Here is a 72,089-nt window from a genome sequence, read left to right as displayed (position 1 = left end):
ATTACCAAAAACAGCAACGTCCTGGGTCTGAAAGTCTTAGCCTCTGCACTAGGGCCCCAGCTGAGGTTCTGAATGCAGTTTTCTGAGCCTTGGTCACGCCCCCCCCCCCGAAAGCGTGGGAAAATGCCCTAAGACTGCCAGGGCACGCAGTGCTTACCTGTCTGATCCACTGTACCAGGGAGCTCTTTCCTGCGATGTCCACGCCGAGCACCTGTCCATCAGAGGAAAGTTCCAGCAGGAGCCACTGAAGATGGTCGCAGGAGAACACGGATCCATGGAGGCTGGGATAGGCGGCCGCACCACCCACTCCTGACCACGGATGCTCTCCCCTGACCCGGGTCCTGTATCTCGTGCGTGGCCACGGGCAACCGAGACAGAGAGGCCATTGCGCGTGACTGCTCCTCAGACGCCCAGACTTCCCTCAACTAAGTTGAGCCCTCACCGGTCGGCTCCCCGGGCTCCCCAGCGGCCAAGTCGGAGCAGCTCCTCGCCTTGGCGGTGATGGCCAATAGGCGGCAGCTCCTTAGTGGCGGCCTGGTGGCCGCGGAGAGGTCGAGACTCTGCGGTGTTGAAGGAGCCCAGAAACCGAACAGGGGTCTCCTTGAATCCCCCTGCATACAGCCCCGCCCACCCGCGCATGCGCTGCCTGTGGACCTTGAGTAGACAGCTGCGCCCCCCCAGTGAACGCCCCTTCTGGGGGCGGGGCTTCTGAGGAGCTATTGACAGTTGATCTCTTCAGGGAAAGAGAGTCAGTTTGAGAATTGGAACCCCTTTGATCAACCATGTCTCAGTGGATGCCCAAACCCCAATTCAAGTCCGTATACTGGCAGCAGAAATTGAACACAGTGAAATTTGTGTGTGCGCGCGCGTGCGCGTGTGTGTATGTGCATGCATATATATGTGTGTGTGTATTTATATACACATACGAGCACATATATGTACATATATGTCTTAAATATATATTTTTTTTAAAAGAAGAAGTTGAGATCGATGGCATGGGTGAATATGTCCAAAATATATGAATATACAAAATTTTCAAAGAATTATATGAACACTTTCCCCTCTCAGTCCTAGGACTACAGGATTGAACCTGTGCAAATCTTGTGTTTGCTGCCACAGTCTACATGAGTTCATATGTACATCAGTCCTTCTGTGCCTGGAAGTCACTCTTTCCTTGGAGTCATGCATCACCTCTGGCTCTTACAGGTTTTCTGTCTCGTCTCCTCATACCTCCCTGAGCCTTGTGAGGAGCAGTTCAATCAAAACATCCCATTTAGGACTCAATGCCTCAATGTCTGTCACTTTCTACACATTGTGCACTTGGGGTTTTTTTATCTACTAGAAGAAGAAGCTTCTCTGGTGTGAATTGGGCAAGACTGATCTATGGGTATAGCCAGCGGCCATAAAGAGACATTTTATTGATATGTTACATTATCAGAATAATAGTAGGCATCCCCTAAGACCATGACATCAGTTTGAAGCTCTTAGCCACTTTGCAGTGTAGGTATGAGTTCCATCTGAGGGAATCACAAAGTTATTGGTTGCTCCCACAAAATTTGTGCCACTCTTAAGCTAGTGTGTCATACAGGCAGGTCACTGCTGTAAGTCACAGGTTTGTAGCTCGGTAATATCGGTGATTACATTTCTCTTATGCTATCAAGCAGAGTACCTTCTAGAACCAAATAGCTGATCAATAAAGGTGAAGCTTCTAATTAGGCACTGACTCATCACTTCTATATTTGATGATAAAAGTAAATGCTATCGTCTGCAATAGAGCCTTACTATCAGTTTATGGAAAGTGATCAGTAGCATTGGAAATAACCTGTGATGTTTGAGAATTTCCATGGGGCTTCTTTGGCCAACAGCTCAACAAGGTATCAGCTATTCCGGGCACTGGAGGTTTTACTTGGTGGCATAAGATGTCCAGTTGTCTCCACTGTATTTGGTAACTCCATTTAGATTACTTTCAATCATGCATGTGTTTTAGGAATCTTCTACAGTAGTAGGTTTCCACATTGGTTTCTCAAATGTCCTTTAGTGTTAGTTGTCCTCCCCACAGTCCCTCCCTTACCCTTTTCTCCCATCTCCTCCCATTTTAATTCTCCTAGTATCCCTGTCTCTCCACAACAACATATTCTATCTTTTATTCCTTAGGGGAGTCTCTCCTTCCCAAACTCCCTTACTTGGTATCCAACCTCTATGGTTATCTGGACAATAACTACATATATTGAAAGCTTAAAAGCTAACATCTACATATGAGAGAAATCATACAATGTCTTTCAGGATCTATGTTACCTCAGCTGAGATGATGTTTTCTAGCTTTATCCATTTACCTGAGAATTTTATGATTTTTAAGAACTGAATAATATTCCATTGCCTAAATGTATCACATTTTCATTATCCATTCATCAGTTGGTGGACATCTAGGTTGCTTCCTGTGTCCAGCTATTATGAATAGAGCAGCAATGAACATGAATCAGCAAATATCTCTGTATTTTGGTATATATCTAAAAATGGTTTAGCTAGATCTGAGGTAGATTAATTTCTAGCTTCCTGGGAAATCACCACACTGATTTTCATAGTGGCTGGAGAAGGTTGCACTCCCATCAGCAATGGATAAGTGTTACCTTTCCCTACATCATTGAAAAATTTTATTGATCTTGGGCAACGTTGTAAGAGGTGGAACACTATCCCTAGCTAGACTCCCAACAACCTGTCCATATCTGCCAAGTCCAACCTTGGAAGGGGAACAGAGCATCCCCAGCCTGGCTCACTAGCTATTGGCCATCAGTTGTGGAATAGTGGGTGCATCTTCTGCAGCCTGGATCTGTTGGACATGGCCAGACCTGGCAAAGTCATCTGTGAAAGAGAGTGCACAATTTTCCAACCCTAGATCCCAGAGAATGGCTGGCCCTGGGAAGTACAGTCGTGGGAGAGGTTGGCGCAGCTCCACCAGCCTGGTTCCCCATGAGATGATCAGCCCAAGAGAAGTCTGTCATGGAAAAGCAGTGTGCCACACCCCTAGCCTGGCTCTCCAAATACTCTCTGGTCCAGGGTAAGCCAAGAGTTGAAGAAGGGGAACAACTACTTGGCCTGCCAGTCCCTGGGAAGGCTATCCAAAGAGGAGGTGGCACAGATTATTGTCAAGGGCAGAGACACCCAGGTAAGCCACCCCAAGGCCTGTCCTTTACTGTGGAGACCAGCTGTGGACAATTGGTGGCACAGCTTCCCCAGCATTTCTCTTAAGGGGATGTTCAGCCCTGAGATTATCATACGTGGAAGATAGGGGCACAGCATCCCAGGCCTAGCTCTACAGGACCTGTGGTGACCAACCATGGGAGATAGGGGTGCAGCTTCCCCCTACTGTCTCTGCAGGACCTGTTTAGTCCTGTTGAGGTCAATCATAAAGATGTGGGTGCAGACCCCTTGACTGGCCCTGCTGAATCTGGCCATACAGAAACCACTTCTGAAGGAGGTGTGCATACTATACCGGGACTGGAATCCCATGTCTTGTCTGGCCCTGCATTGGACAGCTGTAGAAGGAAGGATGAGGCTTCCCAAGCCTGAAATCTGCAGGGCAAGGTAGGAGCCTGGGAGGCCAGTCAAGGAAGAGGGGCATAGGAAATCCATGGAAGAGGGGCACAGCTTCCATGACCTGGCTTCCCATTCTATGGCCGGCCACTGGGATTTCTGTCATGGAGGAAGGAGCACAGCTTGCCTTGCCTGGCACCACAATCCCTGTTCTGTGCTGGAAAGCCAGTTATGAATACAGTGTGTGACTCCCCCAGGCTCTCAGGCCCTGTGGAGGAGTCACAGACCAGGCATGGAAGATGGGGCAGAGCTTTCACACAAGACACAGCAGTTACTGGCCAGTCCTGGAGAGGCCAGCCATGGAAGAGGAGAGGCAGATTCCCTGTCTTGACTCCCCATGTCCTGTTCATACCTGGGAAGGCATTCATGGAAGAGGTGTGTGAAGCATCTCTGGCTGGGCTTTCCTGGTACTCTTCTGTCCACAGCAGGCCAGCTGAGAAAGGGGAAGCAGGTTCCCTTGCCTGGCTCCACAGGGTCTTTCTGGCCCTGAAGATGCCAGCCTTGGAAGGTAGGGGCACAACATCCCTGACCTGGTTTCCTTTGGCTTGACTGGCCCAGATGGAACCACCTGTGGAACAAGGGGCTCAGATTCCAAGGCCTGTGCCACCAGGGTCTGTAAAGCTCTGCAGATCTGTAAAGATCTGTAGTTTTAGAGGGGGGTCACAGGTTCTCTGGACTGAATCCCCAGGTCCTATCTGACTTTGCAGAGGAAAGCCATGATAGAGCAGGGCACAGGTTCCCTGCTATGGCTCCCAGTTTTTGTGTTGTCTTGCCGAGTCCAGTCATGGTTAGAGGTTGCAGATTCATATGGTCTGGGTTTTCAGGGCATGTTGACCTTGTGGAAGCAAGTCATGGTAAGTGGGGCACAGTTTTCCCTGCCTGGTTCTCAAGGGTCTGTCTGGCAATCTGGAGAACAGCTGTGGAAAAGGGGTTATGGGTGCCATGGAGTAGAATCCAGGGCATGTGAGTCTTGGGATGGGCAGATTTGGAAACAAAGAAGCAAACTCAGGCTAGTGTCACATGGCTACAGTAAATGTCTATAAAGAAAACTGTAGGAAGGCATGTGTTTATTTGCCTATGCTTTGGATGGTACCAATAGATTTTGTAAAGATCATGGTTTCAAAGAATAGCAGTAATTTTTAATGGAATTAATAGAAGCAGCTATTAAAGATTGCCGCTTCTCGTTCTACTTAGTGTGCTTTGTAGAAAATTTCCACTTTGTTTAGAATTGAAGACATTGGGTGATAATGTAAATGATGGTGTGGAGAAGGTATATATGACTCGATACAAATCCTACTGAGTACAATCAGTCAAAAGAGTTAAAATAGCATTGTGTTGTGATGTGGGAGTGTCATATATCAATCTGTTGATTTCATTGGTTAAGCAATTAAGAAACTGCTTGGCCCTCATAGGTTAAAACATAGGTGGGTGGAGTAAACAGAACAGAATGCTCGGAGAAAGAAGCTGAGTCAAGGAGTCACCATGATTCTCCCACTCCAGGCAGACGCAGGTTAAGATCATTCCAGGTAAGCCAGCTCGTGGGCTACACAGATTAATAGAAATGGGTTAGATCGATATGTGAGAGCTAGCCAATAAGAAACTGAAACTAATGGGTCAGGCAGTGTTTAAAAGAATACAGTTTCCATGTAATTATTTTGGGTAAAGCTTGCCGTGCAGGCAGCCGGGTGCTGGGGATGCAGTCCGCCGCTCCTATTTACAACAGTGTTGAAAAGAAACTTTGCAAAATATTGTTATTGGGTTGTAATGTAAACACATATAAAAGACATATCTGTTTTATACTTAATTATTAATTATATGCAATTTACTCTCCACTAGTGAGAATGATAACCAACAAAATTAATGTTTTGAATTGCTCCTTGTTGATCTTGTTATATGTAAAAGGGATTTGAGAGGGAGCACGAGCAAGGAACTCAGGACCGCGAGGGGTACACCCACACACTGAGACAATGGGGATGTTCTATCCGGAATTCACCAAGGCCAGTTGGCCTGGGTCTGAAAAAGCATGGGATAAAACTGGACTTGCTGAACATAGCAGACAACGAGGACTACTGAGAACTTAAGAACAATGGCACTGGGTTTTGACCCTACTGCACGTACTGCCTTTGGGGGAGCCTAGGCAGTTTGGATGCTCACCTTACTAAACCTGGATGGAGGTGGGCAGTCCTTGGACTTCCCACAGGTCAGGGAACCCTGATTGCTCTTTGAGCTGATGAGGGAGAGGGACTTGATCGCGGGAGGGGGAGGGAAATGGGAGGCGGTGGCGGGGAGGAGGCAGAAATCCTTAATAAATACATAAATTTAAAAAAATAAAATAAAATAAAAATAAAAGGGATTTGATAAATCAAGACATAAACTATATACCTAGTCAGAATGAAAGAAAATGCTGCATTTTTTATGTGTGTCTATTTTTCAGCTTTGGGTTGTTTTTGCAGCAGGGGGTGAGGTGGGTAGGGTGTTGAGACAGAATATCTCTATATAACAAGTGTGGCTATGCTGAAACTTGATGTTTAGACTAGCCTGATCTCAAACTACAGAGATCTGTTTGTCTCTGCCTCCCAAGTGCTGGGATTAAATGTGTTCTCCACTACTGCCTGGCATGTGATCATGTTTTTATTTTCTTATTTTTTTCAAAATTCTTCATTTTGTTTTTTAGAACAATCTTTTCTGATTTAGCATACCCAACCCAGTTCCCACTCCCTTCCCTCATACTTCCCCATCTTCCCTCCTTCACACCCATTGGCTCCTCAGAGTGTATAAGACTTCCCATGGGAAGTCAACATAGTGTGTTGCTATATTTTTTGTTATTATTTTTCTCTTTTATTGTACTATACATTTTGCTCTTCTTCCCTCTCATCTTCTCCTCTACTTTGCTACACTTTCCTGTGATCCCCCATGCTCCCAATTTACTAGGGGATCTTGTCTTTTTCTCCTTCCCATTTAGATCCATGTTTGTTTGTCTTAGGGACATCTTTGTTGTTTAGATTCTCTGGGATTGTGGATTGTAGGCTGGTTTTTCTTTGCTTTGTGTTTAAAAGCCCCTTATGACTGAGTACATTTTAAAACAAAAGATTTAGGTAAGTGGAGTAAAGATATCATTTTTTTGCTTGAAAAATTAAGGAAATATTCTCTATTTTTCAATTTTAATTTATTCATCTGATGGAATTGTAGTAAATAATAACAATCATATTAGCAGAAAACTAACCTTTCAAAGAGTGAGGGCCTGTACTACATTTCTCTCTTCATGAGTCAAGTGTTTTGCCTTGCCAGCTTACAAAATAACCTTGTTCATGCTGCTTTCCAAATAGGTTAAAAAGTTTTAAAAAACAAACATTTAAAACAACAAAACCCTCCAAAACCAATACTATAAAATAAAATCAGACCCAAAAAGAAAAAAAAAATAAGCAAACAAAAACTCCACTAAATCATAACCAAATTAAAGCATAAACACACAAAATGTGGAGTCCATTATGTGTTGGTCAGTTATTCTGGAAAGTGAGGCCTGTCCTGGATGGGTATCCAGTGTCACGCTATAAAAGAAAAGTGATTATCCTTGTCTAAGCTAGCATAACTGACAATTCTTTTGTTAACTTTTATCATAGTGTCTGAAGTGTTCATTCATTGAATAATTCATTCATTTTTCTAAAAAATATAACAAGATAAAATGTAAAATAAATAAAAAAAACTATTGCATCAGAGTTGGGCAAGACAAACCAACAGTAGGAAAAGAGTCCAAGAGAGGGCATAGGAATCAGAGATCCACTCAGTCACACACTCAGCAATCCCATAAAATCATTAAACTGGAGCCATGAGGTAAACTCTGCAGACCTGGTGCAGGCAGACCCTGCAGACCATGTCCATGCTGCTTTAGTCTCTGTGAGTCCATAAGAGCTTTGCTCCTGTTGATTCTGAGGGCCTTCTTCTCTTGGTGTCCTCCATCCACCTTCTTTTTATGGAGTTCCCTGACCCCCAAGGACATGAATTTCATGGGTACAGCCCCCTTATGGAAAAGTGGTTCAAAGTCTCTCACTCTCTGTACAATGTCTGGCTGTGGGTCCGTGTACTTGCTCTTATGTGCTGCATAAGGAAGCTTCACAGATAATATCAGAACAAGACACTGATCTATGAGTTTGTCAAAATATTAGGAATAATTTTATTAATGTATTTTTGTTAAACATGCAGTATCATAAATTTATTATAAACTGAAATATGAAAATGTATTGTTTATACATTTTATTAATGCATTTTTCATACCATCATTATTTCATTTTTCAATAGGTCCTTGGGCTATTAGTTTAGGGAGGGAAAATATGATCAAAATACCTTGAAATTAGAAATTTAAATTAATACAAAATATAAAAATAAAATCAGTTTGTGCCTTTCTGATCATGTGTGTGTGAGCATGTGTGTGTGTAATCTCAACCTGCTGCTATAAGACAAAACAAGAAGTATATAGTGCTACACACCACTGTTACCTCGGATCAGAATAACTGGAAAACTAGGACTAAAGCTTTTAACCTGGAAATGGTTCATTCAGGGAAGGAAACTGAGACAGGGTGGTAAAATATTCCATTTGACTGAAGAACTTGTAGCTATAGTGGTCTCCCCACTAGATGTGGAACTAAGGAATAGCTCTAAATTGCTAAAGGGTCTTGCAAACCCCTTTCCTGCTCAGATCTACAAAATCCCTGATTAATTAATAGTTCTCCCTCCATGACAAGTGACGTGGTCTTCAAAGAACTTCTTTCTCCTGCTGTTGGTCTGAGGTGAGGCTTTAGCTGCTCCACTGCAGAAGCTATGTAGTCAGAGAACGCCATGGACAGCTGGTCCATGAGCTTCTTGCCTGATGGGGATAGGTCTGTGGGTGTGGAAAATGTGCAGGGGTGAGTGAGGGGTCAGAGGAACTTTGCACGCAGAGACAATGCTTGAGCCACATTTCTGGAGTCAGACCAGCTCTGTGGAGATGGTGTCAGAGCAAATGGGAGTCCCTTTACTGTATTTTAATGAAACAATTTTCTTAAATGAACAGACATTCCTCTCTTCTACGAAGTGATCATGCAGTATAGTTTATTCTTTTAGGTTTCTTTACAGAAATATAAATGCTTTATACAGTGTGGTTGTTCTGTCACCCTTTCTTTTGTGTCTCTCTACGCATGTATTACTATTCACTCTCTATTCTTCCATTTTGCATAATGTAATACCTTATGTGATTATAATAGTATCAATCCCACAGGGCAGGGAACCCTGATTGCTCTTTGGGTTGACGAGGGAGGGGGAATTGATTGGGGGAGGGGGGGGAAATGGGAGGCGATGGCGGGGAGGAGGCAGAAATCTTTAATAAATAGAAAATAATAGTATCAATCTCCCATTGTAATTTGTATGCTTCTAATTTTCCAGTGGATTCTGCTTTTGTATTAATGACATTGGGAACCTATTAGGCATTTTCTGGAAGAGAGATTGTTCAAAAGTTCTAATAAGCCTGAGCAAAGTTAATGCATTCATAGTGACAAAACAGATGGCTAGGATGTCAAATTCTGAATCACTTGATTTGATATTGATACATTTTGTATCTAATGGAGTCATATACATATGTAGGTTGGAAATTTGTCTAGTGTTCCTGCACCATTAGTGCTATAGGCATGAGCCCATTGCAGTACATGCACCATGAGAGGTGGGATACACGTTTCAGCCTCCCAGAGTATCTACAAAGTGAGTGCTGGAAAACACTCATCAGCTTCTCACAGTGTATGCACTCTGAGTGCTGGGTTACTTGTTGGTGGTCACCCAGAACCCTCCAAAGGAGGTCTGGGATATAGGTGTCAGCATCCATAGTACAATAACAATGAGTCCTGGGTTACATCAGCATGTCCTTCCCACACAAGTGTTTCTGAGATACAGTCATCAGCCTTCCACATTATATGCACAATCAAATATGTGTGACAACCATGAGCCCACCACAGTATATGCACCATGAGAGGGGAGATATATATATATCTCCCACAGTATGTACCATGAGAGCCGGGTTACAGCTATGTGCCCACAGCAGTACATATACCATGAATGTTGGGTAATAGGAAATCCCATCCAAAAGTACATACACTATCAGTTCTGGGTTATAGCTATAAGCCTACCATTGTATATGCACAATGGATGCCAGGTTATTGGCATGATCCACCCACAGTGCATGCAGCTTGATTTTGGAGTTCATTATGGCACAGTACATTCACAATGAGAACATGGTTGAGGATGCAAGTCCACTACACTATGTTCCATAAGAATGCTGGACTGATGGTTTGAGCCTCATACAGTAGATCACGAGTGCTGCAATACAGCTGTCCAGTTCCCATTGTTAATGCACAATTAATGCTGAGTGTTAGCCATAAGAGCACTCCAGTACATGCTGGGATATATGTATGACCCTGTCACAGTACACCACCATGTGTGGTTGGAAACATATCAGCCCTCCACAGTACATGCACAGAGTGTTGGGATACAACCACGAGCCCACGATAGTGCTTGTACCATGAAGGCTTGGATATAGGCATGAGGCTCTTGCTGTATACACATGACTTGTGCTCAGTTACTGGTTTGAGTCTCACACATAACATTTACAATGAGTGCTGGATTTTAAGCATGAGTTTCCCTTTAATGTGCTGGGATCATGGTTGTATCTAGCACTCATGGTTCATGTTCTGCTGGAAACTCTTACTTAAAATTAAGAATTCATTGTTCATGAATTATTGTGGGCTTATGGGTGGAAACCAGCACTGAATGTGAATGTACTGTGGGAGACTTAGATGAGTCTCACAGTACTCATGGTGCATGTGCTGGGGGAGGATCATGCCTAAACTCCAACAATAATGTGAATGTACTGAGTGAGACTGAAGAACTAATGGTTTATGTGTGGCTGGAGACTCACATAGCTAACCTATCACTCATGGGGCAGGTACTGTCAGAAGTTCATGTCTATATCCCACCACTCACTGTGAATGCACTGCCCCAAATGCAAACCAGTAGCCCAGCACTTCCCTTGCATGCACTGCAGGAGGCTGACACAACTGCAGCAGCACTCATGGTGCATATCCTGTGTGAGACTGACACTTGTACCAGCAAGCATGGCGCGTGCACTGCAAGATGCCTGTAACAGTCTTAAAGAACCAGCTTCCAGGCTGCTGACAGCACTGAAGGGAAAGTCCACAGTGTAGCACAAACTGAAACTTCTTTATCTGAGGGCTTAGGGAATGTACACTCAGACCTATTCTGAGGGATTCCTTCTTTATTCTCTCATGGTGCTTTCATGATGCCCCTTTGTTACCCTCCCTACTTTCTCCATCTCTCATTCTAACTCTATCTTTACTCTTGATGTTTCGCTCCTGATTCTCTCATGCGTGATGTTATTATTCTTCTAGCCCATTTTAATTCCTTCTCTCATGGTTTTCCTCTGATGCCCCAAAGTTTCTTTGTTCTTCACAGCTTAGATACCCCAAAATTTTTCAAGCAATATAGCATCTGATTTTGCAAAAAAAATCATCTGATTTCAGGATAAGGACTGGAGCACCCTACACATTCTTTGTATTAAGGCATGGCCATGTTGCTTGGTCATTAAAATGGGTCCTTGTCTTGCTTCATGCCATGCTGTGGTCCTGGACCCTTTGTGGTTAGGATTGTCCTTGGTCAAATGAGATGAGGGTGTGGCTCGAATGCCCTTGAATTTAAGCTTTCCCCAGATGCCTTGGTAGTTAGGGAGCTGCCACACTGCCAATGATGTCCCTGGATCTTTGTATGGACTGAATGTTCTGTGTCCCTTCTGTTTTACATGTGGTTCCAAGCTTTGAATTCTCAGATTAATGTTTTTAATTTAGAATACCTGTTAAAGCCAGAAAGCATGAAATGGACCCTTAGAGGAGAACAGGCCTGGACGGAGTGGGATGGCAGAGGAAATGCACTGTGGACGGGGTGAGGGAATCTTGCAAGTGGAAAGGTTTAACCAGGGATGGAAGAAGGGTGGTGTTGGGGAAAGGGTTAACCAAAAGTATGCATGGAGGAAAAAATCCTTTTGGACAAATATTACATTTTAAGTTGTTTAAGTTTAGCATGTTAAGGTTCTTGATGCCAACCATATAATGTTAAGTTTGATGTTGGGAAGTTACATAGTATAAGGTAAGAAAATGACCCAGAAAAAGATCCTCTGACCTCCACACATGGACCATGGTTTGCCACCAAGCCTAATAAATGAAGCTGCATCCTTGGAAGCCTAATAAAACAACTGAATGAAGGAGCCCTGCATGCATGGATAACGTTCCTCCCAGAAGATTAAGTTGACTAAACAAAGATCCCAATACTATGGGATAGTTCCCTCTGAGCTGTGAAGTAAGGGGGGCTCCTGTCAAACATTACAAGCTTTTGCCAATGTCCTCATTTACACATGAGAATTAGATTGTAGGACTCTTCTGAACACACTACACCCTTGAATATAGGACATTTAGAAGTCATGTTGTATCCATGCTGGCTAGCTTTCACAATACTAGAACTTCTATGCAAGCTACTGGATGAGGGAAGTTGCCAATGATTCTACCCATCTGTAGACCCTGCATGTGACAACTTGCCTGGCAAGATATTCTCTGTGTGTTGACTCTTATAGGAACAATGAGATTTGTGCTTTGCTTTTAGGTCTACCACATAGTGGGGAACTCTTGGATGGTTCTGTAAACTTGGTTAAGAGCCCAATGACTGAGGCTATGGTGATGTAATATGGCAATATGTCTTATTCTAGAGACTGGAACCTTTGCTTGACATCACAGCCAGAGTTCATAACATACCTTGAGGTCACTTAAGACATAAGGCTGCTCTCCTACTGTGTACTCAAATTGATTGTTTAGCCAACTTTTAAGAGAAAAACATAACAATTACCACTACTTTCCCTGGTCTTCCTACATAGCCACCTTTTACAAACTAAACTAATACTTAATTGTAATGTTAAATTATGTCTTCTTCTGTGCTTCTGATCTAGAATAATTCATGTATATCATTTGTATAAAAGAGCAAACAGAGGTTGAAAAACACTTCTAAATGAGTATCCACCAAAACAGTTGGGCACAGCAGCATTACTTGGCAATCATGGTATTTGTAATTTCTTTTCCTGTTTGGGTGAATTGGGTTCAGTTGCACTCATTACCTTAATCCCTTGTAAGACTCCATGAATGATTTCTGTAAAGTACCCCACTCCTTCCCCAGGTGATTCTTATTGGGAAATTCAATAGAAGAGAGAGCAAAAAAAGGGGCAGACACACAAATTCACACATAGGGTCACATGTAGGAACAGACAGACATAGGGACAGACAAAGACTCACACACACACACATACATACACACACACACACACACACACAACCAGACAAAGGGACAGACAGACTTCTTCAGAAAGGCACAGATTTGGAGGGAAGACAGGGAACATGGAGAAAATTCAAACCTGGAAATGACTCTCAGTGGAAGTGCTTTTATTTCCTTACTGCCATGCTGATGCAGTAGTGGTGACTCTGAGTTAATCACTGATGTGGTGAATCCACACAATAGGCCCTCTGTTGTTGTTTTGTTAAAATTACATGGCATCAAGCTGCCTTCTACGTACTCTCCCTGACACCTATACATTTGAGCAACTGTAATCCCTAATGAGAGAGGCTTCTTTAGGAAGTGGGCTCTGCTGACTGCACAGACTCACACCTGGCCAAAGTTTAGAGAACACATAACTGCGCAGTTCTCAGACCTCAGCAGGACACCTGAACCACAGCACACTGCAAGGCTCAGGGACAACTTTGGAAGTGAGAGGCAGAGGTTGAAGATTGTTTCTGTGAAATGGTGTCCAGGACACAATGATAATCACACACAGGAAGGGGCTCATAAGGCCCCACCCTCAGTGAGGGACTTTGCTCACTTAACATGTGCTTGGTGATGGAATGTCATAAAAAGTAAAGAGGGAATGCAGGTAAGCAGCCGCAGTTTAAATCTATGGATGTTAAGGCCAATAGAGTAGTTCGGGTGGTGTTTTTACTCATGTGAGAGCAGTGTGAGAATGGAAACCTCAACATGACTGGTTTGTGCCTTGGAAAATCCACTAAAATTCATTGAACTCCAGTTTCCAAAACTGCAATTGCAGGCCCAGATACCCAGAAATGGGCTCAATTTGGACTTTTGGAGGATTTCTGGAGGGTAGATAAATCCAACATTCCTTAAAAACTTGTGAAGCTACTTCCTCTTCTCAAAGGGGTCATTTCTCTTATCACTGGCAGTAGGAAAAGTTGACTATCTGTGGTGGCTATTACTATAATAAGGTACAGACTAGCCTCCAGGCTCCTTCAGTAGAACTAGTACCCACTGTACATGTCAGAGTCCATGCTTGTGTTCTAGGTCTTCCACCCTGCTCCCTACCCTAAACTCCCTCTAGTTCAGAAGCATCCCTATCCCAGCTTCTCATTCTCTTTCTAAACCTATCTCTCTGTCTCCTCCTGTCTCTATGTTGCTCTCCCTCTCTCTGTGTCCCATCTTCTGTCTCTCTCTATCTGCCTCTCTGCTCTGCTTCTGCTTCTATCATAGGCAGGTGCAGCTGACTATGTTCAGCCAACATCTCTTTCTGCTCTGGGTGATTTGATATGCTGCTGTCTGTTCTATCTCTGATAGCTATAATAGAAGCTTTCTCCTTAAACATGTCACCAAGAGGTCATGCCATCAGCTTGTACAATACAAGGAAACAGTTTAAAATATTTTCATAGTACATTTTAATGAAAATCTACTAAAACTTATATACAATATTCAGTATATACTGTATCAATTTTCAGAGAAATATTTAAGATTAAAATTTCTAAATTTTTTTCTGAGAGTAAGAATTTTATTTTATTAATTATTATTACTATTAAAATTTTTCACCTCCTCCCCTCCTATTTCCCTCTCCCTTCCCTCCTTCCCCCTTCCCCTCCCTCTCCAGTCCAAAGAGCAGTCAGGATTCCTTGCCCTGTGGTTAGTCCAAGGTCCTCCCCCTCCATCCAGGTCTAGGAAGGTGAGCATCCAAATAGACTAGGCTCCCACAAAGCCAGTACATGCAGTAGAATCAAAACCCAGTGCCATTGTCCTTGGCTTCTCAATCAGCCCTCCTTGTCAGCCATGTTTAGAGAGTCCGGTTTGATCACATGCTCCATCAATCCCAGTCCAGCTGGCCTTGGTGAGCTCCCATTAGATCAGCCCCACTGTCACAGTGGGTAGACGCACCCCTTGTGGTCCTGACTTCCTTGCTCATGTTCTTTCTCCTCAGTGGTAAAAAAACAATGACATCTTGAATTTTGCATCCAAATGGATGGAAATAGAACACACTATCCTGAGTGAGGTAACCCAGACCCAAAAAGATGAATATGGTATGTACTCACTCATTAGTGGATTCTAGCCATAAATAAAGGACATTGAGCCTATACATCATGATCCTAGAGAAGCAAAATAGGAAGGTGAACCTAAAGAAACACATGTAGTTATCCTCCCGGATATTGGAAGTAGACAAGATAGCCAGGCAAAAATTGAGAGCTTGCGGGTAGGGGTAAGGTGGGAGTAAGGGGAGAGGGGAAGAGAGAAGTGAGAAGGGAAGGATGGGGAGAACTTGGGGGGATGGGATGGTTGAGGATGGAGGAAGAGTGGATATGGGAGCAGGGAAGTATATATCTTAATTAAGGGAGCCGCAAGAGAGTGGACTCTAGAGAAGTTTCCAGGTATCCAAGGAGATGTCCCCAGCTTGTTCCTTGAGCAGCTGAGGGGAGGGCGCCTGAACTGGCCCTATCCTATAGCCACACTGATGAATATCTTGCATATCACCATAGAACCTTCATCTGGCGATGGATTGAGATGGAGACAGAGACCCACATTGAAGCACTGGACTGAGCTCCCAAGGTCTAAATGAGGAAAAATTCTAAATTTTATAAAATATTTCTGACAGATTGTCACTTGAAAGCCAATGTAATAACATCATAAAAACATCATTTTAAAGGTGTCTAATATCTTTAATTTTTCAAAATAATGTACAACAGGTTAATAGGTTTTTTAGAATACTACAAAAGGAGGTGAACTAAGAAGGAACTAGATTACTATATGCTACCAGAAATACATTATAATTTATTTTTATGATATAATTTGATAGTATTCTTTCCTCCCCTGCAGTATATTCCACATGCTTCCTTAAAAATACAGTTTTAAAATCATGCATTCTGACTACAATTGAGCTCATTTAAAGGACCAGGTATTTTAATTGTACATATATACATACATAACCCCCCCCACACATATGCCATGTTGATTTTCATATTCTAACCCTAGCTGGGCCTCTTAGCCTCAACAATTCTCAGTGGAATTTTTCATTCCTGAATGTTGAACAATAGGGTGCTAAGGAACCCATACATATCTATATTTGTATTCATAAAGATGTGGCAAACTCAGCATCTAATATTTGTCATCTTTTGTTACAAATGAGCAACTCTACTCATTTTCTGAAAATCTCATGAAATTCATTCTAGGCAGAAATTGATTTCAATATTTTATCAGATGGCAGAATAATGAATTTATTGACCTCTTGGAAATACTTGTGACCCTTTGCTCCTTTCAACTCTCCATTACAGATCCTTAACCTCCTTAGAATTCCACACAACTAGGAGGCTTCTGATCAAGGATTAAGAGAGAAAATCCAAGTAGCAAAGTGTTTTTGTTTATCTTTCAGAATTTATCAGTATGTTCCACTAGATAAAGTCAAATTCCTATTGAATTGTGTATCCCCTTGAGTTGTGTCCTCTCTCTGGGGATGCATGTACAGTATGTTTAAATAGGTGAATGAAAGTTTAGCAAGCTTTACATGTACTGAAAGCATAATAAGGTCTATAGAATTAGATAAGATTTAATGTTTTAATGCCTGGCCAGTAATTCAAGGAACAAAACACTATATGTAATTTATCTGCAAAAGTGGTGCAAGATAGATGTTATGTCTCCCTCCCTTTTTTAATAACTCACTTAGTCCAACTGATAATGTCCACATGCACTTGGCTGTGGGGGATCCTACTGGAAGTCTTACTCCTTAAGATAAATGACACAAAAATGGGATGGGATGGAGGCAGAGGACAGGGATGGGGAAGGTATGAGCAACATGGATGATCTGAATTACATACATTAAAATGTCAAAGAGTAAACTGAAAATATTCTTCAAACAATAAAATGAAAGAAAACCTTAAAAAATATTTCTAACAGCTTGTCATTTTTTGACAGGAGCTCCTCTTAGGTTGTTCAGCAGAAACTAAAAAGAAAAGCAAGAATTATCAGTAGTATCAAGAACATCATTGGTGGCATCGTCAAGATAAGCAGTAACAGAGGCATCACCCGTAGAATCCTATGTAGTGTCATGTCACAATGAGTATCATTGTATTTGAGAACGGTGAGAATGTGGAGTCTTGTTTCATTGGTTTTATTCTCAGAGGTTGTTTCTTTTGGGGTGTTTGTTTCCAAAACACTGCTGTCCACATAAGTCACAGTGTATGGACACAAAAAAATAACAACTAATATCTAACAGTTACATTTCCCTGCTTAGCCATTCAGAAAATACAAGTTTCACATCAAGAGTGAAAATCATTTCCTCATTCCAGCATGGGAGGCAAGTGTGTGCTTACCAACTTTACTTGATCAGTTTGGTTGGACTAAACTGAATTGGTAATTTTATGTGATGCATTTTCAATATGACTAGAAAAGATAATCATTTTTTCTAGTTATAGGTAATATCTAAAGAGTCCTATACAAAGTATGAAATTTATTTATCATCATGCATATTAGAGCCAAAGAGAATTGGATTTCCCGCACAGAAATATTTATCTATTTTAAGACATTGGTGTGGTTTACCTTACCTTGTTAAGCTCCTTTAACTTTAACTGTGCAGGATTTCTAAATTAGGTTCCATATCCACGGCATCGTCAAAGCCACCAACTGCAGCAACCACATTGACGATGTTAGGAGGAGCAAGGATGTGGTTGCTGCCCAAAGTAGAAAAACCATGACAGGAGTCTTCGCTGCATAGCTGGTGCCGTGAGCAGGACTTGAAACAAGAACCCGCATATGAGCATTCTGAGGGTCCAACGCGTCACCTGGGATACAAACAAGAGCAGATTTCTGGTCAGTAGTGAAGCTAAGACACTGTGTTCTCTTCTAAGCAGGTATCAAGAACAGGGTCAGAATGTTGCACAGGGTCCATGGTATCACCAGTGTGGCTACCAGGAGCAAGCTCAGGGACAGCATGTGTTCTCCCCCTTGCATGCCCAGTATAAGTACCTAGAGAAGGTGTGTGATCCACGCTGGTGTTGTTAACAGTAGTTTCCTTAGATGACGATGACTGAAGATTGTCACCTGTTTCACTAACGCTGGTGGTGTTAACAGTAGTTTTTTCAGATGACCGACGATTGTCACCTCTTTCACTAACGCTGGTGGTGTTAACAGTAGTCTCCTCAGAAGACTGACGATTGTCACCTGTTTCACTAACATGAGAAGTCGATGTGGCATTGGCATGGGCAGGAGGCTGGGGCACGATGTCATGCATATTGGATGGAGGAAGGAAATCTTCTCCCTTCTTTGTTTCAACCTTTAAGGAAATTTTGAGATGTTAGATTTCATTGAAAATCTCACTTATTTTTGTTCATTTTAGAACTTATCTGTTAATGTCAGGGTCTTGATTTAGAGTCCCCAAATGTTTGTTTTCTCGGGCTAATTTTATCACTATAACCGCTGATATCCTGAAACTTTTGCTTCCATTGGTTTAGTCAAAGGCCCAGAGTTTGAGAATCTTAAAAGGGGATCTATTCAGCTTTATGCCTTCTTTTCTTCTGTTCTTTGCTACCTCTCTATAATGGAAAGATGGAAAAAAGACACAATGTGTCCTCTTCTGTCTTTATGACAAGGATTTTACATTCCATCCAGATTAAGAAAATGTGACAATCGGGGGCTTTGGAAACAAAAGGAACTTCGCTCTTCTGCACCACACTACTGCTTTCCCCATGGCTTTCACAATTGCCCATTAGGTTCCCAGGATAACAGAATAGTGAGGGTGATTTTGAAATGAATGAATAAAGTGTGCCACTTCCCACAGTGGATGGAAACTATGGGGCTGAAGGAAGGGTTCTGGGAGATGCCATCCAAACTGTTACTCCTTAGCTATGACTCTTTTTATATATGGCTGATGAATGTAATGGACTGTTCCAGCATCTCTGTGGTGGCTTGAATGAGAACAGACTCATGGGCTCATATATTTGAATGTTGGTTTCCAGGTAGTGTAACTATTTGGGGGGAAGGATAGGTGGTGTGGCCTTGTTGGAGGAGTTGTGTGGTCTTGGGTTTCAGAAGACTGGTGCCATTTCTAGTGAGCTCTTGGTTCCTTGTATAGATTTAAATGTAACTCTCAGCTGCTGCTACAGCACCATGCCTGCCGGCCTCAATCATGATGGTGATGAAATTGTATGTATCCCATTGGAACCATGTGCCTTACTAGAACTGGATGGAGGTGGGTGGTCCTTGGACTTCCCACAGGGCAGGAAACCCTGATTCTCTTTGGACGGGCGAGGGAGGGGGACGTGACTGGGGGAGGGGGAGGGAAATGGGAGGCGGTGGTGGGGAGGAGGCAGAAATCTTTAATTAATTAATAAATAAATATATTTAGGAAGTGCCAGTTTTGAAAATGCATTTGATGCTGTTTGTCAGAAGGGGAGCCTCCCCAACTTTTATTCCAAATACAACTAATGATGCTAGGCCTTAATCATTCATGACATCTCAGGGAGACTCCTAACTTAGCAGTCTATGTTTACCTTTCTGTACCAGGTTTGAGGAGGATTTGTGCTACTTATGTGAAATACTCAAACGTTCCAAAGCTTACCCAACATGATCAAACAATGTAACGTGGGGATGGTAAACAAAATAGCTTGAGAAGCATAGTTCGTAAAGGAAAACATATGAGGAAGTAACATACTACATGTGTGTCTGAACTGCTCAAGGGCATCATGTGAAAATGTTCAGTTCATTTGTTTCCTTGAGAATGATGAGCGTGAACACATCAAAGCTCAAGATTTGTGAGCCTTAGACACATTTTCACACGCCATATGTTTCACTCATTGCTTCATCATTAACTAAATATGCTTAAGCCAGTTATAAAAAGGAAATGAAAGGGCCACATGGTACAAGTATAGTTTTCCAGGACACATGTCACATGGAAATTAGAAACACTGAAGATGACTGAGAAGACCCTGAAAATATTTTCCTTATATGTTAGTTACACAACAGGAGTGCCAATCAATATATAGACACTATTTATTATCTGAATAATCAATATTGTATCATCCTAAAAATTACTATTGGAGTGTGTGTTTGCTTGTGTGCTTGAATTAATATGCCTGTTTGTGCTATGCTAGTGCGTGTGTGTATACATGCATGCATACATGTGTGCGCGCACATGTGTGTGTGTGTGTGTGTGTGTGTGTGTGTGTGTGTGTCTGTGAAGGGCAGAGGATAACCTTCAGGAAACGGCTCTCTGCTTTCGCTGGGTGAGACAGGGTCTCGCAATGTTTCTGTGCCTCTGTGTGTTCCAGTCTGGCTGGTTTGTAGGTTTCAGAGCTATTCTAGTCTCTCAGCCTCCAATCTGGATTTAGGGGTGTTGAGATTACACATGTGAGACACTTGTTGTTTGTTGTGTTATCTGGGATGGAACTCCTATCAATAGGATTGCAATGTAAGGGCTCTGATCTGCTGGCATGTGTGTGTGTGTGTGTGTGTGTGTGTGTCTGTGTGTGTTCTAGCTTTTTAATGAAAAGAAGTATGTGTGAGAGAGAGAGAGGAGAGAAAAACAGAGATTGAGGTATTGGTTTTTATCAGTTCAGAATGAAGATGGAGAAAAACTCATTGTGATGTGAGCTTTTTCTTTCTCCTAAGCTAAGCATCATCTTTGTGCCTTTGAAGCCTGTGTCATTTATTAGCGTGTCTGACTGTAGCTCTTCATGAAGACTTCTGCTTAGTATTCTGTTAGCATGGGGAACTGACATTATCTAGATCAGGTGGTGACTTTATACTCATTACACTGCAATCACCAGGTAATGGGTTCTGGAAAACTCATGTGTTACTATCATTTTATGCAAATCTAACATCACAAAAGTGATGTCTCTTTTTATTTCAATCACATCTTTGAAGGATAGAAACAACTGCCCTTTCACTTTATTTGCCTCAAGAATATGCTAAGATCTCATTTCTATTAGTGATATTGTGGTTTGTATATTGTGGCTTGTATTCTAATCCTTTGCATATCCAAGATGTTGGTCCCTTCACGCCAAGGGGAACACTCCATGGCCGCCACACTCATCACATTACCATTTACTTTCTGTATCAAACTAAAATTTCAACATTAGTCTAAAATTTGCATTTGTATTAATCATGTCAACTTATATGCTAATGATTTTTCACTGAAATCTTGGAAGATGTCTGGCAACTGAATGTGTTTATTAAAATCACTTGAGATCTGTCTCCCTGCTAAGACCTCCCTTGACCAATTACCCACTTTGATCATACATAATAACTAATATTGATTTAGAAACCAAGTTGGATTAAGCTTAAAAGAAAGAACTTTTGAGTTTGGTTCTGACAATATTAAAATTACAGTTACTAATGGTTTTATTAAGTGTCATAATTAAGTCAAGTCTGCTCCCATCTCTCCTATTGCTGAATTTAGATGCTTCAAGGTAACTAGCTAGTTGTTAGCCATTTGTTTTTTTTTTGTTGTTTAATTTTAATTTAATTTAATTTTTTTTTTGCTTTTTCGAGACAGGGTTTCTCTGTGGTTTTGGAGCCTGTCCTGGAACTAGCTCTTGTAGATCAGGCTGGTCTCGAACTCACAGAGATCCGCCTGCCTCTGCCTCCCAAGTGCTGGGATTAAAGGCGTGGGCCACCACTGCCCAGCTTGTTGTTATCCATTTGTAATGGAAACTGGTAATTGGTTAAGTAGGGGATACAAACAGAGCGAGCTCTTCTGCTTGTTTATACCTTCTGAAGGTTTAAAACACAAAAGAAAATTGTCCATTTCCTTTACATTTTCCACTTTTCTCAAATACATATTTTTGAAATATGACCAGATAATTCTCTGGATTTCCTCAGTGTCTGATGTTATGTCCCCCTTTTTATTTCTGATTAATTTGGATTTTGTCTCTCTTTCTTTTGATTGGTTTGAATAAGGGTTTGTCTATCTTGCTGATTTTCTCAAAAACCCATTTCTTTGTCACATTGACTCTTTGTTTCATTTACTTTGTTTCTATTTTATTTTATTTCTTTTTTGATTTTTGAGACAGAGTTTCTCCGTAGCTTTTGGTTCCTGTCCTGGAACTAGCTCTTGTAGACCAGGCTGGCCTCGAACTCACAGAGATCCGTCTGCCTCTGCCTCCCGAGTGCTGGAATTAAAGGCGTGAGCCACCACCGCCCGGCTTGTTTCTATTTTATTGATTTTAGTCCTCAAATTGATAATTTCCTGGTATCTACTCCTCCTGGGTGAGACTCCCTTTTTTGTTCTAGAGCTTTCAGGTGTGCTATTAAGATGCTAGTGTGAGATTTCTCCAGGTTCTTATGTAGGCACTTAGTGCAATGAATTTTCCTGTTAGTACTGCTTTCAAAGTATCCCAAAGAATTGGGTATGTCATGCATTCATTTTCATTAAATTCTAGGAAGGCTTCCTTTATTTTTCCTTGATCCAGGGATAATTCTGTTGAGAATTGTTCAGTTTCTATGAGTATGTAGAATTTTTGCAATTAGTGTTGTTGAATTCTAACTTTAACCCATAGGTGATCCAATAAGACACAGGGTTATTTCCACTTTTATTAATCTGTTGAGATTTGCTTTGTGATCAAATATGAGGTCGATTATAGAAAAAAAACCTGCAGAAACAGCTGACCCAAGGCTGTGGGAGCTCACTGGCTCCTGACTGACAACTAGGGAACTGGCACAGGACCAAACTAGGCCCTCTGAATGTGGGTGACAGTCATATGGTTTGGTCAGTTTTGTTAGTCCACTGGCAGTGGGTCCAGTATTTATTTACCCCTAGTGTGTGAACTAGCTTTTTGGAACCCATTCCCTATGGAGGGATACTTTGCTCAGCCTAGATACAGGGAGGATAGCCTTAGTCCTGCCTCAAGGGATATGACAGACTTTGTTGACTCCCCGTGGGAGACCTCATCCTCTATGAGGAATGAATGGGGAGTGGGGTAGTGTGGAGTGGGGTGGTGGGGAGTTGGGAGAGCAGGTAGAAGGGAGGGAGAGCGAATTGGGATTGGTATGTAAAATAAAAAAGATTGTCTTAAAGAATAAAAGAAAAAGCAAAATAAATAAGTAAAAAACAATGAAGGCTATTACTTTTATAGTTGCTGTGACAAAATATCTGACAGAGATTATTTAAGCAAGGGAGAAAGGCTCATGGCTACAGGGAACTACTGTTTGCCTTCCCTGCTCTAACTGACTGACTTTCCCTGCAGCAGTTGAAGTAGGGAAAGCCAACAGGGAAGCTTTGTCTGTGGCAATGGTCTATTGCTTCTCACATGCTGGTAGACAGGGAAGGAGACAAGTCAGAACTGATTCCAGAAGTAGTGATAACCATTAAGACCTGTTACGGGAGGCCCTCCCACTCCTCCAGCCTATCGCCGCTGAGATACCAGCCCCTTGGGGCATGGTCTCTCTCCCTTTAAAAAAGCGGCCACTTCCCTCTCCTCGCTCTCTTCACTTCCTGCTCCGCCGGTGACTTGACTTCCTTCCTGGTTACGCAGAGGGCTGACAGTGATCTGTAAGTTTTTTCCCCTTTAAATAAATATCACCCTATTAATCATAATCCCAATTTGGTGTGGCATTGTTTGTGACTTACGCCTTCATTTGGCGCCCAACGTGGGGCTCGAACCCACGACCCTGAGATTAAGAGTCTCATGCTCTACCGACTGAGCTAGCCGGGCCGGGCAGGCGGCTGGGGTGTTTGGGGACGCAACCCCGCCGCCGCTCCATATTACTACAAAGACCCACCACAGACAACCTTCCGCTAACCAGACCAAATCCCATCCCAAAGGTTAACCAATCTCCTAAATTGTAACAAAGTATTCAAACACATGATATCCCTTCTCTCTCTGTCACGCTTTTTCTCTTCTTTGGTGGTGGTGGTGGTGGTGCGGGTGGTGCTGGTGGTGTGTGTTAGTGCTACAAAATTTCAGTCTAAGTGTAAATCAGAGAGCCAGTGTGATGGCTAAATGGATGAAGGCACTTGCCAGCATGACTGACAACTTGAATTTGATACCTGAGCCTGAAATGAGAAAACTTACTCCTATATACATTATCCTTTGACCTCCACACTTCTGCTTGGTGCACATGTTCCTTGCCTCCCCCCTTCCTTCAAATAAATAGAGACCAGGGTGTCCTTGAACTGACAGAGAACAGTCAGCCTCTGCTTCCTGATTACAGGGATTAAAGGTGTGCACCAACATGCCCAGCCTCCTATTGCTCTTTGTGCTGCCTCTGTGTTCTCTAGATTTCAGTGTGTCAAAGTGGCCTAGGGCTAGCAGTTTAGTAAACATCCTGAGACTGACTACTCATTTCCACTGATGATATACTCTTTTTGTGTACCAAACAGATTCATTCTGGGGACTGGAAAGATGGCTCAGTAGTTTATGACACTTGTTCCTCTTGCAGAGACCTGGACTAGATTCGAGCACCCACACATATGCTGACAACCATCTGGAACACCAATTCCAGAAGATCGAATGCTGTCTTGGGTGTCTGTGGGCAGCACACACACAAGGTGAATGGAGAGAATGCATGCAAAATATTTATACACATAAAATAAGTCAGTTTAAAACATTGTATGTATGTTATGTGCACTCACGTTGACAGTAACGACTCCAGGAGTCTTTATTTTTTATTCTCTGTATTTCATGAGTCCTCCACAACTGTGATAAAAGTTACTCACTTTCTGATTTTTGTTTCCATAGTCTAATTTGCTATCACTTACACCTTAGAACAGGGATTCTCAACCTGTGAACCCATTTGGGGATCCTAGGACCTTTTTACAGAGATCATCTAAGGCCATGTGGAAACACAGATATCAGCATTATGATTCATCACATTAGCAAAATTACAGTTATGAAGGAGCAGCAAAAATCATTTTACGGTTAGGATCACCACATGAGAAATTGTGTTGAATGTTCACAGCATAAGGAATATTGAGAACTACTGTCTTAGAAGGGGACAGGCTAGCATGGGTATTCATAGGAATGAGAGTATGACGGAGGTGAAAGATATGTTCAAGGCTTTGTCTTCTCTGACATGATTTGCAACTATACAGACTCAGAAACACAAAGTCAACATTCTCCTCACAGGCAAATATGTTACTTTTTAAATTAATAGGAATTACCATCAAGCATGATTTCTTTTTAGAGAACTCAGGCTGTGCCTCTCCCAGAGTACTTAGGTCTATCATTGATTTTGATCTGCTAAGACCTGCTTGGTCCTGCTTCTTCATTGCAGCGTTCTTTTTGGAATACAAACTTTGTTTCTCTATGATCTGCAAGGAAAAGACAGAGGATCAATTTTCCTAGTTTGATTAGGAAATGAACTCTTGATTTGGGGTGCACAATATCAAAACTACTTTATTCCGTACTAGCTAGATTGAGAAAATCATGAATTTGAAATTTGGCCTTTCCCTGTGATTGAGACTAAACTTAACTCACTATATTTTAAACTTTCTGAATCTTATTTGAGATGATGATTACTTTTAATAGCCCCCCTTCATCAGTGTTTCTCTTCTGTTTGGGAGGCAAAATGTATATTATTTTCAACTTATAAATATACTCTCACTTACTAGTGTCCTCCATATCATAGTATCTATGAAACTGTTTTATAGAAACCCATTTTTCTGCTGAGTCCCATTCAAAAGTCATTAATATTCAACTTCTGATTCACACAACACTTACTCTAAGGCTCCAGGTTACAAACAGGATTCCTAACCTCCAGCAGATCACAGTAATGAGGTAACTTTACTATGAGCACATAAATGCTAAGTATAACCCTAAGATATTTTAAATAGGTGAACATGATACAAAAATCAGAATATATATTATTGTCAAATACAGAGCAAATATCCAGAAACCAAGGTGTTACTATATGGTATTGAATCTTCACATCTACAATTGCTGGCTAATTGGGGAAAAATACTTACCGTGTACCTGGAGGAAGAGTTGTCAATATCCTCCTAGTGGAATCAAACAGAAAACAGACTGTAATCTCTTCATAATGAAAACTTGGTTGAACAGATTACAAATAGCTAAATTTCCAAAATTTCTTGCTAATGTAAACACAGAAGAAAAGAGACAAACAGAGGAGATGCTTTTATCTGTGATCCTGAAATAGAAATATCCAAGGGAAGAGAAAACCTACCTGCAATTATGCTGAGAGAAAAGGCACCTGGGTGATGCCTGGACCACTACAATAACCGGACCCTCTAAACTGTATTCAGATGTATCACCACAGTTGTTTTTAAAATCAGTCTAATGTGTATCTATTTCTGCAAACCATCCTTGATCAAGCACCAGGCATCTTCTAATATATGAGAACTGCACTCAATCTTCCCCTCCCTGTGTTTCCAGTTCATTCTCTTATTGGGCCACTGCTATCTGCAAGGACTTACTGCTCACTGGAATTTATAGAAAGGATGGTTCACTGATACCAAACACTTTTCTCTGACCAAATTTCCATATAAAACTGTGATAGGTAGAGTACTGCTGCATTTTAACAAAATTCATAAGGGAACAAATTTCACAAAGGAGAATTTTACCTTAATAGCAGAGGTGGTGGCCGTGTCCTCTGTTGTAACATGAGGGTTTTCAGAGAGCCTTTAGAGTAAAAACATGCAGTGAGGGGTGAATTTGGTCCTTAGAGCATCTCTCTTGAAAGATTTGTTATCTGTGCACTAAGTGACATTTTTGCATTTATGTAATTCAACGTTGACCCCCGTTTTAAAAAGTTTTTGCTTTGGCAGTTTCAATCTATGTAACATTCAGTGAAGACTCACTCATAGTTCTATTTAAAAATGAAAATTTAAAAAGCCAGTGGTTTGGGAGATGGCTCAGTCAATAAGAATGTTTGCTGCCAACACAGATCAACCTGAGTTTGAATCCTCAGCATCCACATAAAAAACTGGGCATGGACACATGCACATGTACCCCAGTACTGTGGGTGGAACAGGTTACCAATTGGGCTTGATGGCTGCCAGACCAGCTCGAGGGTCAGTCAGAGATCTTATGTCAAGTGGATAAGTTAGAGAATGATGCAAGACACCAATATCCTCCTCTTTCCCTCATGTCTGCACAAAAAAATATGCAAAGCACGCAAAAGGCACAGACACATGCACACATGCAACACACACATGCAACACACACACACACACACACACACACACACACACACACACACACACACACATCCAATCACATAAGAGGGGGAAATGGCGAGTTTTGCACACACTTGTTATGATGCTTGCAGTAACTGATTGTTTTGAGCACTTAATGCTCCTATTTCATTTGTTCCCCTAAACCTAAAGTACCATGGCCTGTTTTTTGTAAAAAAAAAAATTAGGCATTTCATTTCATAGCACTCTCTTCAAAGAGTTGCTTTGTGAAAACATGAAATGTACTCTATATCTAAGAATTAAGTTGCCATCTATCTCAGAAGTCATCATATTTTGGGGCCTTGAAGATTTGATAGTGTGTCCACATGCATATGTTGAAACTCTTTATACTCAAGAGTATTTCTGAGTCATTTTATAGGACACTAGGGAGCAACACTGTCCCCTCAGCTTTGATTCATCTGAGCTACAGCTACAAGTTCCTAATTTCAGGGTTTTTGACTGGCAAACTCTGGAACAAACACTTTCTTTTTGTAACTTCCACCTACCTAGGGATTCACCACAGAGGTGGAACTCATTAAGAGGGAAATAAACCTGCTAAACAGAAGCATGTCTATAAGGCCATTCTGAGGTGATTTTCTCAGCAAAGTCTGGGAGAGTTTTGTCCACACTCTTCCCAGCAGACACCTTGTCCCAAACATACTAATAAACAGGATTAACAGCCTGAAAACTAATATTTTTACATATATGTAACTGCATGTTATGTGCAGTGTATTTGTAAGTATGTATGATTCAGATAAATACGTGCCAGTGTATAGGTGTGGTGACTGGAGTACAGACTTGGGTGTCGACCCTCACCCTCAGCCTTAGTTATATGGCTGAATCTCATTCATGAATGCAAGCCCCAGGCTAGCAATCCAGGCAAGACATCCAGAAAATGTGAGAGTATGCTCTGTCTCCACCTGCAATCTCACCAGGATTTTAGAAGCGCACAAGACTAACAGGCCTCATGTGGACCCTGGGCATCCATCTCCCATTCTCCCATATGCACAGCCAGCATTTTATCTGCTGAATCACCGCCACAGACAGGGAGTCCTAACAGCATTGCACACTGTATCTGAGGCATAATTCAGCTTTCATTAGCAAATAATCAAGAAGCTAAAATTGTCTTATACAGAGGAAAACTTGGTGCCAGCTTCTGAACTTTATATTCTCTACATACTGTATTTAAAATCCAGACATTCTTACCTGAGTGGGATTTGGTCTTGATTTCTTCCATTATCTACAGAGTAGAAAGGCAAAATATGTTATAAGCAACTGTAGAAAAAAGAGCATTGAATGCCAAGGACAATGCTTCGTTACTACATATATTTTGAATCTGTGTAGCCTTCAAGGTGAATACTGATTTATAGACAATATAAACAAGGATAACTCTTAATTTACATTTATTTGTATGTTTAAAATACAGAGACAATTTTATCAAAAGTTGATACTAATAATAAATTGGTATACAAAATACCTATGATCATGAGAATTATCAGAGAAACTGACATCTTAACCAGAATCAATATCACAAGCTGAAATGTTAATTGGTAGCACAGTGTTGCTGCTGCTGGATTTGTCTCTGGACTAGTGGTGTTAGGAGAATTGTGAAAAGAGCCTCTCTAAAGATTAAGTTGAACTTATTTCGTTGAAGATGAAAATTCCAGACACAGGGAAGCTAAGTCTATGAGGACCGCTCTTTGCAGCATAGCAAAAGTTAAGAAACACAGGTAGACCAAGGGCAAAGAATTTCCAGATGCCAGGGTGGCAAAGCTACAGAGAGAGAGGGGGGGGCATTGTGTGTACTCTCCTCAAGTGCTTCTGAGGAAGCTGCAGAAGCCCCTCAGTTCTAGCTTCTGGTCCCTCGCTAACAGGCAGTGCAAAGAAGCTCAGCACTAGTTGCTATCACCTCTCATGGTAAGAGCTATGGGAAAGCCCCCTGCAGTAGTTATGCACCCTGAACTGTATCTCCAGGGCGAGAAGCATGGAAGAAACATGGGGAAAAAGCAGCAATTCCATGGGAGTAGTACCTCACAGGAAACGTTTGTGTCCACACATACACAGCTTCAAGTGAGCAGCTTTCACTGCATGCTAACAGCCCGCCCTCTACAAAGGAATAAAGCAAATTTTTGCTTATTTCATTCACAGTATGGGAACTGCAGTATAACCTCCTTGACATTGCCTATGGCTGAGGCAGAGCATTTGTCCCACCAACAAATGGACTGCCAGTGAGGCTTAGCATGTGAGAGACCTCCATCAACCATCGTCACCACAAAGGAAATTTAGTGTGGAAATAATGTAAAGGACAGTCACCCAAATTACAATAATACTGACTCTTTTCAATAAAGTCTTGCAGACCCTCTACACTCCATGTACTCCTATTCACTTGATGCTGTGCTCTCTATAGGCAAGGTAGGTGTGAAGACACTGTGGTGACAGCGGAGAGCCCAAACTCTGTAGTGTTCCTCCCACTCTTAGAATCTTATCCAGACTCAGTGGACCAGTCAGTGCTGTCCCCTGCAGAATGATGCTCTTTTCTCAGCCTTCCTCCTACTGTGGTGAATTGTTCTGGAAATTATGTCTATCAGCATATAAACCAAGTATCACCATATCCTACACTAATAAAACCAAAGGAAAAAGGTGCTGGCGGTATAGCCATTAGGGCGAGCACTAGTCTAGAATGCTTAGAATGGCAATGTTCAATCTGCAGCACTGCCAAAGGATTCAAAGTCCAGTTTTTAAAAAAGTTGACCAAGCCTATTATTTCTTATGCCAAGAAATAGTCAGATTAAATAGCAGATAATTAAAGATAAACATAAAACCATATGTGAATTTCCTAATATGTCCAAGTAGAGAAATTATAGAAAGGAACAAAACCCATAAAAATGTAGTTAATTTAGTTCTCAAAATCCTTAATGAAAGTAATTGAATACTGTATTTCTGTTTTTTGCATGATCACCTTTCATTGACACTAATATATATGTAGCATAAATGTAATATATTTATCAGAAAAAATGAAAGAAAAATTCATTTTATAACAAGCAAAATTGCTGTCACATAATTCTATAGGACACATACTGTGGACTAGTTAGAGGTCCTTTTATTTATACAAAGATACTGTGTGCATCAGAGGCTCATGTTAAATAAATAAACATGGTTCAGATAATATAGTTTGATGCTGAAATTTCTCAGAAAATCATTTCTGAAATAATTTTGAATGTGAAGAACATTAGGAAGCAAATTTTAATAAATGAAATTACATTTATATCTTATTTACTTTGTTCCTTTTTTGAATGAATTAAGTTGCTATTGAAACTAGGGAAGTAGCAGCAAAGTATTCATGATTACTCTTACCTCCACTGATCTGAAGAGACTTCTTAAGTATTGGTTTCAGCTCTCCAGGTGGTCGTATGCTGCTGTTGCATATTTTAAAATGTAATATTTTAATATTCATACAAGAACATTTACCAAATGCTTTGATTACTTGCTGTCTGATTTCCTAACATACATTAGAGATTTACAGTCAAGCATTAACTTGTCCTTCAATCAGTTGGTTAGGTTTGGAGACACTTTTTTAAAACTTTTCCCATGTGAAAGAAAGGAAAGATTTAGTCAACAGAAATTAGTCCATCGAAAGCATAGAAACACACGAAGGAGAGAAAGAGAGAAAGACAGACAGAGATAGAAAGAGAAAGAGAGACAGAGAGAGAGAGAGAAAACACCAAAGACAGTAGTTTCTTTCTAGCACATTTTTTAAAATTGTAGTAACTGATGGTCACTCTTGTGCTCAATGTAATTAGTACCCCGATTCCACTTGTCATGTCATCATCTGCTCCTAGAGCATCACAGAAACCCTCTCTCTCAGGTTACTTTGTAGGCTCTCAATGCTTGTGCTGCTATCTCTCACAAGGTTTGTTTGTGGACCATAGAATGGATTCCTGTTTCTGCTAGCACTCTGACAAGATACCATGGCCTAGGCTATGCTCAGGCTGTCCCTTAGTAGTCCATTCATGAGTGAATCTTGAAACCACAATCGGCCTGTTCCTATGCCAAATGAGCATTGCTATTAACTTAATGAGATAAAAATATGAACAAACAACAATAAAACTCAGTGGATAATTTCAGGTTATTAGCTTGAGACAGTTTAGAATTCCTAGTAGAAGAGAACATGGTTTTTACAAGGTGTGTCTTTGAACAGTTGTAGCTATGGTAATTTATGAATCTACATTTTGGACCTTTTAACTTGGAGTAATTTATTAATAATTAGTAATAAGCAATTTACTAATGTGTATCAAATGCTTTATGATACATGTTCACACAAATGATAACACAATTGTCCTCTATTATGGAAGTAATCAATTAAGATGAGCACAGAACTAGCTTGACATACCACCTTTAATTTTCTGCCAAATCAGTGTCTGAGATAGCAGATCACTGACAGAAGGGGCCTTTTACTCTATGTTCATGTCCTACTGATGGGGAAGACAAAGCCCCTTTTATAGACACATAAAGAGTAAACATGCCACAGTTTGGCTCTCTACATCCAGATAATCTACTGAGATCCAGAGACTTCATTACTGTAGAAAACAGCTCAAAGGAATGGAAAAGTGATGGATGGAGCACTGTGGTAGGAGGAAGGCACGGGATCTTCCACCATCTATGAAAGGGTCCTACGGAGAACAAAAGGGCCTCTGCATGTGGAGATGGTGTCAAAGGAAGAAAGTAATTTGCTGGCTTCTTGTAATACTGTGTGATAATGCAGAATGATCCAAAATCCTCTCAGTTCTCAGAATGACAAATGCGATGAAGATCTAGTTCACTAGCTGATTTCAGAAAAAATTTGAAAAGGCACTAAGTGTCAGATGGACATAGTGAGTGTGGTTATCATCGGTAGGCTCATTTTCCAAAACGCAGAATTGGTACTTGGGACATGATGGTTGAGTATACAACTCATGTCCATGATCTAAAACAACAATATTTCTGGCTAAAATACATTGATAATACTATGGGGATTGTAAGACAAAGCAAAAATTGAGTGTATAAATCAGTATCTATCTGAGAATACAACCAATAATTGGCTTGTTATCTTGGAATTTCCTTAGTATTATTGTATTCTTAGACCTTACCTGCAAAAAGGCTTCTTATTGGTATTGTAATGTACTTCTAAAAAAATCAAAATGAATTTGTTACAAAGCTAGAGAAATATAACATATAAAATGATTAGATACATAGTATCCATTTTTGAGACTAATCTAGACTATTCTAGAGTAAATACTCTTTTTTAGGAAATTTGTTCATTAGAATTAATCCATTTTGTTTATTTCAAATCAAACAAGACTTAACTTTATCAAGCACAATACCTAAAAATAAACAATCACCCTGTGATTCCCAAGACAGCCAGAACTATATAACAATAAAACTGTGTCTCACAAACAAAACAATAGATTCAAAATGGAAAACAAGGTCCATGGGCCTATTCATATTTTTGTTCTTCAAGGAAACGAAGAACCTTGTTGAGCCTTTTAGTTAAAATTGTTCATTTTATTAGGCAAATTCCTACCACTGGGACTATATGTATTGTTTCTGTCTTTTGTATCAGGATAAAACCTGGCAGAAAGAAAGAGAAGAGGGACAGGGACCTTTACATAACAGCTCAAGGGAGGGCAGGCATCAAGCTTCCTCTCCTCATTCCCTTTGGGGAAAGAATATCCTTAGTTCTATCTGTGTTCCCAGACTTATATGCAGCTTAAAGGATGCTCATGATAGCAGGCATCATCTCCCCTGAAATGAATTACTGGAAAGATCTCTCCCTTGGGAGTAATAACCCCAAGCTCGACCTCAAGTGCAAGAGCATCAGAGACACAGCTGTGAGACTGGAGGAGCAAATTCCATGGGTTTCCTTCTGACATAGGATCATTGTACAAGTTTACATATGTAAACAATAAGCTCACTCAATCCTTCACTGTTCACTTGCAGTTTGCTTTTAGAAATGAAACATTGGAGGCTGGCAGTGGTGGCTCATACCTTTAATCCCAGGGCTTGGAAACAGAGGCAGGAGGCTCGATGGGAGTTCAAGGCAAGCTTGTGTAGAGAATACATTAAAGGGCAGGCTCCAAGTATACATACAGAAAAACCCTGTCTTAAAAAAACCCTAAAATAAACATAAATAAACCAAAAAAAGAGATGAAATCATTCATTTTTGTCTTGTTTTAAGTCAAGGAAACTTAGTGTGACTTTTTAGCATTCCCCCATGTCACAGGACAGCCATTTGAGCCACCAACTAGTGGACTGGGATTGCGGCTCAGTAGGAAAGCCTATGCTTATTATGCAGGAGGCCTCAGTCAGTTCTCACCACCACAGATGCCATGAACAGCAGACTTCATAATAAAGTGACACAAAGCTGCCTCCATTACAATAATATTGACTCTCTTCATCTTACCTCTTGAGGGAAGAGGGTTTTGGATTCTCTACCTAGTGTGGTTGCCACTGGCAGCTTAGGTATAGAAGACACTGTGATGTCAGTTGGTGAAAGTAAATACTACGTGGTGTCCCTGCCACTGCCACAAAGTCTCTCCAGACTCAATGGAGAAGCAGACAATTCTTTGAAATACAGAATGATGTCATTTTCTACACTCTGCTTTTTGTTTCAATTTTTTAAGATTTATTATATCTACAGTGTTTTGTCTGCATATATTCCTGCAGGCCAGAAGAGGGCACCAGATCTCATTACAGATGATTGTGAGCCACCATGTGGTTGCTGGGAATTGAACTCAGGACCTCTGGAAGAGCTGCCAGTGCTCTTCACCTCTGAGCCATCTCTCCAGCTCCTTGTTTCAGTTTTTATTCTTGGATCATGCTTTGCAGCATGGAAATGATATACACCCTTACCATGTTCTATTTAACAAAAACAGAAGGCAGAGATAATGGGTAGGGTGCTTGCCTACAATGCTCCCAAAGCCTTATGTTCAACCTCTAGCACTTCAGAGAAAAGAAAGAAAGAAAGAAAAAAAGAAAGAAAGAAGGGAGGGAGGGATTTAGGGATGGGTGGAAGGAACGAGGGGAGGCAGGAACCAAGAAAAAGGAAGAAGGAAAAGAAAGAAAAGGAAAACATATAAGGATTGTTAAGTCTTTCTAAAATCAATGCATTCACTGTAAAAGAAACACTTCCACCCTAAAGTAGGAGATTTCTAAAGAAAACAATTATACAGTATGCCAAAACTTTCCAAACTGAGAACTTTCACAGACATTTAAGAACTCAGATGATTTAATAACATCATAAGGTAGGAAATTAGTTAATGAAAATAATTAAGGTTTTTTGTGACTTAATTTCATTTTAGTGGCAGTGAGATGTGTTAGCGATATGCAGTGCAAAATACAAGGCATTTGTCATAAAACTCAAGAAGAATCTGGATTTCTGACAATCCTATTTGCTGCAATGTGACTATGGAAGACATGTGCTGTGTAAAGATGTTTTCTCATTTATTCAAAGGCTGTACAGATATCAGCATTAAAGTGAAATAAGCAATGTTTTGACAAAAATACTTCACACTTGAAAGTGCTTGATGTATACTTGTTTTCCTTAACTCCTTTTTGGGTTCTAAAATCTTTACTCTTCCTTATTCCTTCTTCTTCGGGGAAGGTAGGACAGATGGAGTAATTCTTACCTTTGTTGAAGGTGACACACTTTTTCTTTCTCTGCTCTGGCTCTCTTGTCATTGTTCCTTCACTGTGACATATGTTGAAAGTGATCATCATTTAATTATCCATATAAAAACACTTAGCATGTTTATAAATTCTTTATTTTTGAGTCCCTAATACATCTTATATTACATATTACATAAATTCTTTATTTTTGAGTCCCTCATACATCTTACATTACATATTTACAAAAACATTTTTTGAAACAGGATCTCATTATGTATTCCAGCTAACTTTTAATACACTATATGTTTCATGCTTGTCTTGAAATCAAAGAGATCTATGCCTCCTGCCTCCCACATCCTGGGATTAAAGGCATGGGCAAAGAGGCCGAGCCAAATAATTCTGAATTCATTTTTCAACAGTTGGTGATGATGAATGACTGCTCTCCTTTCCACCTTTCCTCATGGAGAAGAACACAGACAATTTATCTCTTGATTAAAACACACACACACACACACACACACACACACACACACACACACACATATCCAAGCACACAAGACAGGGGAATGGCGGTTTTTCCACACATTTTGTTCTGATGGTTGCAGTAACTGACTGTTTTGTGCTCTAAGTACTTAATGCTCCTATTTCATTTCTTCCCCTAAACCTAAAGCACCTTGTCCTGTTTTCTGTCAAGAAACTTTTTAGGCATTACATTTAGTCACTCACTCTCTCCCAAGAAATTGCTTTGGGAGCAACATCTTGATCTAAACATCAAACACCTAAAAATCTAAACATCAAGCTGCCAACAATATCAGAATTCACCATATTTTGGTGATTTGAAGCTGCTTTATTGGTAGTCTGTGTGCAAGTACATGATGAAATTCTTTTTTTTCCTTTTTTTTTTTTTGGTTTTTTGAGACAGAGTTTCTCTGTAGTTTTGAAGCCTGTCCTAGAACTGGTTCTTGTAAACCAGGCTTGCCTTGAACTCACAGATCCGCCTGCCTCTGCTTTCCTGAGTGCTAGGATTAAAAGCATGCACCCAAACCACGTTGATCTATGAGGATCCTCTTTATACGCAATGGCCAGTACTTCCTGCACAAGTCTTGAGTATTTACAGGGCACTGCAGAGCAATACCATACCCTCAGCTCTACTCCATCCGAACTACAGCTAAAAGCTCCAAATTTCAAGGCTTCTGGTTGGTAAGCTCTGGACCAACCAGTTTGTTTTTCTAACTTCACCTACCTTGTGAGTCACCACAGTTGGGTAAATCATTAAGGGAGCTATTAACCTGCTGGACAGAAGCATGTCTATAAGGCCATTCTGAGGTAATCTTTAGCAAAGCCTTGGAGAGTTTTGAACCTTGCCATATTATTCACACTCTTCCCACAGACAACTCAAACAAACAAATTAGTGAAAAAGATTAATGACTTTAAAATGGATCCTTTTACATATACGTGCAAAATAGGTTATATGCTGTGTATTTCTATGTATGTGTGATTTAAGATAAATACATGCCAGTGTGTAGGTGTGGGGATTGGAATATAGACTTGGGAGTTGACCCTAACCTTAAGCATTAGTTTACTAGCTGGGTCTCTCACTCATGAATGCAAACCTCAGGCAAGCAATCCAGAAAATGTCAGGGGATGCTCTCTGTCCACGTGCAATCTCATCATAACCTCACCAGAATTTTAGAAGCACACAATACCAACAGGCCTCATATAGACCCTGGGAATCCGTCTCCCATTTTCCCATATACATAGCCAGAACTTTACCCACTGAATCACCTCCACAGACAGGGAGTCCTAATAGTATTTCATGCTATATCAGAGGAATAATCAGTTATTTAAAACTATATGCTTCTCCATAGATAAATATTCAGCTTTGATTAGCATATAATCAAGAAGCTGAAACTGCCTTACACAGAGAAAAACATGGTGGCAGCTTCTAAACTTTATATTCGCTACATGCTCAGTGTATTTTAAAATCCAGACATTCTTACCTGAGTGAGACCTCGTCTTTTAGTCTTCGACTACCTATAAAGTAGAAAAACAAAATATTTTATAATCAATTGTAAAATATAAGAGCATTAAATGCCAAGGCCAATATTTTTTTACTACATATACTTTGTCCCCAAATGAGGCTAAAATTTAAAGTGAATATTGATTTATAGACAACAAATATAGATAACTCTTAATTGAGACTTCTTTGTATGTTTCAAATAGAGACAAACTTATCAAAAGTTACTTCTTATAATAAATTGGTGTACAAAACACCTATGATCTTGAGCACTATAAGACATCTTAACCAGAATCAATATCACAAGCTGAAGTGTTAAAGCAGTAGCACAGTGTTGCTGCTGTTGCTTTTGTCTCTAGACTAGTGGTGGTAGGAGAATTGTAAGTGAGTATACTCATCTTGTATGGAAGTGAAAAGAGTTTCTCTAAGGTTTGAGTTGACCTTATTCCATTGAAGATGAAAATTCCAGACACAAGGAAGCTAAGTCTATGGTGACTGCCCTTTGCAGCATAGCAAAATTAAAACAAAACAAAACAAAACAAAACAAAACCACAAGCAGACCAAGGACAAGGGCCCCGGCAAAGAATTTCAAACTGATAGGTTGGCAAAGCTCCAGAGAGGGGTCAAGGTGTATACTCTCCTCAAGTGCTTCTGAGGAAGCTGCAGAAGCCCCTCAGTTCTAGCTTCTGGCCTTCGCTAATGGGCAGTGCAAAGAAGTTCAGCATTCGTAGCTATCACCTCCCATGGTAAGAGCTATTGCAAAGCCCCCTGCAGTAGTTATGCACTCTAAACTGTATGTCTAGGGCAAGAAGCATGGAAAAACATGGGGACCAAGCAGCAATTCCATGGTAGTAGTACCTTACAGGAAACATCAGAGTTCCCACAGACAATGTATCAAGGTCTCACTGCATGCTAAAAGCCTGCCCTCTGAAAAGGAATAAAGCAAATTCTTGTTTATTTTATTCACAATATATTAACTGTAATATAACTTCCTTGGCATTGCCTATGGCTGAAGCAGAATGTTGGTCCCACCAACAAATGGACTGCCATTGAGGCTTAGCATCTGGGAGACCTCCATCAACCCTCTTTACCACAATGAAAATCCAAGGTGGTGCCTGTTCACCTGCAAGCTCTGTGGAACCCTAAAACACAGTTTGTTCCAACACTGACGGGCCCCAAGAACCTGTGAGCTCCGTGGAATTCTGAAACACAGCTTGCTCCAATACTGAGGAGACCTAAGAGACAGTCACAGCAAAAATTGGACCAAGATGCCAAGACATTGCTGGCCTCATTTGAAGGAAGAGATGGTAGGTGCCTATGCAAAAATTCCTCCAATATCCTAAAACACAGCATGGTAGGTAACACGAGAATCCAGTAGACACACAAAAGGAAGACTTGACCATTCTAACCCAGAAGTAGAAGAAAACGACTTTGAACGTAACTTTATGAAAATGATGAATACCTTTAAAGAGGAAGTGAAAAACTCCCTTAAAGAAATTGAAGAGAAGACACACAAATTTGGAAGAAATAAATAAATCGCTCAAAGGCACCCAAAAAATACCCATGATAAAACAATCAAACAAGTGAAAGAAACAGTTGAAGACTTGAAGACTGAAATACATGTAATAAAGAAAATTCAAACCACGGGAATTGTGGATATGGGAAATCTGGGTAAATGAACAGGAGCTACAGAGACAAGTATACCCAACGGAATATAAGAGATAGAAGAAAGAATCTCAGGTGCTGAACATACTATAAAGAAAATACTCATTGGTCAAAAAACATTAAATCCAACAAATTCTTAACACAAAACATTCAGGAATTCTGAGCCACCATGTAAAGGCCAACACTAAGAATAATAGGAGTAGAAGAATAAGAACTCCAGCTCAAAGGCACAAAAAACATATTCAACAAAATTATAGAAGAAAACTTTCCCAACCTAAAGGAGGATATCCCTATGAAGACACAAGAAGCTTACAGAACACCAAATAGACTGGATCAAAAGAATATCATCCCCTAGCTATATCATAATTACAACAAAGAACATACAGAATAATGAAAGAATATTAAAAGGTGCAAAGGAAAATGGTCAATATATAAGGCAAACCCATCAGAATTATGCCTGACTTCTCAATGGAAACCATGAAAGCCAGAAGGTCCTGGATAGATGTGTTGCAGACACTAAGAAACTATGTATACAAGCCCAGGCTACTATACTCAGCAAAGATTTCACTCACCGTCTATGGATAAAGCAAGATACTCCATGACAAAAGCAGATTTAAACAGTACATATCCAAAAACTCAGCCTTACAGAAAGTACTAGTAGGAAAACTTCCACCCAAGGAAGCTAACTACACCCACAACACCACAGAAATCTTACTAAAAGAATGTTTCTTAGTAAAAGAAACATTACTAAAACTTAAATCATACATCAAGCCACACACAATAATAATAGGAGATTTCAACACTCCTCTCTATCCAATGGACAGTTCAATTAGACAGAAACTTAAGAGGGAAATAAGAGAACTAACAGATGTAAAGAATCACATGGACTTAACAGATATCTATATAACACTCCATCCCTCCCCCCCCCAAAAAAAAGAATTCACTCAGAAGGAGTAGAAGACAGGAAATAATCAAACAGAGGGCTGAAATCAACAAAATAGAAACACAGAAAACAATACAAAGAATCAATGACACAAAGAGCTGATTCTTTGAAAAAAAATCAACAAGATTGACAAACCGTTATCCAAACTAATCAAAAGAGGGAGAGATATCATTCAAATTAACAAAATCAGAAATGAAAAGAAGGACATAATAACAAACATTGAGGAAATTCAGAGAATCATTAGGTCATACTACAAAACCTGTACTACACAATATTGGAAAATGTAAAAGAAATGAACAATTTTTTAGATAGATACCATATACTCAATGCACCAATCTGTGCTGTCGACTGTAGAATGATGCACTTCCTCAGCCTTCCTCCTATTGTGGCAAATTGCTCTGGAAATTATGTTTATCATCATATAAACCAAGTATCATCATATCTTAAACTAACTAATAAAACCAAAGGAAAAAGGTGCTGGCAATATAGTCAATAGGGCGTGCGCTACCGGAGAATGTTTATAACAGCAGTGTTCAATCCCCCGAACTGCCTAGAGGACCCAAAGTCCATTTATTTCTTTAAATTTTGGACAAGCCTATTATATCTTAGGTCAAGATTTTTGTCAAGATATATTCAGATTAAATAACAGATAATTAAAGATAAACATAATACCATGTGTGAATTGTCTAATATGTCTAAATTGAGAAATTATAGAAGGAGCAAAACCCAGAAAAACTTATTACCATTTAGTTCTCAAAAAACTTAAAATAATTGAATACTTTATTTTTGTTTTTTTAACATGATCATCTTATTGACATTGATGTATATAATAATATGTAGCATAAACACAATGTGGTTTTAATAAAAAAATCCATTTATAACAAACCAACTTGTGGTTACATGACCATAGAGGACACATACTGTGGAATAGTTAGAGATTTTTTATTTATACAAAGATACCGTGTACATCAGAGGCTCACATTAAATAAACAAACATGTTTCAGATGATAAAGTTTGAGACTTGACATTTTCTCAGAAACTATTTCTTAAATAATTCTGAATCCAAACCCATTTGAAGGCAGATCAAAAGAAGATAGAATTACATTTCTATATTATTTCCTCTGTTCATATTTTGAAAAAACCAAGCTGTTTTTGAAATTAGGGAGTTGGTAGTCAAGTATTCACCATCACTCTTACCTCTCTTAATCCGGAAAGACTTCTTCAATAGGGATTTTAGCTGTCTTGCTGGTCTTACTGCACTGTGGTATATTTTAAAAAGTAATATTTTAATATTCATATAAAAACATTTACCAAATGTTTTCCTAAAATACATTAGAGATTTACCATCAGCCATTAAATTGTCTTTCAAACAGTTGATTAGGTTTGGTGACAATTTCCTTAACACTTTTTCTCATGTGAAAAAAGAATTTAGTCCACTAAAAACATAGAAAGACACACACACACACACACACACACACACACACACACACAGAGAGAGAGAGAGAGAGAGAGAGACACTAGTTTCTCCACAAAACTTTTTTAATGCTGTAGTAACTGATGGTCACTCTTGTGCTCAATGTAATTAGTACCCTGATTCCACTTGTCATGTCATCATCTGTTCCTAGAGCATCACAGAAACCCTCTCTCTCAGGTTACTTTGTGGGCTCTCAATGCATGTGCTGCTATCTCTCACAAGGTTTGTTTGTGGACCATAGAATAGATTCCTGCTTCTGCTAGCACTCTGACAAGATACCATGGCCTAGGATATGCTCAGGCTGTCCCTTAGTAGTCCATTCATGAGTGGACTTGAAACTACAATCGGCCTGTTTCTATGCCAAATGAGCATTGCTATTAACTTAATGAGATAAAAATATGAACAAACAACAATAAAACTCAGTGGATAATTTCAGCTTCAGACAGTTTAGAACTCTTATTAGAAGAGAACATGGTTTTTACAAGGTGTGTTTTGAACAATTGTAGCTATGGTAATTTATGAATCTGCACTTTGGATATTACCTGTGATGCATTTTGGACCTTTTAACTTGGAGTAATTTATTAATAATTAGTAATAAGCAATTTACTAATGTGTATCAAATGCTTTATGATACATGTTCCCACAAATGATAACACAATGGTCCTCTATTATGGAAGTAATCAATTAAGATGAGCACAGAACTAGCTTGACATACCACCTTTAATTTTCTGCCAAATCAGTGTCTGAGATAGCAGATCACTGACAGAAGGGGTCTTTTACTCTATGTTCATGTCCTACTGATGGGGAAGAAAAAGCCCCTTTTATAGACACATAAAGAGTAAACATGCCACAGTTTGGCTCTCTACATCCAGATAATCTACTGAGATCCAGAGACTTCATTACTGTAGAAAACAGCTCACAGGAATGGAGAAGTGATGGATGGAGCACTGTGGTAGGAGGAAGGCATGGGATCTTCTACCAACTATGAAAGGGTGCTACACAGAACAAAAGGGCCTCTGCATGTGGAGATGGTGTCAAAGGAGGTAAACAATTTGTTGATTTCTTGTAACACTATGTGATAATGCAGAATGATCCCAAGTTCTGTCAGCTTTCAGAAAGACAAATGCAATGAAGATCTAGTTCACTAGCTGATTTCAGGAAGTTTTGAAAAGGCAAGGAGTATCAGATGGACGTAGTGTGTGTGGTAAACATTAGGAAGCTCATTTTCCAAAACACCGAATTGGTACAGGGGAAGTGTGGTTGGGTAAAAACCTCATGCCGTGATCTAAAAACAATAAATTTTCAGTCTAAAAATACATTGAAAAAAATGTGGGGTTGTAAGACAACACAAAAATTGAGTGTATAAATCAGTATCTATCTGAGAATACAACCAATAATTAGCTTGTTATCTTTGAATTTCCTTAGTCTTTATATATTGTTAGACCTTACCTGGAAGAAGGCTTTATGTCAGTGCTGAAATTTTCTTCTAAAAAAATCAAAATTAATTCATTACAATGCTAGAGAAATATAACATATAAAATTCTTAGGCAAATAGTATAATTTTTTGAGATGAATCTAGATTATTCTAGAGTAAATACTCCTTTGTAAGAAATTTCCTCATGGGGAATTCATTCATTCTCTTAATATTTCAAATCAAAGAAGACTTAAATTTAACAAGCATAATACCTAAAGGTAAACACCCACCCATAAACAATTGAGATGATCCTAAGTGATCTCTCTCAGACAGATGGAGAGTAGCATCCTTACCAGTGTAAGCATCAATTGACTGTGTCACAGAATAGCTTCTATAGTTCTTGTTTGACTTTGGGATAATGACACTTGAGAAAAATTCTAGAGTCTGGATGGTGGCACACAACTTTAATCCCAGCACATGGATGGCAAAGGCAGGTGGATCCCTGTGATTCCCAAGACAGCCAGAACTACCTAACAATGAGATGGTGTCTCACAAACAAAACAACAGAATCAAAATGGAAGAAAAAATCCATGAGCCTATACACATTTTTGTTCTTCAGGGAAACAAAGAATCTTGTTCAGCTTTTTAGTTAAAATTGTTCATTTTATGGTACAAAACGCTACCACTGGGACTACATGTATGGCTTTTGTCTTTTGTATCAGGGTATAACCTAACAGAAAGAAAGAGAAGAGGGGCAAAGACTTTTACCTAACAGCTCAAGGGAGTGCAACAGGATTTCTCTCCTCATCCCTGTTGAGGGAAGAAGTTCCTTAGTTATATCTGTGTTCCCAGCCTTATATGCAGCTTAAAGGATGCTCATGAAAACAGGCATCATCTCCCCTGAAAAGAATTATTGGAAAGATCCCTCCCTTGGTAGTAATAACCTCGAGATCTACCTAAGGTGAGAGATCAGCAGAGAAGAAGCTGTGAGACTGCAGCAGCAAATTCCATAGGCTTCCTTCTGACATAGGATCATTGTACATGTTTACATATGTAAACAATAAACTCACTGAATCCTTCCCTAGACACTTGCAGCTTGCTTTTAGAAATAAACATTTGAGTTGGGCAGTGATGGTACACTCCTTTAATCCCAGCACTTGGTACCAGAGACATGCAGATCTCTGTAATTTCAAGCCCAGCCTTGTCTACAGAATGAATTTCAGGGTAGGCTCAAAGTCAACACACAGGAAAACCTTGTCTCACAAAACCAAAATAAATATAAGAAAACAAAAATGAAATGAAACCTTCATTTATTTTTTTGCCTTGATTAAAGTCAGAGAAACTTAATGTGCTTTCATAGCATTCCTCATGACTCAGGAAGGTCATTTGAGCCACCAACTAGTGGACTGGGATTGCGGCTCAGTAGGAAAGCCTATGCTTATTATGCAGGAGGCCTCAGTCAGTTCTCACCACCACAAATGCCATGAACAGCAAACTTCATAATAAAGTGACACAAAGCTGTCTCCATTACAATAATATTGACTCTCTTCATCTTACCTCTTGAGGGAAGAGGGTTTTGCATTCTCTACCTAGTGTGGTTGCCACTGGCAGCTTAGGTATAGAAGACACTGTGATGTCAGTTGGTGAAAGTAAATACTACGTGGTGTTCCTACCACTGCCACAAAGTCTCTCCAGACTCAATGGAGAAGCAGACAATTCTTTGAAATACAGAATGATGTCATTTTCTACACTCTGCTCTTTGTTCCAATATTTATTCCTGAATGACGCTTTGCAGCATGGAAATGATATTCACCCTTACCATGTTTTATAAGAAAAACTAAAGAGAAAAGTAGGGATAATGGGTAGGGTGCTTGCCTAGAATGCTCCCAAAGCTTGTGCTCAATGTCTAGCTCTTCAGAAAACCAAACAAAAACAAAAAAGGAAAGAAGAGAAGAAAGAAAGGAAGAAAGGAAGAAAGAAAAAAAAAGAAAAGGCAAACATGTCAGGATTGATAAGTCTTCATAAACTCAATACATTCAATATGGATCAAAGCTTTCACCCTAAAATGGGAGATTTCTAAAATAACAATTATACAGTAGGACAAAACTGTCCAAATTGAGAAACTGCTCAGACATTAAATAGGTCAGAAGATTTTAATTATATCATAAGGTAGGAAATTATTTAATGAAAGATATTGATTACTGAGGTTGGTTTGTGACATAATTACATTCTAGTGACACCTACCTGTGTACTGTTATGCAGCACAAAATACAAGACTTTTGTCATAAAACTCAAGGAGAATATGTATTTCTAATAATCCTATTTGCTGCAATGTGACTATGGAGGACACATGTGTGTAAACTTGATTTCTCCTTTATTCAAAGGCAGTACAGATATCAGCATTAATGTAAAATAAGCAATGTTTTGACAATATATTTTCACATTTAAAAGTTCTTTGAAATAATTTCTTAATTAATTCTGACTTTTCAGAATATTTGAAAACCACAGAACTGCATTTATACTGGATTTCCTTAACTCCTTTTTGGGGATCTAAAATCTTTACTCTTCCTTATTTTCTTTAGGGAAGGTAGGAGCAGTTGGAGTCATTCTTACCTTCGTTGGAGTTGGCACACGTTTTCATTGATTGTTCTGATTCTACTGCAGCTGCTCCTCCACTGTGACATAAGTTTAAAAGTGATCATCATTTAACTATTCATATAAAAATACTTAGCATGTTTTCTAAATTCCTTATTTTTGAGTCCCTAATATATCTTACATTATATATTTACAAGTAATTTTTTGAAGCAGGATTTCATTATGCAGTCCAGCTGACTTTAAACCCACCATATGCATCATGTTGGTCTTGAAATCAAAGAGATCTGTGTGCCTCCTGTTTTCCAAGTTCTGGGATTAAAGGCATGGGCAACAAGGCCCAGCCTATAACTCTAAACTAATTCTTCCACAGTTGGTGATGATTAATGACTGCTGTCCTTCCCACCTTCCCTCATAGAGAAGAAACAGAGAAAATTTAGCTCTTGATTAAAACACACACACACACTCTCTCTCTTGCACACACACACGAATGATAGCAGTGCTTTTTCCATGTGATTTTCTTTGAATGCTCCAGTAAGCTTGTATTTCTATGCTCGTGGTGTCAGTGTTCCTGTTCCACTCATCTGCCTGCTTGTCCCTAAGGCCCCACAGTCCTATCTGTCAGAAATCTTTGGAGGTATTTTGTTGATTACTATGCTCTCAATGGTCAGTTTATGAAAAAGTTTTTTTTTTTTTTGCTTCTAAGCATCCTTCTGCCTGTGATGTGGGAGTGATTTCTTATTAATAAAGAAACTGCCTAGACCCATTTGATAGGCCAACCCTTAGGTGGGTGGAGTAAACAGAACAGAATGCTGGGAGAAAGAAGCTGTGTCAAAGAGTCACCATGATTCTTCCACTCCAGACAGACGTAGGCTAGAATCTCCCTGGTAAGCGCACCTCGTGGTGCTAAATAGATTAATAGAAATGGGTTAAGAGGCTGAAACTAAGGGGCCAAGCAGTGTTTAAAAGAATACAGTTTCCGTGTAATTATTTCGGGGCATAAGCTAAAGCTAGCCGTGCAGGCGGCGGGGGTGCCGGGGACGCAGCCTCGCCGCTTCTAATGCAACATGCCTGCATTCTTAGAAGCCATGACAGTTGTGGCACCTTCAAATTGTTTTAACAGTTCTTTCATGTGTGAATGCTGAAACCACCACCTGGCTATTTCTCTGTTCATAAGCCTTTTTGTGTAATCCTGAGTCTTTGTAACTCAGGACCAGCTTCCAAACTCAAGGAAAGCAACACTCTTTTGTCAGCTATATTCTTCCCAGGTCAGAGCTAAGACTGCTATACTTCAGGGCCTATTGCTAGGATACTCTGGACCAGCAGCTTTATTTTCCTAGTTTCTGCTTTGGCTGTCATCACAGTCTTGGAACTTGTCATGGGGCTTTTTCGCTTGCGGTGTGAACCTTGTCCAAAATAGCACCGCTGCTGAAGTGATCTCCAGAAAACTAAGAAAACCTTCAACCTTGACCACTCTTTCCAATGTCTTTTTAGCAGATAATGATCCCTAGTCTTACTAGATCAACAACCTAAACTTACTTTTTCATCTTCATATTTGATATGCGTTCCTGTTCACATCTGTGTATGCATTTGTGTCTGTTGATCCTAGTGCATGTTTTTTAGGTCAGAGCACATCCTTGACTGGCAGTCCTTGCCTCCCAACTTAGTTTTGAGGCAGAGTTTCTTGTTGTTAACAGCTGTAGAAAGCAAGACTATCCAAAGTATAACTTTCCAGACAGTCTCCTCTCTCCATCTCCCATTTCCTTCAAGGTTCCCTGAGATTAAGATGCACACAGCACATGAGGCCCTTTCTGTGTTCTGAGGAGTTGAACTCTGAAATCTTGGGTTTGTGTGATAAGTACTTTATTCCTGAGACATGTTCCTAGTCATGAATTCCTAAAACTGTGCTATTCAATGTCAAAGTCACAAGCACACTTTATTTGCTTCAAAATTACCAGCTTTACAAATTTCTGTCTATCTTGTATTAAAGGAAGAATAAATGACCTCAAATGGTTCTTCTTAGAGGGGAACACAGGCCCTCTAACTGGATTAGAGGTTTAATTGAAAGTGCTCTGCACTCAGAAGCCTTAGTTGCATAATTAATAGCAATACACTTAGAGCCACCTCTTAATTTAGACCCAAAGTCTTCTTCTAAAAATTGAGTGTTTTACAGCCAGATAGATGGCTCAGTGGGTATACATAATTGTCACAGTAGCCAAGAATTTGAATACCTGGAATTCAACAAAAAGTCAGACACTGTGTAAGGTTTCTATAATCCCAGCACTTTTATAGTACAAAGGAAGTGGAGGTAGTAAGATACCAAAGAGGCTTCCCAACCTGTTTACCTGGAGTAAGTGGCCAAGTGCCAAATAAAAATAGAAAAAATGCCTCAAATAAGATGGAAGACAAAGCCATCACACAGTGCTATACTGTGTCTTGGTTGGGAATATCAGTGCATGCATGTCCTCTGACACAAAAACAAGTACATGAAATGAGGATGCTAAACCATGTTTAGAATATATGGTATGTCCAAAGTGTATTTTCAATAAAAACATACACAACACACAGGCTTTACTTTTTAATTCATCTGAGTTTAAACTTGCATGTATGAACAAAAAAGGTAATCATTTAATTTTTAATGCTGAAATCATCTTAAATACCAAGTGTCCATTTTAGAGCTGCTATTTCTGTGATAAAACACCATGACCAATATGAACTTGGGGACCAAAGGATTCATTTGGCTTATATGTCTGCATCATAGTCCATCATTAAAGGAAGATAGGGCAGGAACTCAAACAGGGAAGGAAGCTGGAGGCAGGAGCTTATAGAGGCCATGGAAGAGAGCTGCTTACTGGCTTGCTCATTCTGCTTTCTTAAAGAACTCAGGGCCATGAGCCCTGGAACAGCACCTCCCATGATGTGTTGGGCCCTTATCCATCAATCACTAATTAAGAAAATGCCTTAAAACCAGATCTTACGGAGGCATTTTCTCAATGGAGTCTTAGTTCTTTGTACTCATTTTGGACAAGTGTCCCTATCCAGATTAGCTGTTTCAGGAGTTTGGGTGTACAGATTCACATCTGACTAACACAGTGTCAAGATAGTTCAGACAGGACAGGGGAAAATAATAGCATCTGGTAATATCATCTAATTGATGGAAACCCTAAACTATTTGCTTACTCAAATTCACTTAAAGCAAAGTGAGTGATCAAAGAGACAACATGATTTGAAAAAAAAATATTTAAATTGAACATATATAAGAAGAAAATATATAAGGAACAGGCTAAAAATAATAAAATTATACATTTCAGTGTTGATAATAAATTCGACACTTTTCAAAGTAAACAACATTAATGTGAAGTTGCCTTAACAAGTAGAAAATTGCCAATCAAATCAGATTAGAAATGATCACTTGTTTTTGAATGGGAAGCTGAGCCCTGGTACACACTGTTCCTTTGTTTATGTTGGAACAGTCTCTTTTCCAGCTCACACTCCCTGTGAGCTAGTCTTTCTCAATATATGCTTATGAGTTGAAGCCATTTTCCCTCTAGCATTTTAGTGTTCATTACTTAAGCAATGACACCCTCAAGAACAACACTAAGATTGTAAAAAAGAAATGGTACCTATTTGGTGTAAGCTCCAAAGGTGCCTCTGCGCCGTTCTCAATTAAAAACTCCGCCATTTTAAGTTGATTTTCAAACAAAGCGAGTTTATAGGGTGTCAACCCGTACTGTAAAGGAAAAATTTCATTTTATAAATTGACATGCTTTTCAAATGAAAAATGTATCACAGATTTTGAAAACAAAATGAGTCACAAAGGGATAGATTTTCCTTCAGCCCTTGCTGCAGATTCACACACACAGGGCTTCCCTTTCCTTTGAAACATCTTTCCCTGTCCAACAATGCCTGTGAACACCACTATTTCCAGAACTTCCCACAAACACTTGCTGGTTCCAAGTTTCTTAGCTCCATAGAGAGCTCAATTGCCCCTATCCTAAAACATGGAGATAGATTTCTGTTTTTTCTACAGACATTTATCTTAAAATTATTTTTTCTATTGTTTGTGTGTATGTGAAGTATGTGTGGGCCCAAGTCCTTTACTTGTTGAATTTTAAAGTAAAGCCCAAATCTGAAACAAAATGTGCTGTGCTGAGTTCCTTTAAGTTACCTACAAAACTATGAAAAACAGATTTGAAAAAAATGCTTTACTCTGAACAGATTCAGTGAGACTGCTTGAGCTTCAGAATATGGAAAGTGATCTGAGTGTCATTGCTAGAAGTACATTGTGAATGAAGTTGAATGATTCTTACCTCTGTTTTGGCTTTAATGTCTACATTATACTCCAGCAGTTTACTGACAACTGGTATGTTCCCTCTGCAAATGGCGTGGTGGAGGGCAGCATCGCCATTGGCATCTACAATGTGGGGATCAGCCCCGTGCCTGAGTAGAATAGAGATGCATTCTAAATTGTCCCGCTGGGCGGCCTGTGGGTATTGGATAAAGAAAGAGACACCGAAATCAAGAACTTTAATAAGCATTCCATTGACTAGTTACCCTTGGATGAGACCAATTGTTTAGGTCATGCATATTATCCCTCTCAAGTAACCAGACATTCCTAAATTCATAACCTCCCCACCAAAGTTTTCCAAGTGGTAGAGTTTCAGAGGTGTGCCACCACACCTAGATATTAAAGGATTTCACTAGCACTGTTTGGCCTTTTTTGTAGTGGGGGAGTTTGCTTGTTCATTTGCTTGTTTTGATAACTTGACACAGGTTGAAGACACCTGGAAAAAAGAATCTCACTTGAAGAATTGGCTCCACCAGACTGGACTCTGGGAAGCGTGTATAGTATTTTCTTGATTAAGGTTGATCTGGGAAGGCACAGCTTCTTAGGGGTGGTGGCATGACTGGGAAGGTTATCCTGAGTAGTATAAGATATCTGAGCAAGCCTTGGAAAAAGCCACGGGAAAGCATTATTCCCCCATGACCTCTGCTTCATTTTCTGCCTCAGGTCCTGATTGAACTCCTGACCTGGTTTCCCTTCATGACTGACTGATGTGGAATTGTAAGCCAATAAACCTTTCCTTTCCTGAGATGGTTTGGGCCAGTGTTTCATCACAGCAACAAAAACCAAACAAGGATAATTTCTAATCCATTTTATACCAAAAGTGTTTCACGATAGCTACCTTAATTAGGGGCGTGCAGCCTTCGTCATCCTTCATATTAATATCGGTACAGTCGTTGGATGATAGCAATGTTACTACATTAGGATGATTATGGGCAGAGGCGTAGTGAAGTGGACTCCTACAAATTGAGAGGACATTTTAGGAAATTACAGATTATTATGTAAAGGCACACTCAAGTAGACACCAATGTGCATTTCCTTCTGATGTAAAAGAAGAAACTAAAGTTTTCTTATTTACTTATTTCTCTACTCAGGTGTTCATTTTCTGTGCTAGGCATATAGCACATGCCTGTCCCATTCAAGGCGAGTGCTCTATCACAAGCTTCACCCTTCCTCAGAGCAGCCTCTCTGGATAACAGGAGAATGCCCAGTAGATTGAACTCAGATTGGATTTGAATCCTACGCTAATCACCGAGGGTTACTAGTTACAACATAGACCTCCTATGAACTCCACAAATCAATCTCTCCATCTGTAGAATGGGGATTCAACACTGCAGCTCTCTTACACAGTGCTGCTGTGACGCTTCAACTCACATCTTCAAGAGCACATACAAATGCTTCCAGCACCTGACAGCTCAGTGTTGCTAAATACGATTACAATTTGTTCCTAATGGTAACAAACAGAATATTTCAATGAAGAGAAATAGCAGAATTATACCTACTGCAGATGTGAAAGTTTTTACTCAAGTATCTTTACAATATTTTAAAACTATATTCCCTAAGCTGGCCTTGAACTTGGTAATCCTCCCAGTAGGTAAGAATGCAGGCAGTTCCACCGCACCCACCTTACTCTTTATTTCACACTTTAGCATCGCTGATGTCTGCCACTTATAATTCATGATATTTTATGACTAAAATTGGCGATGTTTTTTACTTTGCTACCATACAAAATAAAAGGTCACCATGCAGTCCATTGTGCCTGACATCCAATGAAATATGACACAATCCACAGGCCCATGACACATGTAAAGGTCACATGTATCTATGTAAATTTCTGCTCTTAAGACTATGAAATGTAAACTATTTAGAATAGCAATAACAACAAACAAAAATCTAAAATTTCAGTCATCAATACTTTAATTTTTTGCATTTCTCTTTGCCCAGAATTAATGTTTCTATATTTGCTGCCAACAGGGACACAACATAGTCCTCAGTCAATAGACAAAATGTCCATGTTAATATAGACACCAGGTAGTAGCAAATGGCTTTGCCTTATACCTCCATGAATTAGCACCAAAACTTATTAAATCTATCCAGAAGGAGATAACCCATGGTATCATAGCTCCCTTGCTTTGATTTTCAAAAAGTTTAAAGACAAAAATTACTAGGGATTCAATTGAGCATCATTCATTGTTTTCAATATTTAAATTTATAGAACGTCAGGAAAGCTGACTGAACAGAGAAATGTAATATCTTAAGAATGAGAGGGTCTTGAGAGCTAGTAGGTTTGTATGCTGTACAGTAGATATCTAAGTTACATGCAGGGAATAAGTGGATTGGCAGAATGGATAGATACAGCTGGAAAATTCAGTGTTTTTAAAGAATATACTTATTAAGCAAAAATACTTTGAAACAATAATTTACTGTTCTATTATTTGTATGAAGCTCTAATTTGGAAGACTGAATAACTATAGACTAAATAACCTCACAACTACAGACATGATCAAGAAGCATGTGAGCTATGGAGAATCTACTGTTGAGGGTCATTGTTTCCTGCCTATAATCTAGTGAGAAACAGGAAACAAGGACTAGGAAAGAGGGCTGCAGTGATTGTTACAACTAAGTTGGAAAATCACTCACCCTGCAAGCCTGAGACCCCAACTTCAGAACCCCCAGCACCTTGAGAAACTGGTGCTGGAGATGTGGATACAGGAGGATCCCCACATCTATCTTGCCAGCAAGTCTAGGTCAATCAGTATACTCCAAGACAATCAGTCAAACACAGCAGGGATTTTGGTGAGAGAATCTGTCTAAAAAGCTGAGGTGGAGGAACCACAGGGTGGTTCATCAGGTGAGGGCACCTACTGGCAGAGCTAATGGCCTATGTTCAATCCCCAGAATCCACAATGTGGCAGAACACAGCTGTCAATAGTTCTCTTCTGACCTTCAGACACTTGCTTGGCATGTGTGAGGCACAGGTGCACACACACATATGATTTTTTTAATGAGATGAAAAGAATTTTTCAAAGAGAATGTCAACCATTAGCCTTCATGTATTTACCAAAACACACACAACATGTATATAAGGGGCCAGGGGACAGAGTTATAGTTCAAGTTGAAAATTTCTTTATGAAATCCCTCAGCAAGCATAAAACAGACATAAAATTTCTTGTTAATTCTTTGGGTTTTTTTGGCTTTGAGTTGGCTTTTTATGTGAAAATTTATCCTATGATACAATTTTCTGTGTTGCATATAACATAGCATTAAAACATATACATTAAAGGGCTGGAGAGATGGCTTGGCATTTACAAGCTCTAGTTTTTCCTGCAGAGGACCTGGGTTTGATTCCTAGCACCCACACAGCAGATCACAACTGTCCATGACCCCAGTTCCAGGAGATCCAACACCCTCTTCCTATGCTTGTGTGGTATACTGAAAATACATACAGCCAAAACACTCAAACCTAAAAAATTATAAGTGTACACATAAAAAGATGTATATGGTTTCCTTAGCTAAATTCCTTTACAGCCCTCAATAAAGTGCTCTAAAAGAGACAATGTAAAGGGATTTGTAAACTAACTGAAGTTCTTTGTTTTGCTTCTCTTAAAGAAAGCCTCGGAGCTGCCCTTCCAAGGTGTGCAGGTTTCAGGTGCCTAGGAGCTTAAAGCAGGTACAAACCCAGAGGTCTCCATGAAAGAAGAGCCTTAAGCATGACATCTGCCCTCCCACAGGCTGCAGATCTGGAAGGTATGTTTCTCCCTGGTAGACCCTGACTGTCCCCAACAGTTTCTGCCCCTCCTGCCCCTCGCCCCTCCTCAAGCCCCATTACCTGCCCCTCCGGTCGCACTCGTTAACATGGTGTCCACTGGCATTGATCAATCTCTCGACTAATTTGACATCGCCCACACTGGCCGCCCTTTGGAATCGGCCCACGGGATCGTACCCAATTAGGTACAAAGGAAATCGCTGCTGTCTTCTACCCAGGCACCGATGACCCAGGCATGCGGGCCACAGGCGGGTATACCAGCGAGACCGCTGAGGGGCCCGAATGGTTAGGGCATCATACTCCATATCCTCCTGCATGTTAATGCTCAAGGCTCTACAGGCCATCCTGGCCCTCCCGATAACCCCGCCCCTCCTCCCAGCCCTCCTGGCCCTCCTGGCCCTCACGGGCCTACTACCCCTCCCTTCCTTCCCCTTTAACCAACCCCACCCTCCCAAACCCAATAGTAAACGTTCAAAATCTGGTAAAAACTCCCCACTGAACCAAATAAGCGTCCTGCTTGGGCAGATCCTTGGTTCAGTGTGAGCTGAATTCTGATTCACTCTTAGCAACACAGTTCTAGGGGCATAGTGATGCGCTATGACCTCACAATGGTACTCAGCAGCTGTGCACCGAGGTTGTGTTCTGTGCGTGCCCATGTCAGACTCCAGCGTCAAAAGCATACAGTGCTCAGTACATGTAGACAAATATTGTATGTTTTCTCTTTTAAGGATGTTATGGTTCTGATATGGGAACTTCAATCTGAATACCCACAGAGGTATGGAACCTAGTAAGGGACCAGGAGGGAGGAGAGGAAAGGAAAGAAAAAAGTCTATAGTGTTATTTAGCTATTTAGGAAAACTAGAATTGGATGGTTTAATGAAAGGGGGATGGGACAGAAAGGTAAAGGAAGGAAAATGGAGAGGGACAACCAATACTAAAGGTCCTTTGAAAAACTATATGGACACTGACTATCCCGGAATCTTCCTTTACATATGTGAAAGGAACCCACAGGGAGACAAAAAACAACAGGGGAGTGAAGACTTCAACTAGATATCTTGTGCCACCAAATTAAACCTCCAGTGCCAGGAACAGGTTACAGCCTGTTGAGTCATTCACCAAAGGGACCCATGGAAACCACCAAATAGCACAGGCTATTGCCAAGGCTCTTGGTTGCTCACATAACCTGATGTTAAGGTCTTAAGTCTTGAGGGAACACTTCTGTCACTGAATATGGAGAAGTTGAGCTGGTGTCTAACTATATTATTCACCTACTAACCACAGTTCACTGTACTGGAAGGTACTCTACATGCCCCTGGAGGAGAAAAGTAGTCCTCAATACCTCTCAGCACAAACCCTTCAACCTATAACCAAACCCAAATGGAAGGAAGCTCACAGATATTTATATCTAGGGGATCCAACACCCTCTTGTCTCTTTGCAGGCACCAGACATGCATACAGTGAACATACATATATGCAGACAAAACATACATAGACATGAAATGTGATCTGTAGATACTGAGAAGTAATACATTTATGTAGTAAGTTTACTCTTAAAGTATATAACCCAGTAGGTATTTTTTTACTATGTTCTTACAATAACGCAACCATTATTCTATTTACTTTTAAAATAATTTTGTCATTCGAGAAAAAACCCTTTATTCACTAGCAGTTACTCTTCATTTCTTCAGACCCCCACCACCTATTAGTTACCAATCTAACTTTCTGTTTCAAGTGTCTCATTCTGGGTATTAAAGAGAAATCAAATCATCTAATAAAGAAGTGTCTCATTCTTCAGTCCTTTGGCTACTTTCAACTCAATGTTTGTGATATTTATGTTATAGGATGTATCCTTTCTCTACCCCTTTCCATGACTAGAAACTAGACCACTGTATTAACACACCACCCTTTGTTTACCTACTCATCAAGCAGTAGGTAATTGGGGTATCTCCTTTTCTATATATATATAAACGCTCAGTTGCTAGTAGTTGCACCAGCAGTATTGTTCCTGTTCTCTGGTATGTTTACACTCTCACATATGTCCCAGCACCTGTGAATGCTAGACAAGTGCTTTCCCTGTGACTTATATCCTCAGCATGCAACATGTACTTTTCAATTCTTAGACCATATTTTGCTGTCCAGCTTCAAACTCATATATGATAGACACACCACACACACACACACACACACACACACACACACACACACACACACACACACACACACACCTCTACCAAGTGCTGGGATTGCAGAGCTGTGAAACCAGGACTGACTTATCTTTTGTATTTTAACCATTTTAATGATATCAAGTATCATCTCATTGAAATTTGATTTGCAACACTTGACGGCTGATGGTGTTGAACATCTTCCAGTGTGCCAGTGGGACATTTGGAAATCTTTCCAGGTCCCACAGCATGTGGGTAAAGTTCAACCCGCAGCTGGTAAGGGACAGACAAATATGCCATGTAGATGAAGATTGAGTGCAAAGTTTTATTAAAAGGGGAGGTGTAGTGGGGAGGAAGGGATGGGAGGAAGGGACAGAGAGAAAGAGAAAGAGAGAGAGGGAGGAGGGAGAAGGAAAGAGGATGAGACCTGCTTGCCTCAGTGGGGGATAAAGAGAAAAAGAGAGAGAGGGAAGGGGGGAGGGAGAAAGAGAGGGAGAGCACTAGAGAGACTGAGATTGAACAGAGAGTCTCTTAAAGGGACAGGATACCATTTGCTATATAGCCAGGCAGATGGTGTGAGGTGCTGTGTGAGGGTGTACCTGAATACTAACAAAATTTCTCTTCAGATCCATTTATTGCCCTCTGTGTCACTGGGCTGTCATTCTAGTGTTGAGTTATAAGAAATCTTAAATTATGAAGAAAATTCCCTATAGGCCTATATATAATTATATACAACACATGAGAATAAATCAAAGAACAGGGGATATATAATGATTTCTTCTGGACCCATGTACGAGGCAAGCTCACACTACCCCCAAGCTCATGCACAGCCCTATGTTTTCCTTACTAGCTAGCATTTTACAAGCATTTGCTTATTTAGGGAGGGAGAGAAATATAAGAAACACTTCTGTTTTTAATTTTTAATGGAAAGAAAACAAGGGAAAAAGCCATTGAAATGGCTCTGCACCTAAGACCATATTCCATACAAGCCTGATAACCTGAATTCCATTCCTGGAATCCATAATAGGAGAATTAAACCAACTCCCTGATGGTGTCCTCTGACCTCCACCTTATCTTTCATACACACACACACACACACACACACACACACACACACACACACACGAGAGAGAAAGAGAGAGAGAGAGAGAGAGAGAGAGAGAGAGAGAGAGAGAGAGAGAGAGAGAGAGAGGCGCCAAGGATGATCACTGCTTATTGGCCTGTGCTCTATGGCTTTCTCAGTCTGTTTTCTTATGGGAATGAGGACCATCTGTACAGATTGCTGCTACCCACAGTAAGCTGGACCTTCCTACATCAATCATTAATCAAGAAAATGTCTTCAATGACTTGCCTACAGGAAAATGTAACAGAGAATTTCCCTCCTTCTTCCCACATTATGTCTAGGTTTGTGTCAACCTGGCAAAATTTAACCCCCACAGCAGCACCCAAGGCTCAGGTGTTACTGTAGAAGAGGGAGCAAGAAAGGGTGTAAAAGTCAGAGTTGGGGGAGAATTGCTGGAAACTGGGTCTTCAGGAGAGGACACAATGACTGCACTCAGGAATTCCATGCAGCCATGTTTTCCTGCAGCAGAGCTATATAATACTGGGGCTTCACCACTCCAACATTCATTGAGAAAGGCTCATAAGGTCCCATCCCTCTATGTGGAACTATGAGAAGTTAATGGAGGGTAGGTGAGGGATCAGCATAAAATTTTTACAGAGGAGAAAATGCAGGTAAACCATTAATCAACTGTTTTTTCCTCTACCAAAATATTTAGTGATATGAATAATATTTAGCACTTGGGCAGTAGGACTGGTTGCCACCTTAAAAATCCACCAAAAAGCTACTGATGCCATAAAGAGTTTTAAATGAATGATTTCTAATTAATGTATTTTAATAGAAAACTCTTAAATATGCAAACACTTTAGTAAATTTTTGTCAGCATTCAGAAAATGCTTTTCTTTAAAATTTCTATAGGTTTTTCATTCTTCCTGACATAGATTGTGAATGTCGGCATACTGATCCTGAAGGAGGTGCTTACAAGGAACAAGGATGTACTTGAGCAGAACCTAGACAGAAAAGCACGAGTAATATCCTCAATCTCAAAGGCTTTAGAAATAGGTTAGCATAAGCCAGTAGGGCAGATTGACAGCACCACTCATAGTTGAGAATAAAATTATGTAAGTACCCCTACATTACAAAATGAGAAGAATGCAATATGCTTATGTTTGCACCCAGACTTTGTCATCATCTACCTAAATGCTGGATAGTTTTCCATTGTTATCTAGTCAACAACCATGTACTAGGACAAGCAGTAGACTCACGAAATGATCCACTGTTCAGCAACCATATGATATAACCCTCCCAAATCAGATGGACAGCATGTCCACACTGGTCATATTCTATGTACTTGTAGTACAGGGAACTGCTGGAGCACACAGAAGGCTTATGTGTCAGACTTGGGCCAGCACTATAGGCTCTAAGGTGGAGAACAGTGAAGACAAAGTAAGCCAGAAAGACAGAGGCAGTACCTGCAAACAGCCAGAGGTGAGAAAGCACACATCTGGTGGGAAGCTACAGAGAAAGAAGTGGATGGGGCAGTTGGTGAGAGGTGAGGATGAATAACTGGATGATGGAGGAAGGTAATTGTTAATTAATAAAGAAACTGTTTGGCCCTGATAGGTTAGAACATAGGTGGGTGGAGTAAACAGAACAGAATGCTGGGAGGAAGTGGAAGTGAGCTCAGACTCGATAGCTCTGCTCTCTGGGGCAGACGTGATGAAGCTCCGACCCAGGATGGACATAGGCTAGAATCTTCCCGGTAAGCGCACCTTGGGGTGCTACACACATTAATAGAAATGGGTAATCAAGATGTAAGAATTAGCCAGTAAGAAGCTAGAACTAATGGGCCAGGCAGTGTTTAAATGAATACAGGTTGTGTGTTGTTATTTTGGGGCAGAAGCTAGCCAGGCAGCCGGGAGCTGGTGGCAGGAATGCAACCTGCAGCTCCCACAACAGAATGGCTGCCCAACGTGTGGACAACTGTATCCACATAAAGCCTGAGACAGCTTGGGAAGTAATTCTAGAACAAAATGAAAGCATTGCGCCTGGTTTCTCGGTTCTGCTCTGCTTGCTAGAGGCAAGCAAGTGCTCTCATCTAAGAGAGGCTTCCTGACTCAGCTTTAGCTGCAAACCTTGCAGCTCTTTTAAGAGATCCTGCCACGAAAAACTTAAATGGTGTTGATGAAAGCAGACTGAATGGTTGTTTGTTTTCAGCAGTAGCAGGGAAAAAAATAATCTGTGTTGTTTTAAAATGCCGGCTTTCTGGGCCATCCTGCCAGGGCAAATTCTGACTGTTTGAGACAGGAAGGCCGACTACAGAGAGAAGACTTTTGTGTTGGCTGTAGAAATAATGCTGCAGCTTACTTGCTGGCAGGGACCTAGAAACACCATAGACTTGTGGCAATAAATGTGGCTACAATGGTACCTCCTCAAAGAGGCTGGAAAGCTAAGGAATGGGCGGGATCCAGCCGTCAAAGCCACGACTTTAGTCCTACTGATATTGCTTGGCAAATTAAAGACTCAAGTGGTCAGAAAAAGAGAGATATACAGTAAAGAGAAATTCAAATACAAAGAAAACTTCTAAATGATTTAGAGTGTGTTAAAAATGTGCAGGCTAAAAGTTGAAGTTCTTAAAGTAAAAAAAAAAGGAAGAGAATTGTTGGGTGTGGTAGTACACACCTTTAATCCCAAAACTTGGGAGGCAGAGGGAGATTGACCTCTGTGACTTCTAGGTGTGGTAGCACACGCCTTTAATCCCAATGCCTCGGAGGCAGAGACAGGCAGATCTCTGAGAGTTCAAGGACAGCCTGGTCTACAGAGTTATTCCAGGTCAAAGATACAGAGAACCTCAAAAAGCAAAAAAATAAAAGTAAAAATAAACAAAATAGAGGTTAAAATAAAGCGCAGAAAGATGGAAAATACACAGAGAATTTTGATACTGTATGCTATTATGCTCTGTTTGAATTGCTTTAATGCTGAGGAAGGAGCAACAGCTGCTAAAAGATATTTGTTTATAAATGCTGCTGAACCAATCCAAAAACAAATATTTTGAAAATACCTTGACATCAGAATTTGGATCTAAGGATATGATACTTTGGAAAAGAGATTCTTCCTTTCTTTTCACAGAAGATGACACCCTGTGAATTGCTTCCATCCCAATATGGTATGATAGACCACTCCCTCCTGAAAGGTTGCTGTGAACACCCTCAAAAAATTACTTCACTCAATTGATGACAGAGATGAACCTAACACACAGGTTATACCCTGAAATATCTGATTAACAGCACCCCCCCCATACAGCAGGAAGCAGTTTGGAGAGAAATAACTGTGCCCATATTCCCAAATATTGTTTATAAATGTTCTTTTACATTTAAAGGGGGATTTTATATAGATATGAATAATTTACATTGATATGGATTTTGCTTTAGTGATTTAAATTTAAGGTCAATTTTGTTATATGTATATGTATTTCTAATCTTGATTAAGGTATGATTGTGTAGTTCGCTTAAAAATGTAATGTATATAGGTTGTTAATGGATAATCATAATAGTCAAGTTTGTAGTCATGTTAGTTAAGATTTTCTAGATGTACATAGATATATTTTAGATAGGCATTTTTCATATCTTTCAAAGATTATAGAATATGGCATTTAAAATGTTTTAATAACTTAGGGTTTTTCATGAAAATGAGACACTCTGCTCCTGGCATCACCAATCTACTTCAGGAAGAAGATGGGCATCGAAGAGGACCCTTATAGAGTTTGATAGCCATTTGGGCAAGAAACTGCTCTTGCCTGGACTGTTGCATAAACTGGACACAAAGAACCCGCAGAGAGAGGACTGCTGAACTTGCCTAAAGGTGAGATGATCTTTTGGGGTTCCTGATTCATGAAAGAGTCTGCAAGACATTCTGCAGGACACAGCAGATAGTGACCGAACTGCCTTTGAAATTTCTTGCTTCATGGAAATGTCTGCTGGAAACTATGGGCCTGAAGGCCGAAGATGGATGCCCCAACAGTACAGAGGAACTTTGGGTGACTGTCCAGGCAGCAAGATGTCTCTGTCATTTCTAGAGTTTTGAAAGTTGCATATTTTTTGTTTGCTTAGGTAATACTGTATTCTTCTGGTGTCTTTGAAGGAGTTAAAGAATAACTAGATAGTTATAGTAATAGTTTTCCATTGTTATGATAAAAGATAAAATAGATATATATATATTGTAACTGTAATTCTTACTCGATAACTGTTTTGTTATATGTAATTTTGCTATATTAAAGTTAAAGCCTTCCTTTTTTTTTGTTTAAAGAGAAAAAGGGGAAATGATGGAGGAAGGTCATTGGTTAATTAATAAAGAAAGTGCTTGGCCCTGATAGGTTAGAACATAGGTGGGTGGAGTAAACAGAACAGAATGCTGGGAAGAAGATGAAGTGAGCTCAGTCTCGATAGCTCTGCTATCGTGAAGAAGCTCCGACCCCGGATGGACGTAAGCTAGAATCTTCCCAGTAAGTGCACCTTGGGGTGCTACACACATTAATAAAAATGGGTAATCAAGATGTAAGAATTAGCCAGTAAGAAGCTAGAGCAAATGGGCCAGGCAGTGTTTAAATGAATACAGGTTGTCTGTTGTTATTTCAGGACATAAGCTAGCCAGGCAGCTGGGAGCTGGTTGCAGGAATGCAACCCGCAGCTCCTTCAACAACTGGACAACTTAATTGATAAGGATTGGTCACTTTATTCATAGGCCGCAGTGTCTGTTTTACGACTGGATAGAGAACCCCAGACATCATGCTGACCGTGGATAGGAGAACTAAGTCTCTCTGTCTCTCTGTCTCTCTCACACACACATGTACATACACGAGCATGCACACATAGTTTGATAAATACATATACACATGCACTCACAGATATCGTGGCCCTGCCCTTCCTCACGCCCTGGGTAAATGGGGTGAGATGATGGAACCAGATCTGTCTGGTTGTTTATTTCCTTGCCACCCAGAACCAAAATAATCACACAGAAACTGCATTATTTGCAATACTGTTTGGCTGATAGCTTAAGTGTATTTCTAACTTACATGTTAACGTAATCCATTTCTATTAATTTATATTTAACCACAAGGCTCATGGTTTATCAGTAAAGTTCTGGGCATCTTTCTCCTCTGGTAGCTACATGGCTTCTACTTGACTCTGCCTACTTTCTTTTTATATCTCTGTTTGGAGTTGTTACCTAGCATTACTCTGTTAGGTTAAGTTGTTAATCAGCTTCCTTTTTAATCAATGACAATAAAACACATTCACAGCATACAGAGCAGAATCCCACATCATCTGTTTCTTATGGTAAGTATAGTTTTAGAGTAAGGAGCTATAGCTGGGTTTTGTTATCTTCCTCCAAAAAAGTTCAAGAAATCTACTCCCACCTTACCCCTCAATACTAGTAATTCTTTGTATTTTGGTGTGTTTTTGAGACAGGGTCTCTCTATCAAGTTGGGTTGAAACATCTACTTGAGATTCTCTTGCCTTAATCTCCCAAATGCAAAGATTACAGGCACTCCATAGTAGCTAAGTTAATTTGAGTGAGGAGGTGTACTATTTAAAATTTATTCTTCACTGAGTGTAGGCCCACTTCAGGGTGAATAACACAACAGTTGAATTGTCTTTGTTTCTTAGTTTTTTTTTTCAATGAAGAAACAGTCTCAGAGAAACATGTCATAAGTCATGTCCTTGAATTTGGCAGGGTGGTGATTGTACATACCTTCCTTGCAGAACTAGGGAAGCAGAGGAAGGCAGAGCTCTGTGTTTTATCCCAACCTGATCTACAAGCAAGTTCCAAGACAGCCATGGATACATGGAGAAATCCTGATTAAAAACACAACTGAACAAACAAATTAAAGCAACTTGAACTTGAACTGTCAGACTCCAAAGTTTCTACCCTTGAGGCTTTTCTCTGAACCTCAAGAGATTGTTTCCACCCATCAGATGCCCAATCCTCACTAGTAGCACCTTTTACCAAGGTTTATGCCACCTCCTACTTAGAATCATCCCTTTAGCTAGCCTGATTCCATTTCCCACAAGGCAAACAAATTGTAAGAATAAGGCCTGTTTGAATGTAAACCCAATGATCCCATACATCCTAGCCTGACAGAGATGCTCTGGGGGCCAGGTGCAGAGCAGGGACTTGGCCAGCTCTTCCCTCACTCCCCTTGTGATCAGCCATGGAATAATTCTTTTAGGTCAGCTTGCAAACTGAGTCTCCCAGTCCCCTGCCTCTGGAAAGTTTTACCTGGATGCCTGCAGTTCACTGCTGGGCAGAGTCTCTCCCTTACTTTAACTCTCTTCAAACACATTTCCTTTCTCCCCTGCATAGATTGGCACCAGCTGGGTGTGGAATGTCTGGAGAAGCACAGGCCAGTCAACTGAGCTGTCTGCTCAGGTCTTACACTCAGCATTGGATGCAGAGGCAAAAGTAAAGTCAGGTTTGCTCTGCTGACTCTAGAGCTCTCATATTAATTCCCTCATCAGGTTGTCTTTCTGTGAATGGGAATACAGCTCAAGGCTTTAAAACAAGAGTGGGTACTGTGGAACAGGGCCTGGTAGAGGATGGGGTAGAGTATAGAAACAAAGTGAATGAGTGATGTGGGATTCCCCTTTGTATGCTGTGAATATTTAATGTGCTATTAAAGAAACTGTCTTGAGACTGTGACAGAGTAGAATAGAGCAAGGTGGGGAAAATTAAACTGAATGCTGGGAGAAAGGAGGCAGAGTCAGAAGTCACGTAGTCTTCTGGAGTCAGACATAACTTGACCCAGTAAGGCACAGCCATGTGGCAATACACAGATTACTAGAAATGGGTTAAATTAAGACGTAAGAGTTAGCCAATAAGAAGTTAGAGCTAATGGGCCAAGAAGTGATTTAATTAATACAGTTTTTGCGTGATTGTTTCAGATCTGAGCAGCTAGGAACAAAAAAGCAGCTTCATTACAACAAATTGGTGCTCCAATGTGGTTGACTATATCCATGTAAAACCTAAAAAAACTTGAAAAGGAACTCTAGATACACATAAAAACCTCAAAGTTTAGTTGTAAATTTTTTCCCAGTGTGGCAGTGTGTTGCAGCTCCTTTAAGACAAGTTTTCCTGATTCAGTGGTAGGGGAAAAAAGCCATTTGGTTTTGAAACAGCAGCTTCTTGGGCCCTGCTGCCAGCATGATATTTGACACTTTCTGGAGGTACGTTCATGGAGCATTTAAATGGGGTTTGTGAGCAGAGTGCTAAAACTTGTTTAATGACTACACAGACCTGATATGACCTGACCCTGGATCTGGATAGTACGGCTCTCAGAGGCAATGTAGAGACCTCCTCCAACTTGTCAGACTACACCGAGCCAAAAGGCAAAGCAGCCTTAACCCTAGTGCCATTGCAGCTTAGCATTTTAAGAAGCCGTCCTGGTCAGAAAAGGAATAAAGATATGCAGTAAGGACAGAGTCAGACATAACAGACTTATAGGTGAGATATTGTGTGTTCAAAAACTATAAGTATGCTTAGGAAAGAGAAGAAAAAGAGTATAGAGAGTTATAAAAAAAGTAAATGGTCTTTAAAAATTATTTAAAAAAACAGAGTACAAGCAGTCATAGATAAATGAGTAAAGAAAATAAAATCCATATTAAGATAGAATATACACAGTCTAAATTATGTATATTATTGTGTTTTCTTTGAATTTTTTCACTGTTAAGGAGCTAAGGACAGAGAGACACTTCATTGTATGGGCTGCTAAGCTAAACCAACATATATAACTTAAAGTTATTTTGATTATAAAACATGGATCTAAGAATATGTTACTTTGGAAAAAAGATTCTTTTTTTGTTTCGACAGAGGATGAGAACTTGTGGATTTCTTCCAGACTAATGTTATTTGGTGAACCAAAATCCCCTGAAATGTTGTCGTGAACATCCCTATAACTTACATTGTCCTACAAAAATCAAGAAGTAGTTTGGAGAGAGTAGGTTTTCTAGATATATAGAGCTATATTTCAGTTAGACAGGTATTCTTCAAATGTTTGAAAGACCTTCATGCTGTGGGAGCTCCTTCCACACCTTCAGGCAATAGCCTTTGAGATACCAGCCCACTGGGGCATGGTCTCTTTCTCTTTAAAAAGCAGCAGCAGCCCTCTGCTCTCTCTGGACTCCAGTTCTGGTGACTAGACTCCTTTCCTGGCTGTCGTGTAGGACAGTGTTTTGTAAGTTTTTTTTTTTCCCTCAAATAAATAACCCTTTTATTAATAAGTCCAAACAGGTGTGGGGTTGTTTCACGCTTTATCTGGCGCCCAACATTTGGTTTTAGAGCCACCCCCTCACCTCTCCATACCCCATCCCCCTGCTCAGATGCCTGCTGCCAGGTTGGCATGAGCCCTCCCTAAGCCGCAGCCTGTGTGTGGAGTCAGCAGTTAAAAACCCCACACCTCCTAAGATTCACAGACCAGGACAGTCTCTGCCTGCCTGGTTTGATCTTTTCTGAGCAGGTTTTAAGTGCAGCACTTGGGCAGTTCAAGTCAGAGTGCAAGCCATTGCCACATCCAACAGAAAGCGCTGTTTGAAATCCCCACCACAGCGTTTGCATTTGCACTGTGACCCTTTGTCCCAGCAGAACAGCATAGGGACACTGGGTGGGCAGTCAGCCTTTCTCACAGAGGCTGTGTCATGACCCCATTTATCAGATCACAGCAGGGCAGGCACCTGGGGTGAGCCTTGCTGTTTATCAGCCTCTGGAAGCTCCCTGGATTTTTGTTTTTGTGCCTGGACTCTGTGTTTTCTTCCTCTGTGTAAATATAACCTCTAGAGTACCACAGGATCTATCCTGAAACCATTCCATTGATTCTGGTCAAGACTTGGAAATAGTGCCATCTGCTTGTTGACAGGTAGAATGGCAGGTTTCGTTTTTAATGGGACTCTCGCCATGTTTTTTGCTGAAATCCCATGAGGCCTCTATTACCTTGGAGGTACCTCAATTTACTGGTTATTAAATTTCAGTTTTCTTCCCCATATTATGTCATTATGGAAGTATATGACAGTAATTGATAGGATTAATAAAATGATAAGCAAAATTAACTCCATATCTAAGGGTACTAGGAACTTACCTGAAAGTGTCCAGGCTTTTGAATTTGACTTTCAGAAGTTATTACAGAGTTTTGATAAGGTAACAGACAGAATAGACCTCCAGGATCGCAACTTACATGATATCCAGGGAGTGTTCAAGGAGGAAATGTTATCTTTGAAAGGAAACATTAAGACTTGGAATCACCGGTGCAGAATAGGAACCAGAAAATTAATGCCATAGGGAAATTACTAGAAACCTTTGCAGGTCAGGACATTCAGGCCTTACATGAGACAATGATTAAGAGATTTGAAATTATCGAGGAAATTATTGGAGCTGAGAAAACACAAGGGCAGGATATAATGCCACCAAGAGCTGTCAGAACTGGTTTACCCAGGGTTTTAGCAACATACCCTGTAATTTATTCTGACAAAAGGCAAACTTCTAAAGGCTCAAAGGGAGCCAAAGAAGGTAGATGGATGCCAATAGGACTGAATGATTTGAAGGAAAATAAGCCCACCGTCATTACTTATGTCTTGCACTCTACATTTGTTATGGAAATGATAAGGACTTGGGATTCTAATGTCAGATCTACGCCCCATGATTTCTCCCAGTTAGCATCAGTGGTGTTGGAAGATGGACCTCTCTTGATGTTTGGAGTATATTTCGAAGAAGAATCCAAACAGATGGAACAGCAAGGAAGAGGAAAAGGTGTGGAAGTTTTGCAGGATCAAATTCTTGGCATAGGAAATTAGGCTGATCCACAGGTCCAAGTTCCTTATCATAAAAAAGTATTGTCCCTATGCTTCAAAGAAGCCTTGAATGCCTGAGAAAGAATACCTGAACTAGAAAAAAATCTAGAGTCATATACCAGGGTTAAGCAGGGATAGGGAGAACTCTACACTGACTTTTTGCAAAGATTAATTAAGGCTCTGAACATAGAAGTAAGAGACCCAGAAGGTAGATGACTATTTCTTGAATCACTGATTTTTGAAAATGCAAACTTAGACTGCAAAAGGATAATTGAGCCTTTAGCATCTAGATCAGCACGTATGGATGAATGGATCCAGTATACCATGAATTTTCAGATCTTTAAATACAAAGATGAATCTTGGGTAGGAAAAGTAATTTCCAAAACGATGAGGGGACATCAACATGCCAAATGCTTTAATTGTGATAAATTAGGACACCTGAAAAGGGATTGCAGGCAAGTAATTTCTAGGAATAACACTTCATCTGGGTATGGCAGAAATAGGAAACCTTGGCCTTCAGGTATATGTAGGAGGTGTGGTAAAGGACGATGATGGACCAATGAATGCAGATCAACAACAGACAAACAAGGAAACCCAATAACTATGGGAAACTTCTTGAGGGGCCTCTAGCTGGAACCAAGCCAAAAGTGGCTAAGTTGGTCCCAGTAACCGTGGAGGACGTGTCACATGAAAATTAAAAACTCTAGAATCTTCTGTGCAAGATCATAAGGTTCTAAATGACGGCTCAAATTTGGAGGATAAGTCAGAGATTCAAATAGGAAATAAGGAGCATATATTTTGGCAAACTTCTATAAATGATCAGAGACCAAAGCTGGGAGTTTGTCTAAGTGGAATTGTGATTGTTGGCTTGATAGACACAAGAGAGGAGGTGAGTATCTTCACTCCAGAATTTGGCATACAAATTGGCCTCTTCAAGAGGCAGATGTTCAATTACTAGGAACTGGAGCCATATCTTGAGTTAAACAAAGCAAGAGATGGGTTAACTGTATTGGAACAGAAGGTCCAAGGGGAAAGCTAAGGCCATATGTAGCTGATATGGTAATAAATTTATGGGGCTGTGACCTGCTACAGCAATGGAATACCAGATTAACATTCTGGGAAGGATGTAATAAGGTACTGTGCACAAACGTCACCAGCCATTCAGGCTGTACAAGAACATAAAGCATCGAACAAACAAACCTTTAGAGGTACCAACAGCCCTACATTAAAAATGGCTAACAGAGAAGCCAATATTAGCTAAGCAATGGATTCTAGCTTAATATAAATTGCAGGCTTTAGAACAATTGATACAGGAGCAATTAGATGCTCAACATATTGAGGAGTCAATAAGCCCTTGGAATTCTCCTGTGTTTGCTGTAAAAAAAAATCTGGTAAATGGACAATGGTGACAATCTAAGGGCTGTCAACAAGGTAATTCAACCTATGGCTCCTATACAGACTGGAATTCCTCTGCCTTCTCTAGTACCCAAAGGATGGCCTCTTACAGTTATTGATTTGAAGGATTGCTTCTTCACTATACCTTTACAAGAAAAGGAAAGAGAAAAATTTGCCTTCAAAGTGCCTACTTATAATAATTCTCAACCTACCAGGAGATACCAGTGGACTATCCTACCACAGGAAATGCTCAATAGCCCCAGCCTGTGTCAATACTTTGTAAGTCAGCCATTAGAAATAATACATAAGCAAGTCCCTAAGTCTATAATTTACCATTACATGGACGACATTTTGTTATCTGATTCAAACAGATACTTTAGAAAGAATGTTTGAGGAAGAAAAGATAGATTTGCCTAAATGGGAATTAGAAATTGCTCCTGAAAAGATTCAAAGAGGAGATTCTGTTAATTACGCAGGTTACAGAATAGGTTTACAGAAAATTATAACACAAAAGGAACAAATTAGGAGAGACTAGTTACAGACTCTTAATGACTTTCAAAGATTGTTAGGAGATATTTCCAGTCTATGACTGGCTGTTGGGATAACACCCGATCTAATAATTCATTTAAACAAAACCTTAGGTGGTGACAAAGATTTGAATAGTCCCAGAGAATTAACAGCTGAAGCAGTAAAGGAACTGACAATGGTTGAGGAAAAATTACAAAAGGTACATGTGGATAGGGTGAATCCAAATCTTAGTTGTATTCTCTTCATATTGCCTCCCATAATTTTTCCTACGGGAATTTTAATGAAGAGGGGCAATATTATTTTAGAATGGATATATTTACCACACAAATGAAGTAAAACTTTAAAACTTATCTAGAAAAGGACTCTGAATTAATTACAAAAGGTAAACTGAGACTTTGTCAACTAGCAGGTATAGACCCAGCAGAAATTACAGTGCCTTTCACTACTGATGAAATAAAAAGTTTACGGGAAGACAATGAATCATGGAAAAGGGCTTGTGCTAATTTTCTGGGAGAAATTAATAGCAACTATCCCAAAAACGATAGACTTAACCTTATAAAGAGAACTTCTTGGATTCTTCCTCAAATTGTACGTGATGCTCCAATAACTGGACCCCATACATTTTATACTGATGCTAATAAATCAGGGAAGGCAGGTTACCAATCAGACAAATTGAGTAAGGTGAAACAAAGCCCTTCTAATTCTGTCCAGAAGGCAGAATTATATGCCATTCTTATGGAGTTAAGGGATTTTAAAGAGCCTCTTAATATAGTTACTGATTCACAATATACAGAAAGAGTTATCTTGCATATTGAAACCACTGAATTTATACCAGATGATACAGGATTGACTACATTGTTTATCCAGGTACTAGACATAATCAGGAATAGGCTTTGTCCTATGTACATAACACACATCTGATCCCATATGGGTCTGCCTGGTCCTCTAGCACAAGGGAATGCAGAAATTGATCAATTATTAATTGTAAGCATGTTACAGGCCTCAGAATTTTATAAAAAACATCACTTCAATAGCAAAGGTTTAAGGAAAGAGTTTTCCATTACATGGGAACAAGCTAAGGAGATTATAAAGAAATGCCCTACTTGCTCTTTCTATAACCAAGCACCACTACCTGCAGGGACTAATCCAAAGTGTACTCAAAGGAATGAAATCTGGCAGATGGATGTGTTCCACATTGCAGAATTTGGCAAATTAAAATATGTTCATCACACCATTGACACTTATTCACGTTTTAAGTGGGGACCTTTAAGCTCAGAAAAAGCTGATTCAGTAATCACTCATTTATTACAAGTCATGGCCATCATGTGTATATCTGCACAAATAAAAACAGATAATGGTCCAGCTTATGTCTCTAGGAAAATGAAATGGATTTTGCTTATTATAATATTAGGCATGTTACAGGTAGACCTCACATTCCTACAGGTCAAGCAGTTATAGAAAGATCAAATTGAAAGGGAAAACAGCAGCAGAAAGACATTGGATAATGGAAAAATCTGGTGAAATAAATCAACCCGTTTATTTCTAGGATGTGCTGACCTCTCAATGGAAGCCAGGAGATGTGCTATGTTGGGGAAGGGGTTTTGCTCTTGTTTCAACAGGAGAAGAAAAATTAGGAATACCATCAAAATTAATAAAGGTTTGGTTTGAAGAGGAGAAACCTCTTGGAAAGGAGAAATGACACCTCATCCACAATGATGATAATCATACAGGTGGTAAGAAAAACAGATAGGATGGGGGCAGGGTTCTGTTCTTATCTCTGCAGGAAAACACTCATCTTCAAAAAATTCAAGGGACCCTGGATATTTGAATACTGACAGATGGAAAAATAACTACTCAATAGGGATCATCGAGAAAACTGAATAGGTTCTGTAAGTATAAAAATCAAAGATATATGTTTATTTTTCTAAATTTATAGAGCTGGTTTTGGAGTTTGACTCTGGCTCAGTCTCTCTCTAATTCCAAGCCTGTTGTTAAGAGAAAAACCCAGAGTTTCTGGAGTTTCTGTCTCATGTCAAGAGTCATGAGATGGAACAGAAATAAAAATGAATTTAGAAAACATCTTTGCTTTTCTTCATATCTATCACACATTTCATTGAATATCTATCTATCTATCTATCTATCTATCTATCTATCTATCTATCTATCTATCTATCTATCTGTTTATATAAATAATGTTCAAATTTTCCACAATGAACAATGAGTTTTTCCTGTAGTGATATTTGAAGTTTCCAGGAAGAAGATGGGGCCCCATAACAACTCCACCTGGTTGATATGACGTCATGATACTGATAGTGCTACTACAAGACCTGTTTCAGGTACCTGCTGCACAAGACGGTTCCAACTTGGTTAGCTGATATGGTGCACATCTTTTACAACATTCTGGACAGACATCCACAAAATACTCAGACACCATTTGTAATTTTAAAAGACATAGATCTTGAAATTTAATCATCACTTTACTTTCACAGGATCCCCTAGAAAAAATGTGACCCTCATGACAGCTGGAAGTAATTCTAGAGGACGATGTCCCCTCTCCCAGCACAGTTTGTTCTCATACTCAGGGACATCATTTAGGGGTTGATTATAGTTGCTATACGGTTGAGGGTTGGGGAAGGAATTTTATAAGCTCAAGGTTCTTTTTGGGGAAAAAAAGGAAAATTAGATGATGGCATAATAGATTGGTATTTGTGAGTTATTGTTTATAGACAATTACATTGGATACAAAGTTAAATTATATTGAGTATTGTATGTATGCATGACTCTACCTCTGTTTAAAACATTTTTATGTATATATATATAACATATATATTATATATATTTACCAAATTGCAGTGTACATTCCTATCTCTGATCAAGATATTTATGCATTATTTACATTTGGAGGTCATTGTCCTCAATTATTACACAGTTGTTCATTGTCTTAGTCTTTAAGTTGGATAGGTATTAAGAATTGTAGATCAATAGTCATCTATGTTTGTCATATTTATACTAAGACTAATCACGTTCTTTCGATACATCGAGATTATATTCTGTATAAATAGATAAATCTTAAACCTCTTCTAAAAACTGTAGAAAATGGCACTTAATATAACTTAAGAGTTCTGCGGTAGCGAGACACAATCGTTCCTGGCAACATAGATCTATTCCCGAGAGATTGTTGAACACCAAGGACACTCTACTTGGAGCTTGTCTTCTTCTTGTCAAAACTGGCCTCTGGGCAAGGAACTACCCATACCTCAACTACTGACAAAATATATAGTATCTGGAAATGGATAAGCAGAACTGTCAAATCATGCAAAGACAGGGTAAGACGGTTTTGACAGTTTTCTTGTCTCTAAAAATAATCTGTCTATTATTCTAGGACTTAGCTAAAGTTGGTTGCTTCAATGTTGCAAACATGACTTTGGGTGATTGCTTAGGTAGCTGCATGTTGTCTCTGTGATTTGCTGCATGTTTTGTAAGTTGTTTGAATGCACTTCCTAATTACTCAGGTAATATTATTTCCTTTCTCAGATCTTCAATGGGGTTGAAGACTGCATAAATGTAGTTACTTTTCTCTCATGACTTGGCCAAAGTTATTTATTATACAAGACTTAATCTAGTTAGAATAGGATATTTGTTCTTCTTGTATATAATTTTGTAGTAGGTTTTGAACTCTCTTACTTAAACAAAAGGGGGAGGTGCTGCAAGAGCTCCTTCTGCTACTTCAGCCAATAGCCTTTGAGATACCAGCCCACTGGGACATGACCTCTTTCCCATTAAAAAGTGCCCTCCTCTCTCTCTCTCTCTCTCTCTCTCTCTCTCTCTCTCTCTCTCTCTCTCTCTCTCTCTCTCTCCCTCTCTCTCTTGCTCCAGACTCTGGTTCTGGCAACTGGACTCCTTTCCTTGCTGTCGTGTAGGACAGTGTTCTGTAAGTTTTTTCCCCTCAAAAAAAAAAAAACCCTTTTAATAATAAGTCCAAACTGGTGAGGGAATGTTTCACGCTTTACTTCAGAACATGGCATTTAAAAAGTTTTAAGAACTTAGAACTTTTCATGACAATGAGACACATCTGCTACTGGAAGCACCAATTACTTAAAGAGGAAAATGGGCATCAAAGAGGCTCCTTATGGAGATTACTAGCC

The 72,089-nt window shown here is 40.0% G+C and overlaps 1 protein-coding gene across 2 annotated transcripts; it reads right to left on the bottom strand.

Annotated features, from left to right (window-relative positions):
* Positions 1–16,886: 16,886 nt before the first annotated feature.
* LOC142835581 (uncharacterized) lies at positions 16,887–49,252 on the bottom strand. 2 transcript variants are annotated; one of them, XM_075949150.1, is made up of 15 exons: positions 49,166–49,252; positions 44,877–44,938; positions 42,299–42,335; positions 40,573–40,634; positions 36,751–36,784; positions 34,771–34,832; positions 32,233–32,269; positions 30,461–30,522; positions 28,313–28,346; positions 26,495–26,552; positions 25,880–25,912; positions 25,076–25,225; positions 17,944–18,250; positions 17,523–17,759; positions 16,887–16,921 (listed from the first exon to the last, which is right to left on the bottom strand). In XM_075949150.1, the coding sequence occupies exons 2-14, from the start codon at positions 44,902–44,904 to the stop codon at positions 17,560–17,562; spliced, it is 1,104 nt and encodes a 367-aa protein (XP_075805265.1). In that variant the 5' UTR covers positions 44,905–44,938; positions 49,166–49,252; the 3' UTR covers positions 16,887–16,921; positions 17,523–17,559. The 2 variants fall into 2 exon arrangements, with proteins under 2 accessions (XP_075805265.1, XP_075805266.1); XM_075949151.1 differs by lacking the exons at positions 44,877–44,938; positions 49,166–49,252 and having other exon boundaries at positions 34,771–34,827; positions 42,299–42,333.
* Positions 49,253–72,089: the final 22,837 nt, after the last annotated feature.

This window comes from Microtus pennsylvanicus, chromosome 15 (assembly GCF_037038515.1).
Source record: "Microtus pennsylvanicus isolate mMicPen1 chromosome 15, mMicPen1.hap1, whole genome shotgun sequence".
NCBI classification, from domain to species: domain Eukaryota; kingdom Metazoa; phylum Chordata; class Mammalia; order Rodentia; family Cricetidae; genus Microtus; species Microtus pennsylvanicus.
Note: the sequence above shows the minus strand (reverse complement) of the source record. Positions and strands in the feature narration are given on the sequence as shown.

What these genes read in the sequence shown, in the direction of transcription:
- LOC142835581 (XM_075949150.1), bottom strand. Translation starts at nt 44,904, where the DNA reads ATGAAAACGTGTGCCAACTCCAACGAAG. An exon ending in GTCTTTCCGGATTAAGAGAG is followed by an intron (nt 36,785 to 40,572) that starts GTAAGAGTGATG and finishes TCTACTTTATAG; the next exon opens with GTAGTCGAAGACTAAAAGAC. An exon ending in GGATCACACACCTTCTCTAG is followed by an intron (nt 17,760 to 17,943) that starts GTACTTATACTG and finishes TTTGTATCCCAG; the next exon opens with GTGACGCGTTGGACCCTCAG.